The 71,517-nt window shown below is 27.1% G+C and overlaps 8 protein-coding genes across 17 annotated transcripts; 5 read left to right on the forward strand and 3 right to left on the reverse strand.

The window, feature by feature from the left end:
* Window positions 1-3,123: 3,123 nt before the first annotated feature.
* LOC111296146 (putative choline kinase 2) lies at window positions 3,124-9,544 on the reverse strand. 7 transcript variants are annotated; one of them, XR_016326095.1, is made up of 10 exons: window positions 9,392-9,544; window positions 8,309-8,740; window positions 7,709-7,830; window positions 7,393-7,588; window positions 6,019-6,136; window positions 5,881-5,928; window positions 5,314-5,414; window positions 4,271-4,398; window positions 3,531-3,565; window positions 3,124-3,446 (listed from the first exon to the last, which is right to left on the reverse strand). XR_016326095.1 is itself a non-coding variant. In XM_089741183.1 (9 exons), exons 1-8 carry the CDS (start codon window positions 9,458-9,460, stop codon window positions 4,287-4,289), a joined length of 1,185 nt encoding a protein of 394 aa, XP_089597309.1. In that variant the 5' UTR covers window positions 9,461-9,543; the 3' UTR covers window positions 3,233-3,446; window positions 4,271-4,286. The 7 variants fall into 7 exon arrangements, 2 of the variants coding, with proteins under 2 accessions (XP_089597309.1, XP_089597310.1); XR_002690934.2 differs by having other exon boundaries at window positions 3,124-3,435; window positions 4,271-4,385; window positions 9,392-9,543; XR_002690933.2 differs by having other exon boundaries at window positions 4,271-4,385; window positions 9,392-9,543.
* A 7,386-nt stretch (window positions 9,545-16,930) lies between these two features.
* Window positions 16,931-18,264, forward strand: LOC111296756 (strigolactones hydrolase CXE15-like). Its single transcript, XM_022891200.2, has one exon. It carries the CDS (start codon window positions 17,048-17,050, stop codon window positions 18,065-18,067), a length of 1,020 nt encoding a protein of 339 aa, XP_022746935.2. The 5' UTR covers window positions 16,931-17,047; the 3' UTR covers window positions 18,068-18,264.
* Window positions 18,265-22,148: 3,884 nt separating this feature from the next.
* On the forward strand, window positions 22,149-24,398 carry LOC111296407 (cysteine proteinase inhibitor 6-like). Its single transcript, XM_022890693.2, has 3 exons — window positions 22,149-22,650; window positions 23,343-23,488; window positions 24,030-24,398. The coding sequence occupies exons 1-3, from the start codon at window positions 22,206-22,208 to the stop codon at window positions 24,165-24,167; spliced, it is 729 nt and encodes a 242-aa protein (XP_022746428.2). The 5' UTR covers window positions 22,149-22,205; the 3' UTR covers window positions 24,168-24,398.
* Window positions 24,399-26,936: 2,538 nt separating this feature from the next.
* Window positions 26,937-28,604, forward strand: LOC111296707 (metacaspase-9-like). The gene is made up of 2 exons (XM_022891140.2): window positions 26,937-27,420; window positions 27,891-28,604. Exons 1-2 carry the CDS (start codon window positions 27,066-27,068, stop codon window positions 28,481-28,483), a joined length of 948 nt encoding a protein of 315 aa, XP_022746875.2. The 5' UTR covers window positions 26,937-27,065; the 3' UTR covers window positions 28,484-28,604.
* A 918-nt stretch (window positions 28,605-29,522) lies between these two features.
* Window positions 29,523-30,479, reverse strand: LOC111297755 (zinc finger protein 3-like). The gene has a single exon (XM_022892390.2). The coding sequence runs from the start codon at window positions 30,477-30,479 to the stop codon at window positions 29,658-29,660; it is 822 nt and encodes a 273-aa protein (XP_022748125.2). The 3' UTR covers window positions 29,523-29,657.
* A 3,686-nt stretch (window positions 30,480-34,165) lies between these two features.
* Window positions 34,166-39,604, forward strand: LOC111296179 (uncharacterized). 3 transcript variants are annotated; one of them, XM_089741185.1, is made up of 7 exons: window positions 34,166-34,440; window positions 34,937-35,077; window positions 36,325-36,397; window positions 36,486-36,579; window positions 38,005-38,130; window positions 38,225-38,282; window positions 38,682-39,604. In XM_089741185.1, exons 3-7 carry the CDS (start codon window positions 36,343-36,345, stop codon window positions 39,192-39,194), a joined length of 846 nt encoding a protein of 281 aa, XP_089597311.1. In that variant the 5' UTR covers window positions 34,166-34,440; window positions 34,937-35,077; window positions 36,325-36,342; the 3' UTR covers window positions 39,195-39,604. The 3 variants fall into 3 exon arrangements, with proteins under 3 accessions (XP_089597311.1, XP_022746040.2, XP_022746039.2); XM_022890305.2 differs by lacking the exon at window positions 34,937-35,077 and having other exon boundaries at window positions 36,283-36,397; XM_022890304.2 differs by lacking the exon at window positions 34,937-35,077.
* A 1,100-nt stretch (window positions 39,605-40,704) lies between these two features.
* On the reverse strand, window positions 40,705-42,081 carry LOC111297756 (putative polygalacturonase At2g43860). The gene is made up of 3 exons (XM_089741809.1): window positions 41,859-42,081; window positions 41,698-41,780; window positions 40,705-40,884 (listed from the first exon to the last, which is right to left on the reverse strand). The coding sequence occupies exons 1-3, from the start codon at window positions 42,079-42,081 to the stop codon at window positions 40,705-40,707; spliced, it is 486 nt and encodes a 161-aa protein (XP_089597935.1).
* A 3,987-nt stretch (window positions 42,082-46,068) lies between these two features.
* On the forward strand, window positions 46,069-51,114 carry LOC111296962 (uncharacterized). Of its 2 annotated transcripts, none has more exons than XM_022891467.2 (11): window positions 46,069-46,277; window positions 46,425-46,479; window positions 46,987-47,022; window positions 47,114-47,158; window positions 47,556-47,639; window positions 47,878-47,943; window positions 48,240-48,278; window positions 49,171-49,270; window positions 49,429-49,579; window positions 50,538-50,690; window positions 50,850-51,114. In XM_022891467.2, the coding sequence occupies exons 1-10, from the start codon at window positions 46,087-46,089 to the stop codon at window positions 50,575-50,577; spliced, it is 807 nt and encodes a 268-aa protein (XP_022747202.2). In that variant the 5' UTR covers window positions 46,069-46,086; the 3' UTR covers window positions 50,578-50,690; window positions 50,850-51,114. The 2 variants fall into 2 exon arrangements, with proteins under 2 accessions (XP_022747202.2, XP_089597312.1); XM_089741186.1 differs by having other exon boundaries at window positions 46,075-46,277; window positions 47,123-47,158; window positions 50,850-50,985.
* The last annotated feature ends 20,403 nt before the right edge of the window (window positions 51,115-71,517 follow it).

Raw genomic sequence — 71,517 nt, forward strand, 5'->3', positions numbered from 1 at the left:
TTATTTTATGGTTTTTTTAAATATTTGTTTACTAATATGAATTACATTTTAAAATAATTTTTAGGAAAAATTTTACTCTTAAAATAATCCCTTAATATTTTTTTTTTAACTTCACTATTGATATTTTTTTTTTAAATAGTTGGATTTTAATTTCTCTTTACTCAAAACAAAATAATTACCAAAAAAAAATCCAAATAAACCCTTCAAATTTACTAAAAAATAAAAACAAATCCATCTTTTATGACAATTAAGATTATAAACTTTTATTTTATTGTAATTAAAATTTTAACGATGTAAAATATTCAATCTCTTAATAAGATGATATAATTTATAAAAATATTTGCTTAAAATTATTTGAATAAGTTAAATGATAAATATATGAGAGAATACTATTTTAAAAATATTATAATATTTGGACTTTATTCATCTGTTTTCAAGGTTTAATTGGCATAATTATAATAAAATAAAAGTTCATAATTTTAATTTCATACAATAAAAAAATTATGAACTTATTTTTATTTTTGGATAAAATTTAAAGATTTATTTGAGTATTATTTAATAAAACAAACTCATTTATTACAACCACATTATAGCTTTGAGTCTAATAAAAACAAGCCGCTTAGTGTATCTTTTTATTTTACTTGTTTAGACTTTATTTGTTTCACTAAAAATAACTTTCAAAAATTTATTTTTACATTTTTAAGTATTTGTTTGATGAAATATTAGTTTGTTAACAGAAAATAACTTACCGATTAATAAAAAAAATGAAGCTATTTCTTTTAAAATTGTCTTATGATTTTGAAAAAGAAAGATATTTTTTGAAAAAAGTTTGTTTACGAAAAAAACTAATACTTTTTAGCATAATTTTATTTATAAATAATATTATATTAATAAATAATATATTAATAAATAATATTATATTAATAAAATCATATATTAATAAATAATTTAATATTAAACTATTATTAATTTAATTATTATATATTATAATAGTATGTTAATAAATAATATATATTAATATAATATATTAATAAATAATATTAATAAATAATATTATAAAATATTGATAAATAATATAAAAAATAATAAATAGTTTTATTTTAAGTATTTAATATATTAACATAATATTTCAATATTAAATATTATAATTAAAATATAATTAATTTTTAATATTAATAAATTTAATAATAAATAATTTTAATATATTTTAATATTGAATAATTTTTCATATTTTAATAGTTATATTAATATTAGTTAAAAAATAGATTTTTCAAAAAATAACTAAATAACAAAAAATATTTTTTATTAACTAATTCAAATAATAAAAAATCTCTTTTAATTCATAAAATATAAATATTTTTTAAAAATCATTTTTTTTAAAACGAACAAAACTTTACCAAAAACACTTTTTAATGCATTAGGCTTTTATTTTTATCAAAAATATTTTAAGAATAAAATTTTTAATGCATAAAAATGGGAGTACTCGAATTCTTAAAAGGATTTCGACAAATTTTGGACCAATCTCTTGTAATTTTTTTTTTGTCTTCATTGCTCCTGAATACTACAGTAGAATTGAAATTAAGTTGAGCATTAACTTTTTATCACGCAAACGAGGTTTTTGGATTTTACTTAATATATATTGATATTCTTTTGATAAATTTAAATAAATTTATTTACGTTCAACTTAATAAATTTATAAAAAAATTATTTTATTGTGATCGCTTAATGAATTTAAACTTAGACAATAATATTTCTGCATTGAATATGATATTATTCTTAATACATAAGACAACTTTAAATGGTTTTCTTAATTATAGGCAGAGAACTCTCCTGTTAAGTTGTCATTTTTTTTATTTTTATTTTTTCTTACTTTCTCTTTTTGCTTGCTTCTTGCTTTTTGCAAAGTAACATATTGTTAACTTTACAACTGTAGTATCATTTTTGTTGAACTTGATTCAGATAAGAGTTATTTGGTTTGTGAGAGTTGTTATTAATGTTGCATTTCCTTTTATAATTTAAAGCAATTTCAACAACTACTCGAGGGTTATTGGTAATTCTTTCTTTCCTAATGAAGTGGGTTATATTCATTAGTGCTAGTAAATGCACTCCTTTTTTTTTTTCACACCGAACTTTTTTTAAAAATAAAATTATTTAATATTTTTTATAAATTTTTAAAATTTTATAACATTAGAAAATAAAATTTCAAAAAATCATATAATTTTTCAAAAATAAATTTTCAAAAAGTCATAAATCTTTTTGGAAATAAATAAAATTTTTCAAAAATTTAATTTTTTGAAATTTTATTTTCAAAAAATTTTATAATTTTTCAAAAATTCATTTTCAAAAAATTTTGACTTTCTAGAAATTTATTTTCAAAAATTTGTGAAAAAAGAAAATATAATTAAAAATTTCACCTATAAAAATAAAAAAAATAAATTGTAAAAAAAAAAAAAAAGCTGAGATGCATTTAACAGCACTCTATACCCAATAAACCTTACCAATGATTCTCATGCATATACTAATTTTACCTTAACGAAATATGTTATATATGCCCAATAAACCATTCTAACGATTCCCGTGTGCACACTGATTTGACCGTCGAAATTATATACTAATTTGACGGCCAAAATATGTTTGAATCATAATTCTAACGCCTCTTGACATTTTTTACTCTTTGATATATCTAACACGCTCTCAAATTCAATTTCCAATAAGCTCGACTTATAACCAGACCAGGAATTACACCATGGCAGTGATTAATTTTAACTATAATTTAGTTGAGCAACTATCTGGTGAAAAAGCCTTTGGTTTTTAAAATTTTCTGTTAGCAACAGTCACATCTCCAACTTATGCAACTTATGATAGAAAAATTGATAATTTAATACATAATACAATGATATAATATGAAAATAATATAAATAAAAAATATAAAAATAACACAACTTAAAATTTTAAAAAAATCATAAATATATTTAATAAAATCAAAATTTTATATTTTATATTTTCGTATCAACACAAATTATGATACGTGAATTTTACATAAAATACGATATGAATACAATATTATACGACACAAATTGTCAGATATACATCATCTTGCGAGCACTTTGATAACTAAATGTATGATGCTATCATGTAGACAAAACTCAGATGGAAAACGGTGGATTCAAACCAATTTACAAGAAAAATCCGAAAAACCATAGTAACTAGAGTCAACTACTGCCTCCCCAACTAGATGAAGCATTATGATATAATCTCTCAGATGAATTATTACATATTGCTAAAAAAAATTATTGATTCAAGGTTTGTATTTTATTTGCTATCATTTCGTCCCTTTGCTGCAATTCACGTGATTAAAAATCATCTTTTTCGGCCTTCAGTATGCACAATCTGAATATTTGCTTGAACAGACCAATCCATGTCCTTAAGGTTTTTCTTTGTTTAACCTACAATAAACAATGTTCATGTTATTTCATGCCATATAACATAAGCAAAACTGCATCATCACATCTTAATCATGAGATGGTTACCTCGTAAAATTGCATAAATCACGAGGCCTACAAACCTGCAGTATGACATAAAAGGGAATTTAGCTATAAACGAAACATAATCAAGGAATGAGACATGATGCAGCATTTTCCTTCACTTTTAATGTTCATTTATTGCTCACATGTTAAAAGTTAATCCCACTTCACCAAGTATTGGCACAACTAAAATGCCGAGTTTCAAGATAAGATCCATGGGTACTACTACATGTCCGTTTCAAGGATTCTAGTAGGATCAAACAAATCTAATTCCTCTACCATCAATTATTTAGATGTCATCTACTGATTTACATCCGGATTCTCCTTAGAAATGTTTACACAAAAATAGTTAAGTTCACATAACAAAAAGTCCCTTCACCTTCATAATCCTTTAATGCTAGTCTCACCATTCAACCTTCAAGAAAGTCATCCCAGACAAGAAATACCATCAAAGATAAAGAATACAACAAAAAATAATATCATCTGCTTTTGTTTTTAATCAAATACATCATAAACAAATTGCTTGTCGCTACAAACAAGACAAAGATGGAAGATGGCATTATCATCAAATCATTTTTGGTGAATATCACCCAAAAATCCCAAAATAGAAAAACAGTACATATGAGCATTCATGAAAAGAATAATAAATATGTAATGCAGCTTATGAAATAAATCATGAATATCTCCCACAAATAGTTCGAATCTACACAGGGTACTAAAGGAAACGGATAGAGAACATTGCTCACATTAAAAAGTGGGGGCTCAAGAAGAGTCCAATAGCTCAGGCTTCCGCATCCAGTACTGCTGAAACCTCTGCCTGGCATAATCCTTGTAGTCAAAGTCAATTTCATTCACATGCTCCTGAGGAGGATAACTGTTAAATGATATAATATTATTCAAGTAATAAGCTCAAGAAAGAAAGAAATTACAAGCCAATGCCATTACATCAAGCAACATTCTCTTCTCTCGTTCAGAGTCAATCACAAGTTCAAGTATCTGTAGGTTTAGTCCCTCTTGGGTCAATAACTACATTTACCCAGCAAAATGGTGATTTCTTTTTTCTTCATGTGTATATATATATACATATATATATATATATATAGAGAGAGAGAGAGAGAGTGAGAGAGATTTAGGCAGGTAAAAGGTAGGATTAGCAGATTATTAAATTTCCAACTAGAAGGAAGATTTGACATTTAAACCTCTAATAACTTAAAATATAGCCTCTTTATGAAAGGTTCCGTGGGCTCAGCATAACCAAATACACAATAGGATAATTGCAAAGAGAGAAAGAGAACTGGGAGATGTAAGAACGGATACAAAGAGAAAAAAAAACTGTACTAGTGAAGAAATGAATAAACTTATAAAAGGTCAATTGTGTGATAATTTGTAATACCTCTATTCTAAATTTGATTGCCCTTTTCAAAAACAATAAAGGTTTTAATAAAATTATAATTAACAATTCACATTGTAAAGAATAATTAAAAATGTCTCATTCAACTAAAAAAAATTACCATGAATAACAAGGTGGATCTAAAGTTTTAAACCTTTCTGTCAATGTAATTAATGAATGTAAATGATTAGTTATAATTTTATTAAAACATTCATTATTTCATGTAAAGGACATTTAGCTAGAAAAAAAAAGTATAAACTAACATAACAACAATATAAATACTATCATTGTCAAAAGGGCCCACAACAAGGTCAAAATGGCTAGGCCATCTATCTCATCATTAAATGATTTTGAATGATAATGCTATGATGAACAAGCTAACATGAGGATGGAAATTACCGATATTATTCCCCACAAGCCCCAAGTGAGATGACTTGCTAGAGTATATTTCTCAACATCTTGAAGCAGCTGCTCCACTTCAGTGTCTTTAGGTTCCTTACCTGCAATGAAAGACAGACAAGATCATGGGATTCTCACAATAGAACAAATTCAGAGTTACATTGACAGATCAAGTTCAATTACATAGAAACAAATTAAATCAGGTTCTAAAACTGCCTTAACTTTTTAAAAAATGAATTAAGTTATTCCTTGAGCAAAGTATAGAAGAGGGAAAAAGACCTTCTACCACTTCACAGAAAATAAGCTAAATTGGTTGCAGATAGAACAATTATAGACAGTTAGACATAAATGCATCTAAGCTATTCATGCCTGCAGAAGACTAAAAATTGTAATTTTAAAATATGGAGTGCTATATGTCCTCCATGTAGAAGGGGTACAACTCTTCAGATTCTATTTGTGCATGTGTGTGTGTGTACATATGATATCTGAAAATGAGATATTCATAATAGCAGCCGCCATGTGACAAATGAAAAAAGTCACAATGTTTTACAAGCAATAAACAGTTACCTAAAGAGTCCAGGTATACACGCAGAAATCTTAACCGCTCTTCCAAACCTATGAAAGACACAGGCCAAGAAAATTCCTTATCATTCAGGGAATAAAAAGCAATTTTTTTTTACTGAAAAATGAGATCAAAAGGTTCACCTGGATATTTACTATAATCCATAATGTGGGGTGTTTCTGTATGATAGTCAGCAGCCATCTCACAAAAGTGGTTTGCAATATCATAGGCAACAGGATTGTAACTTGCATACTCGTAATCCTGTTAAAGCAGGCATCCAATCAACCTCCAAATAATTAAAATTAAATATTTGGTACACAGAAAACTGGTCTTGGAGCAATCAATCTCTTAATAAGCTTCAAATTTAAGATCACAAGAAATTTCTATTGTTCACTAATTACTTAGATATCTTTCTGCTTGATAAGTTACATGCAAGCACAACTGTCTGCATGCATAAATAAGGCCTTAGTCAACAACATTCATGATCAAGCTTGAGATGCTTAATCTAATTCATGATCATATATAAAGCAAATACAAATCCTAAAGTTCAATATAATTCATTTTTAAAAGGATACCATGAGATACATGAGTGCATTTCTTTTTTTAAATGTTCAATATTGAAGAAATTTAGGATCTTTAAAATAAAAGCGGGACAAACGACAGCCCACAGCCAGAATCAAGTAAAGAAATTTTGTTTCAATGTGACTTAGAGAACTCATTTATCACATTAAAATGCTCAGAACTTAGCAAACCAAGCATTTAAATCATATGATGCGTTCCTTAGATCAATACATGCATATAATGGTCAAACACAAATATTCTTCTGTGACAGATAATTCTTTGGGCTTCCCACAGGATTTAGGGGCAGCTCTTAATAGAAATACAGTTTAGGTAAGTCGTGATCCAGTTCCAAATCAATGAAAGGAAAAAGTCCCTCTGGTGCTATAGCGAGAAATCAATGAGAAATCCATGAGATCACAAGACATCCATCAATATCCTATAAGTCATTCAACCATGCAGAATCACAACTCTACTTGGATACCATGCAAACATCATCAAATGCCATCACATAAGAATAAAGATGCTTTGGACACATTCATACATGTAGAATGATATTGCTAATAAGATAATAAAAGGACGAAGATAAATGCAACAAATCTGCTCTATCTTAAGCCAACTTTCTCCAAAACAGGCAGGGACAGGGTTCAGGCATTAGGTATTCAGAAGAATATCAATAATGCAATCATATGAAAACTAATGATTTTATGACTACTAGCACCGCTGTTAGTCTTTGGTTTTGTTTGAATTTGAGCCCAAAATCCATCTTGGTCAAAGGTTTAACTGTTATCCTCCCATCGTAAAAGTACAACTAATAACCCGGCCTATTACTACACCTTGTCTAGACAAATCAAGAGCTATTAACACATAGTTCAACGAGAATCACAAAGAAGACTTTTGCTATTAAAATTACTGTAAGAAAACTATATATTAAGCAAGCCAGTTTGATAGAAACTCACAATAATCGTTATTGATTTAGTCTCTTCATCCATCATTATGTTACCATATTGTAAATCATTGTGGCAGAGACCTATGCGTTGATGGCCCCCCGAGAGTTTCTTTTCCAACATACAGATTTCCTCCTCAAAAGCTTCCAAGCAAAAGGCTTTAGCTTCTTCCAGAGGGCAAACTCCTTTGGCTGCATTAAGCCAATTTCTGAAACATTGAGAAGTACTTTATTTGACCACTGGTAGAAACTTTAAAACTAATGCAGTACCTGAGAGATACGAGCTCCATAATATTTAGCATAATTCACAGAGAAATAGTAAAATGTACCGCAATCTATCCCATAGCCAAACTTTCTTTGGACCGGGCATCTCAAGTTCATGGAACTCCCTCAATTTGGCTGCTATTAGAGCTGATATATCTGGATCACGCAAATCAGATGCTGATAGTGTCTGAAAGTCAATATGGAAGAAAGAGAATATCAGTACATTTGACATTTCTGTTGACTAATTGAGTAAACGACCCCTCCAGGACATCAAGAAGAGAGACTGTGAATCTTCTATTAATTACAATACTCATTGGGAAAATAAATGTGATTCTCATGGTAATAATAAATCTTGATGTTCTTAATAAACGTGAACAATATATGTCCTCAGTGGATATTGAAGACTAAAAGTTGTTCAAAAGATCATCTTATCTTAATCATAATAATGATAATAATGATATTTTGCAAGTCATTCTTATAATTGGTAGACAGGTAGTAAATCATTGTGTAAATCAAATATTTTAATAATCTTAAAATTAGTTAAAATAGCTGCTTGAAGAGCAAAACCTTTTATTTGTATAATCATTTTGAAACAGAATACATAATGCTTGTTCATGTCTAAAAATAAAGAAAATGAGAAAAAAGGAAAGGGGGTTTCAAAGTACCCGTGAATGGATGAACTCTTCAATTCGCCCATTTGGGAACCGTTCTAGCAAACAAGGTCCTTGCCCATGCATTGACATAAACTCAAATGTCCGGATCTCATCATCCCGGTCAAAGAACACCTCCACACCCTCACCATAAATCCTAACTAAAACCTTTCGTGACACATCATCTGTCCTGGTTGGCCATTTTATTTGGAAGACCTCATTGGTCATCGCACCTTTAAGAGGGATCACCTGCAAAGCTTTCAAGTCCACTATATCATCCCACTCAGATGCCAACAATTGTAAAGCATCCTTTACTTCCCGTGGCAACCTCCCCTCTTTATCGTCTACAACATTAGATGTAGCACCCATAACAACAGACCAAACTCCACAAAAATTATGCTCAAATTTATTGATAAAATAAAATTTCTCAACGAGGGAATGGCCGGCCTGGAGAGGAAAAACAATCAAACATTACAAATCAATACATACATAATTAAATATTCCAGTTATGATAATGCAAATCCTAGAACAAGGCTTCGATTGCAAGACTATAACCAGTTTGAAAGAGCTTTAAAAACAATACTATAGTAGCAGAGTCAACCAACAGAAGCTCAAACTTGACAATGACTACAAGGAATTGAAAGTTTCACCATTGATAAGAGAATGATCATAAGAAGAATAATATAAAATCAAACACAGATATCATTGACAATAATAGGCAAAAGAGATATGAAATTAAGCCAATTAGCCACACAAATAGCAAGTTTGAAGTGCAATTTAGATGCGAAAGAAATCAATAATTAAAAATTAAAATTTTTAATACGAAAATGCAATATTTTAATTTTTACATAAAATAATTACCTAAAAATTACAAAATTGATAGCCATGAAGCAATAGAGATATTTAAAGATAAAGGAAAAAAAATCAGATTGAATTAAAAAATTTATAAATTAATTAGATCTATAAATCTTGAAAAATAATCAAATAACTTTTTTTTCATAAATAAGAATTCAAAGGATTAATAAAATAAATAAATAAATTCAATCTAAAAATAATGAGAAAAGTAAAAATAAAAAAACACAGCGAATCGATGCTCACCTGAACAAAAAAGGATTCTTCCTTATGAAGGAAAGGAGGAGATTTTTCTCTACTGAGGAACCGAAACATAATATTTTTAAATATGTTTTAAAATTAAATTTAAATAAAAAATTTCATCAGTAAAATAATAATTTGGGGATATCGAATCCAGGTATAAAAATCCTTCTCGGTGCTCGACTCTTGGGCCTTGTGGGCTTATTGACTCACGGATAAGTCTGGAGTCTTACACCAAGATTGTTCTCGGCTAAAGCCGCTGACTGCTTAGGCCCAAAATGGCTCATGCTCCATTTGCTTGTCAGATTATTAACCCAAGTACCCAACCTTATCCATAATTTATTATCCATGACTTTTATTTTATGTTTAACATATATAAAAAAATAAATAAAATTATTATATTATAATTTGTATTAATACATAAAATATATAATACATTTTTTATTTTTAAATTTTTCCAGACACTTCTTATGTCCTATTTGTTTCCATGTATTGATAAATGGTTGCATATGAACGTCGCGTATTTTCTATATCAATTGAATCTTTAAATATATATATTTTTATCTATTTGAATTTATAAATATTTATTTTTATTTAATTAAATTTTTAATTACATGAAAATAGATGTTTGCAATTAACTAATATTCATCAAATCATAATTCAATTGATGGAAATAAAAAACAAAAAATTTTATTAATTATAATAAAATGATAGAAACTTGGATAATTATTAAATTTTGATTCGAAAATTTTTTATTTAGTAGCATTTTTTGAATAATAAATGGTTGGTATAAAAGGAATTCAAATATGATATTTTTGAAGAATGATAAATGCATTTTAAAATTGTTAGTTTTACAATGAGTGTTTGTTAGGTCTTGGTCTTGAAACCTTTAAATCAGTCTCATTATATTTGAATTTGTAAAAGGTTAAAAGGGTAAATTTGGAGTCTAAAATTTTGGATCGTATAACATTTTGATTTTTATATTTTTAAATATCATTTGTTGGTTCTTAAACTTTTAATATTGTAATAAAATAATCATTTTGTCATTAATACCATTAAATCTAACCTTAAATTTTATTTATTTTAAATTATAATATTGATAAAATATATTAACTTATACTATATTCAAATTAAAAAAAAGCTTATTATAATAGTAAATTTTTTAAATTTATTTATTTAAATAATAAAACTAGATAAAATATAAAAATATATTATATCTAAAAATTAAAAAAAAGGACAAAAACTTATTAAAAATAGAAACTTTTAAATTTTACTTATTTTTAAATATAAAATTTGATAAAATTTATTAAAAACCTATATATTTAAAAACGTAAAAAAAATTAAAAGGAAAATTTTGAAATTTGCTTATTTTAAATTTAAAACTAGATAAAATATACAACTATATTATATCTAAAAATTAAAAAGGAAAAAAAATTATCGATAACAGAAAATTTGAAAATTTATTTATTTAAAACTATAAAAATTGATAAAATATAGTTTTAAAAATAAATTCTATTTAGAAATTAAAAAACTTATTAAAAGAAATATTTGAAATTTATTTATTTCAAATTATAAAACTAGATAAAATTTAAAAATATATTATATCTAAAAATTAAAAAAAAAAAACTTCTTAAAGATAGAAAAATTCAAATTTTATTTATTTTAAACTATAAAATTTGATAAACTATTTTAAAACTATATTATATTTAAAAATTAATAATTTGAAAATTTTTAAATTTATTTATTTTCAATCATAAAACTAGATAAAATTTAAAAATATATTATATCTAAAAATTAAAAAATCTTCTTAAAATTTGAAAATTATAAAATTATTTATTTTAAATTAGAATTTTTGATAAAAATATATTAACACTATATCATATTTAAAAAATAAAAAACTACTCAAAAATAAACTTTTAAATTTTATTTATTTTAAATTATAATATATGATGATAAGTATTAAAGATATATATTATATTTGAAAAACAAAAATTTTTCTTAAAAATAGAAAATTTAAAAATTATTTGTTTAATTATAACATTTGTAAATATATTAAAAATATATATTATGTTTAAAAAATAAAAAAATATATTTTAAATCACATTTTGAAATTTATTTATTTTAAATTACAATATTTGATCAAATATATTAATTTTTTTTAAAAAGCATCCATTTTTTTTCTTCCTTCTTTCTATCTTTTTTTTTCCTTTCAATTGTCACATTAAACATTTAACGAATTAACAAATAAATTGAAAGAAAAATCATCAATTTATTATGATATTTGACAATTATTAGGGGCTAACAATTTAATTTCTAAAATTTAAAAATCAAAATGACATGCATCCCCAAATTTAAAAATCAGAGATACTATTTACTCAAAATTTAACATTGTGTTATAATTTTCACTAATTTATCTCTTCTAGAGTTTAGAATTTGCACAAACTTCTTTTGCACCCAAATCCCATTGCTAGCATCCGATTAATATGATAGAAAAATCTGTGTAATTTACGCCAAACAAAAATAATCCTATAGCATGGAAACGATTACAAAGTTTATGGTTGTTCTTTCCTAATTTTGAATATAAACTTTTATAAATTCACTTTTGTACCATGACGATAAAATTTTTAAATTCTCCAAATACTATCAAAAAATTTAGAAATATTCATTTATTAAGGCTTATTTCGGTAAAGAAAGGTGGTAAAGATGTTTTTCGCATTATGTTTAATTTTTTTAAGATTTAATCATAAAACGTAACTATAATATAATGAGAATTATTTTCACTAATGGCCAAAGATTTATTAAATTTGTAATATTCATTAAATTATTTCACTAATACATAATCAACTCTTTAATCATATAATTAATAAAATCTAAAATTCTTTCTTTGATGTACAAAATAATTTTTCTTTCCTACATTTCATTAAAAAAAAAAAAAAAAACCAAAAACATTCTGTATAACATTGTAACATGGAGTGCTAGATTCAAAACCTGAATTTAGGGAAAGAGAAAATTCAAATGGAAGGCTGACTTTTTTTTTTTTTTTTTACATAAGAGGCTAAAACATATAAAATAAAAAAATTCGTAGGTAAAAAAATTTGAACTTCAACTTTACCGAAAACCATCATTCAAAAAATATAAAAAATTATTTGAGTTATCTCCTAATTCTACGTAAGGGTGAGAAAAAAATTTTATAAATTCAAAAATTAATTTCAAAACTGTAATATTCAATTTAAATATTAAATATATATTAGATTTTAATCAAATTTTGAGTAAAATAAAAAATTAAATTAAATCAAAATACATATTTTTCTTAATTTATTTATATATTAAATTTTTATAAAATAAAAAAATAATTTATATCTAAATCTATATAAATATATTAAAATGTTATATTAAAATAATATATAAATATTTAAAAAATTAAAATAAAATCAAATTTAAATAAATTTTAAATTTTTATAATATTATATAATATTCAAAACAACTACGGTTAGCTACCCTAGTTCTATAGCCGATGACTTTGCCACCACCGTCTCGACACCTTTGATAAGGAGGGTCCCCAACTTTACAAAAACAAAATGTCAAGGCACTTTCTGAGTCTCTATCCTTGCCTTAAAGATTGTGGGAAGCAGCCAATAACTTTCCAAAACATGATTTACTCGTTGTCTTAGTTGTCTGCCATTTCCATTGGCGTTTTGCCCTCTTGTTCTTTGCATTATTCTGTCAGTTGAATTCCACAATATTTTGTCTTAATTCCAATGTGACATGGTATTACAAGCTATGGTATTTGTTTCATTTAGGTTAAATACTCATTTTAATTTAAAAAAAATAAAAGTTTTAGGTTATTTAATTAATTTAGGGTTCTTAGCATCCTAATTTTGATTAATTGAGAAATTTTAGAGCAGAAAAATGAAATTTACTGTGACCAAAGTTGTCAAATTTTCTTTATTTAGATAGATTAATTTTACTATTTTATAAGATAATATTTGACAAATTAAATATATATTTTTATAAATAATATCGACAGATGAAATAAATTATTAATTAGTACGTGACGGCCATAAATGTGTTGTACTCTAAGCACAAGTTTCTCATGTTAAATTCAAATATATCACTACAGCAAAATAAATTTTTAGTGACTTTTTTTTTTATAATTTTAATGACATTTATAAATGTCAGTAATTTTTAAAATGTCACTAAAGGTGCCGGATAAAATAATTGATGATTGTTGGGGGTTGAAATACTAAAATTAAATGAATGATTTTTTCCACTAAAATCACTAACGATCATGAATCTATAAAAAATGGATATATATAGTTAATTAATATCATGCGACTAATTGAAAATAAACCATTGTTTGTGCCAACTAGAACTCTTCTGTCTCCATCAACATCTAGCAATATTAATGATATGAACACAAATAATATTTTTCCTTATTATATGTTGAATTTGTTTGATTTGTTAATGGGTTTTTTTAGATAAATTATTTTATCTAGTGTTAATAGAGTTTTTAGATTTTATAAGCGATATTATTATGATAATACATACCTTTTAAAATATATTAAAAAAATTAAAAAAAAATAGACATGTATCAATTTTTGATCATTTCTGAAATTAAAAAATTCACTAATAATGTATTAAAATATTTATTTTTATAAATAAGGTTTTGGGTAGGTTTAAGAAAAAAATAAAAAAATCTATTTGAAACCGTAATATTTTATTGTTTCGATTTGATTAAGTACAAATATTATATATTTCTATTCAATTTGATTTTTAGACAAAAGGTGAAAAAATTATAAATTTTCAAATCGAATTATATATTTTTAAAGTTTTATAAAATAAAAATAAGTATTTTTATCTAAATTTATATAAATATATTAAAATAATAACCAAAATTTTAAAAAATTAATTTATAAAATCTGATGAACTAAACCAAAACCAATAGAATTTAATTTAAATTGAATAAATTTAAAAAAAGAAAAATTTGCATTTGAATCGATTTTTAAAAATTTATAATATTTGTACTAATCAAAATAATTAAATAGAAAACCAAATTAAACCATTATCATTTCTAATTTTGAGTACGTGATACATAATAATGTTCTTTTATCTCATAAATTTCATCATTCTTATCCTAAGAGTTGAACCTAAATCTTTCAAGTTGGGGTCTCATTTTTCTTCTAGTCAGTGAGGTGTTATTCCCTTTGAAGACACGAATTAGTTTCCACTTAATATAATGTTTATCATATATGTTGAAAATTATTTAATTAATGCTATTCAAATTTCTAAATAAACAAATAATTTCACGACAAATTAAAAAAAAAAAATGTGGTATGCGTTTTCTAAGTGTAAGCAGAATGTCGGTGGCATATATTTCATCGGCAATGTCCGCCGCCATTTGACGTAAGCAATAAAGAAGGGAAGGAAGGCCTTGACTTAACGACTCATGTTGGCTACGGCTCCATTCGGAAGGGCAATAAAATTGGTTTTAGTAAAATTAAAATAATAATAATTATTATTATAATTACGATAAAAATTTAATATAATTATAATTAAAAAATAAATTTTAATAAAAATTTTACACTAAATAAATTTTATTAAAATTAATATTTAAATTTAATTAATAATATAATGAGTTTAATCACATCACTTACGATGGAATTCAAATTAAGTTTAAGAAAATAAATTTTTAGCAATTACAGTTAGCCATTTAGAACCAAAATTTTCTTGAATTTCCAAATAACTTCATTGCATGTGCATGCTTATTTAGATTCGTAAATTTTAAATATAATAGCATAAAATCATAAAAATAATAAAAAATATGAAAATAATATAATTTAAAATTAAATAAAAACATATATGAATTTTAAAAAAATTTTAGTATACATTAGCATATTGATACAAATTGTATACTTTTTGTATTTATTCACCAACGAATCTTCCTCTAGCCCCCCCCCCCCCCAAATTTAATGACCTTGTATATATATATATATTTAATTGGCTCCGTCAAACTAAAGTTATGTAATTTTTTTTATTTTTATATGTAATTTTATAATTTAATTTTATAGATTGTAATAAGGGATTAAAATTATATTTTTATTTGTTTATTTATTATTCCTACCAATCATTACTTATAAATCCTTAAAATTAATAGATTTGTGCAAAGAATAAATTACAATCATGTAAATTAAAAAAAAAAAAAAAATCAACTGACCTTTGAGTTGCCTCAGCAACACTCAAAATCTTCAATCAATTATTAAACATTTTTTTTAACAAATTACAATTTCTCCTCTCCATATAATTCTCCACTTTAAATTTTACTGTAAATCTCTTTCTCTTGTTATCTTATAAATACTATAGGGCAATTTGTAAATTGTTAGAAAAATATCTTAACTTTTAATTTTAAAGATTCAATTTTATTCTTTTAAAGATACATATATTTTTTTTATTTTGAGGAAAAGTTTATTGTTTAACAATTGATTTATTTATATAAAAAAATCACTCATAATTTTAAATGAATTATGTATTTGAGTTTTTTTATACGTATGTTTATAAATTGATAAAATGTATAATATTTTTAAATTTTTTATTAGTATATGCTTATATATATTTGTATATATTAATAAATATAATATGATACATCTTATAAAAGATAAAAATAAGTATATAATATAAGTTGGTTCTTCACCTATTATTTTATGTATTTGACATGAATTAAACGTGATATAAATATAAGAATTATTATATTTAATTATTATATCAAAATATTAATTTATTTTTTATTTAAATTTTTTAATTTATTTAACTCTCATCGCCTAACAAGTTAATTTATGCTTGACTCTTGATGACTTGCTCTTTATTTCCAATATTTAATATTTTATTAAATTGGATAAGGAAAGTAATTCAATAATTCTTCTACTGTAGATATGATGGGATTGGTCGGTGTGATAATTGAGTAGTTGTTTCAAGAAATAGCAAGGAAATGAACAACAATATTATTTTATAATAAGTCCATCTCACTTTATAAAATTCTAAGGTAGAAAGTAGATTGGAAATCTCAATTCACTTTCCATCTAATTTTTCTAGTATTAAATATAAAAAATAAAAGGGATATGATCAAGCTTTCTAATTTCATTATTTTTTAAAAAAAGTTTAAGGGAAAGCTATCTAATTTCAAGATTATGACATATCATTAGTCTAAATAAAATTTTATATTAAATTTATAGATCACTTGTTAAAAAAATTGTTACTAACATATAATAAGAATCGAAGTTAGATTTTATAAATAAAATATTTAATCTTTATCAATTCAATTAAATCATAAGCTAATCTCACTATTTTTCTAATAAAAAGAAAAAAAGAAACTTTTTCATATGAATTTGGAAGATTAAGAGTTTGAAACACATGAATTCTCAGGCTAAAAGGATATTTATATTCCATTTCTTGAAGTTTGAAGCCAAAAAAAAGAATTAAATTAGATTTTTTTTATCTTTTAAAAAGCATATATATATATAAACACACGTATTGATTAAATAACCTGGCAATTTCCTCCTTCCACAACCCTTAATCTTCTATATAAAGGGCAGTCAGGTTCATCCTTTACTTATAGTTTTACACACCCATCCAAAACACAAGCAATTAAGCTGAGACCAAACCATAATTATGGACCAAGAGAAGAAGCTAGTCGATGAGGTGTCCGGTTGGCTAAGAGTCTATGACGATGGCTCAGTCGACCGAACCTGGACAGGTCCCCCTGAATTGAAATTCATGACAGAGTCTGTTCCACCCCATGACCAATTCATTGAAGGTGTAGCCACTGGTGATGTTGTTATTGATTCCAATTCGGGCCTCACGGTTCGAATCTATATGCCAGACCAAATTCCCGCAAACAAAACTAAGTTGCCAATCATACTTCATTTCCCCGGGGGAGGTTTTTGTATCTGCCAAGCTGATTGGTGCATGTACTATCACATGTACACCAGGGTGGCAAGGTCAGTTCCAGCCATTTGTGTCTCAGTTTTTCTCAGGCTTGCACCAGAAAACAGGCTTCCAGCAGCCTGTGATGATGGCTATGCTGCTCTCCTCTGGCTCAGGTCGTTAGCCAAAGGTGAGTCAAATGAGCCATGGCTCAATGATCATGCAGATTTCAACCGGGTTTTTCTTATTGGGGACAGCTCAGGAGGGAACATAGTGCATCAAGTGGCTGCACGTGGTGGGCACTTGGGTTTGAGCCCATTAAGGCTAGCAGGTGGGGTTCCAATCCACCCTGGTTTTGTTCGGAAGGAGCGGAGCCAGTCGGAGTTGGAGCAACCGGAATCACCTTTCTTAACCCTAGACATGTTGGACAAGTTTTTGGCCCTGGCACTGCCACTTGGGTCCACCAAGGACCATCCTATCACTTGCCCGATGGGGCCTGCGGCCCCGCCACTCAACGGCCTAGATCTGCCACCATTTTTATTGTGTGTAGCCGAGAAGGATATGATCAAGGACACAGAGATTGAATACTATGAAGCCATGAGAAAAGCTAACAAAGATGTGGAGATGTTGATCAGCCCTGGAATGGGTCATAGCTTCTACCTGAACAAGAATGCTGTGGGCATGGACCCAAACACTGCTGCCCAAATTGCTGTCCAAACTACTGCCCTTATTGATGGAATCAGAGAGTTCATCAATAAGCATTGAAAAATGTCTTCTTTGTTTTCTTTTTTTCTAAATTTACAGTTGTGCCACTATAATTATCTACCCTCACTATGGAATAAAACAAAATAAAAGAATTATGAGGGTAAATCAGTTAGTTTAATTATTTTTAAATAGTGATATTTAATATATTGGAGCTTAAATTTCAGCAATAATATTTTTTTATTATCAAATTATAATTTCTTTTAAGTGTACATTTTACTTTAAAATTTTTTATTTATAATTTTAAAATTATTTTATCATAATAAAAATTATGTAAAATTTATTAAATGTGAATTTTACTTAAAATTTTATTTAATTTTATATAATTTTAAATTATAATTAATTAATTATAACATAATAATTTTAAATGATATATTTCCCTTTTTAATTTTATTAACTTATAATTTTTTTATAAAAAAATCTCATTGATAACTTGTGGCTAATTTCATGCATGTTTTCATTCGTTTACTTGCATTCGGAAAGAAAATCATTTATCTTAAGTACTCCCAACATTAATGTTATGTTTGACCAAAAAAAAAAAAGACAGGAATAGTTGTTGATATTCTCAAGCTCAATCATGCCTTTCTTTATTTCCTGCCAAAAGTGAACTGTTCGAAATGACGATTCATCATCCAAACAGATGATGGTGGGTCTTGTGATCGTTCAGTTCCATTATTTCATGATAGCATATGTGCATTTATGATCATAAGATATATGCATAGAGTATTTGACTTAGTTTATTAGTATTTTATTTTTTATTTAAAAAGTTGAGTTTGATTTTTTTTATATTTAAATTATAAAAAATATGAGTTATACTAATAATAAATTCTGAAATTTTAATCAAATACTTACCACTAATTAAAAATATGTTAATCATTCAATAAGTATTTGATCAAATCTATGTAAGAGAATGCTTTCTGATTAGAAGGAAATATGAAAGAACAGACAGAATCAGAAAAAAAAAAACATTTTTAAGGTAAAACAAGTTTTTCTCATATAGTAGGAATCAAATAAAGAATGAAATTAAAAAGTTCGTATTTTCATATCTTCGCACCCAGCAAAGTTAAGTAATTTCTTATATAAAGAAGAAAGTTTTTTTTTTTTTTTTTGTAATTATGGTTGTTGGGATTAAACTATAATTATTGGACAAGTAATAAAAATAAAAATAACAATACTTAATGTTGACAAAAAAAAAAGCAATACTTATTACTTAATAAAAAAAAAGCTCGTAGCTAAGTAAAAACTTCATGAACTCAAACTACTTTAAAAGACATTTAATTCATGAAATCTTATATTTAAAAAAAAATGTAATTTTTGAGAAAATATAATATTCGAGTTTTTTTTATTTTTATTTTTAGGACATCTTATATTTAAATTCACTCATTTGATTAAGGTGAATTCATATATATTAATTATTGTATTATTATTATAATATCTTTGACATATATGATGGTAAATTTTTATTTTATTTTATTAATAATAAATACCAAAATGATAAATAATATATTTTATAATAAAAAAATAAATATTTTATTTAATTATTATTTTTATTTATAAAATATCGTCAATTGAAGCAGTTGATATTTTTTTTAGTAACAAAAATTGATATAAAAAATTATTAAAAAAAATTAATTAATGCATTTGTCACTTTTTTTATATCATGAAAAAAATTAAAAACGTTGTTTTAATTTATTTATAAAATAATTATTTAAGACATTTTTTACATAAAACATTTTAAATAATCATTTTATAAATATATAAAAGTCTTTTTTTATATTAGAAAAAAAATTTAAATGATCTTTTTTTATTTATAAAATGATTATTTAAGATATTTTTGTAAAAAAAAATCTTAAATAATATTTTATAAATAAATTAAAGGATTTTTAAAATTTTTTATAAAAAAATCATTTAAGACATTTAAAAAAAAACCTTAAATAATTATAATTTTTCTTACCTGCATTTTTTATTTATTTTTATCTAATCATAAGATGAAGCACTTCCTGCGAAATATCAAAAATAAAAAACTATTATAAATTTAAAATAGGGCAAGGAATAAGAAGTTTAAATGACATTAATTGCAAAGCTAAATTTATTTAAGGACCGTGGCCAAAAATCAAAACAAAAAACAGTTTGCATTACCCAACAAACATTCAATGTACGGCTTCGACTAAAAAGGCTTTATTAACCTTAAAGTAGGCCACCCACGTCAGCTAATTAAACTATCCCTCAATTGTGGCGTTTTTAAAACTCCAACGCATTAAATAATTTATTTTATCACTTTATTTAATGAAATAAATAAAAAATTATTTTAAATTATTAATTAAAACATTTCAACGAAGAAAACATGATATGTTTTAATTGAGATCAATGATTATTTAAGATTTTTTTTTATAATAAATATCTTAATTATAATATAAAAATAAATATTTTTATATATAAAAATTTATAATTGAGTTCGATCACTTATAGATATATTTTTTAAAATGATAATAATTATTATATTATTTTTTATTTAATTCAAATTTAAAAATAAAATTTTTTTTTTGAAATCTTAAAATATCGTAGAAAGGATTAGATTTTTTATTTCAAAATTTTAAGTACGGTTAAAAATTTGATATTTTTTTCATAATTAAATTATTTTGAATTAAATATAAAAATTAAATACTCATTACTAAAATTAAAAAAAAAAACTATGAATTTTTTTATCCAAATACTCCCAAATTATGCTTTGACTCTATCTTTTTCGTCCACACTTTTATCAACTCAGTAATCAATTTCTTATAATACAAAAAGAGTTTTAATTAAGATTGCTTTTTTTTTTTTTTTCTAAAAAAAAGGGATTTGTTTTCTCATTAAGAATAGCCGTTCTTTTTTGCAAAACTTGATATTTCATCTCTATCATACCGTGGCACTTGTGATACAAAATGCCAAAACTTGATATTCCATCCTATCACAGCATGGCACTTGTCACTCAAACTACTCAAACACTTTACACTGACAGAACCCTTCAACCTCAATTGCAGCCCATTGTCCACGTCCTCACTTTACAATATTTTGCTAAAAAAAAAAAAAATGTCATTCTTGTGAACTAGTAACCATCTGATTACCTACAATATTCTTCTAGAATTTGCTCTTCACTTCTTAATTTTTTTTTATAAGATACAAGATTAGGATGGAAGTATATTTAGGATGGTTTGTTTCAGGATAAATATATATTTTATTATTAATTTAATTTTATATTTATATATAAATGTATTATATTAATAAAATTATTATTTGATATTTTAATTTAAAAAATTAATATTTTAAATTTAATAAGAGTATTCATATAGCAATCTTTATGAGCTTATTTTTTCAAATTTTTATTTTTATTTTATTTTTTACTTTTTATATTTTTATATTTTGAATTTTTATATTTTATTACATATATTTTGTGAGAATAATATGTCAATTTAAGTATTTATGTGTCATTTTAATTTAATTTTTAATTTTTTAATTAGATAAATTTTATAAAAAATGATTAATAGAGATGATAAATTAAAAAAATTTTAACCCATAACAACATGTAAATATTTACTTAATATTATATAAAGATTCATCATTTATAAATATAATTCTACATAGTATTTCTGATGAATTTTAATTGTAAATTATGAATAATTTAATTGTAATTGAAGTTGTTTATGGGTAGGACTAGGCCTAATCAGTCTTCTAAAAACTCTGTCGAAAGCTTTATCCAATCCAGCTTATCAGGCTCGAAATTTTCAAAAAATATATTTTAAAATATTAAAAATTATAAAAATATAAATATTTTAATATTTTAAAGTACATTTTAAAACTAAAATTAGTTTTCATTAATAGTTTAATGTCTTGAATTGGATCGGACTCGAAAATTTCTATTCAAAATTTGCAAATTTTTTTGGGTTTTTTTGAAGGGTTGAGGGCCCTTGAAATTGCTTACATATTAAGCAAAACTATTTTATTTCAACTGACACGTGGCACTAATAGTCACGTGTCAAAGACTTAGGCTTCAATATTCTTCTCTCAGCTCAAGCATAAAGCCAGAAGGCCGAAGCTTTGATTCAAATCAATTTATAAGATTTCTCCAAATTTATCCAAAAAAATTTCTATGTAAACCCAAATGCAAAATCCCATTTTCCCACTCTCCTTTTTATTTTCTATAGCAATCCCAATTCTCTTTGTCCACAATTTCTCTGCTGAATCAACCCTTTGCTCTCAACCAATGGCCACCACCACCACCACTTTAGGAGGAGTCCACCCGTCTCAAGGATCCCAGAACAGCGCCGAGCTCGAAAACCTAGCTCGATTCGCCGTCGATGAGCACAACAAGAAAGAGAATGCGATGGTTGAGTTTGTGAGGGTGGTGAAGGCCACCGAGCAAGTGGTGGCTGGGACACTTCACCATTTGACGGTGGAAGCTATGGATGCCGGCAAAAAGAAGCTTTATGAAGCTAAAGTGTGGGTCAAGCCTTGGATGAACTTTAAGGAATTGCAGGAGTTTAAACATGCTGGTGATGCTGATGATTCCCCTTCTTGTACTGCTTCTGATCTTGGTGTCAAGAGAGGTGGTTCATAACTCAGCTTATCTTTTCTCTGTTTTTAATTGCTAATGATTATGATTTTTGTAGGAAATTTTTGGGTTTTCTTGAAATTAAAAATAAATGCTTTTTTTTTTTGGGAAATGTGTTTCTTTGAACCATTAAAAAGCTAATGTTGTAAATAAGAATATGCGTTGTTTTGTTTTTTATATGAATAATTATGTTTAAAAATGCTTTGCAATTTTTTATTGATACCCATTTTTATTTTTTGTTCAGATTGTTAGTCTATTAGATGCATTATTATTGTTACTGAACCACAACTTGCCTCATAGTAAAAAATTGTAGTTTTAATCGATAATTTATTCATTAATGAGGTAGTCTTTAGATATAAGATTTATATTTGATGTACTGTCGATGCAGTAAATCACATAATGAGGCCTCATGGAAAATTTAATTTTAGATATAGCCTTATTGTTTAGGAGAGAAATTTTAAGTTAATGTTGGTTTTAAGGCCTTTTGGGTTCAATTTGGTAGAAGAAATGGGGATATTACAGTTGCTTATGGTTATTGATTTGTGTTTCACCAAGCTACTTATAGCATGAACAATGTCCTCATGCCAAATGTTTTCGTAATGATCTTGCTATTTGTTGGAGATGAAGTGTCTTGTACGTTAGTTTCATCCGGAATTTTATTGACAATTTGTTTTAAATTATGATTAGATGTCCATGGCCCTGGATTGCAAGCTGTGCCAACACATGATCCTGTAGTTCAGGATGCTGCGAATCATGCTATAAAGATAATACAGCAGAGATCTAATTCCCTGGTGCCTTATGAACTTAAAGAAATAGTTCATGCCGAGGCTGAGGTAAGCAGTAAATAACTGCTTATGTTAAAAAGGTTTAATTGTTTTATCGTAAATGGAAGTGGGTACTTATGTGACTTAGTTATATTGAACTGCATCAAGTTTAATTCCGTGTCTTGAGTAACTTAATGGAACTAAGAGTGCTGGTTGCTCTATGCTTACTGCTTTTCTGAACATAATTTATCCCATATTTTTGTATGTTTATTAGTCGTATGTTTGTTGAGAATGTGCGTACAATGTTATGTAACCATCTTCATGTTTTTACTTTCTGCATGGCTTGTGAGTCTTAAGTTTGTCACTTCATTACCCATCTCCTCAACACTGGCTTCTGGTTTGTCACTTTTCTGTATGGTGATTTTGCTTTGAAAATTTTATTTGAATTTTATGGCGTTTAAGACTTCATTGGACTAGGAACTAGAATCATCCAATCAACTTGACATATGTTTGAAGAACAGTTTGAAACTCTATGCACCAAAGGTAGAATTAGTAAAAGCGAAAGTGACTGCAGTTTCATTTGAGTGCTAAAGGTTTGAATATACAACAGGTGGTCGAAGATTTCGCCAAACTTGACATGCTTCTCAAGGTCAAGAGGGGAGACAAGGAAGAGAAGTTCAAGGTCGAGGTGCACCATAAGAGCGAAGGGACTTACCATCTGAACCACATGGAGCCAGATCACTCTTGAAGCTAATGTGCCTGTATGCCGTGAGTGGTTGAATCTAATATTATCTTATATTATGGATATGGTTTGAACTTTGCAGCATGTGCTGATCTTACGAAAACCTATGAATATGGTTTGAACTTTGCATCATGTGCTGATCTTACGAAAACCTATCTTTATAAGAATGTTGCTGGAAAATCTATCTTTATCTTGTATACGCGTTAACCTGGTGAAGTGCAGTGGTTTTATTGTTGCTGTATGGCTTCACAAAAGCTTCTCTTTCAATTTAACGGTGCCATGCATTATGATCATTCATAGAGATGATAACTGTTTGGATGATATTCGGTTTGATTTTTTGGATAATATATAATATTATGAATTTTTAAAATTCGATCTAACTTTTCTTTGAAACCGATCTGATCTGAATTAAATTTTACTGATTTAATTCATTAGTTTTTGAAATTTAGTTTTTTTTTGTTTTTATATATTATTTTCATATGTTTAAGTATAAAATAATTATTTTATTTTATAAAAGGTTAAAATATATATAAAAATTAACAAAATTATATAATTAAGTGTGGTTTGACTTTTCTTTTTTTATTTGAAAGTTGATTTAAATTTAATTTATATATTTAATATTTGAATTTAATTTGAATGAGGAAAATCAATTTGAAACGAATTATTTCAAATTAGTTTGATTTCAATATTACTATTTTGAGTTAGCCATCTGAGCCACATGGAGCCAGATCACTCTTGAAGCTAATGTGGCTGTGTTTCGTGAGTGGTTGAATCTAATATTATCTTTTATTATGAATATGGTTTGAACCTTGCATCATGTGCTGATCTTACTCATGCTTTCTGGACAACTTATCTGGACAACTTATCTTTTATGATAAGAATGTCGCTGGAAAATCTATCTTTATCTTGTATACGTGTTAACCTGATGAAATGCAGTGGTTTTATTGTTGCATTATTGCTTCACAAAAGCTTCTCTTTCAATTTACAGTGCCATTGATTATGATCATTCATAGGGTATCAACGAACCTATCAATGGTTCGGAATTGAACTCGATTTAATTTTTCAGATAACACAAATAATATATAATATTATGAATTTGATTATCTCTTGAAATTAATTCGATTTGAATTGAATTTTATTAGTTTGATTTTTTTCATCGATTTTTAAATTCAATTTTGTTTATTTTTTATATATTATTTTTATGTAATTTTTATATATTTAAATAGATTTAAATATAAAATAATTATTTTTTTAAAAAAATTTAAAAATATATAAAAATTAAGAAAATATATAATTTGATTTTAATTGGTATTTTATTTTTTTAATTTAATTTTAATTTAATATTTAAATTTAGTTCAATCAATCTGAATATAAGTGAATTATGAATTAAATATTATAATTTTAAATTGATTTTTAATTTTTTTATTCAATTCTAATCGCTCATCAAACTTGAAAGGTTTTGAAAGCGCCCAAGTACATGCGGCCCATGTTGCAAATGAAGGTAGGTGCTAATGTAAAATCAAATATCAGCAGGGTTCAGAGGGTATCTTCTTTTAACACAAAGGAGAGTCAAAAAGCCGAATGGATATGTTATTTTTCTTTGATTTTCTTGAACGTTTTGTTTCTTGGGATCACTATTAAGTCCCCATTTTGTCTTTCTTTCTTTTTTCTTGCCACCAAGTTTTGATTTCTGGAATTTGTAAAGCTTTAAAAAATTAATAATAAGTTCGGACTTTACTTCTCCTAAAAAAATTGCTTGGTCTCAATATAATTTCATGATATGTGCAAGTTTAAGATGTGAAATTAAATTCAATGATTCATGTATTTATATTATATAAAATATTAAAATTTATATATACATATTATATTTTATACGAAAATTTTTAAGTTAATTTCAAAACAAAGAAAGAAAACACAAAATATAATATGAGTACAATTATTTTTAAAATTTTTTTTTATATGCAAAAGGCAGCTGAACCCTGGTGGGGGAATTATGAATCCAATGCTGATAGAACAAAGCAAGGGTCTTATAAAATTTGTGAAATTGTTCTCCCAACTTTTTCCAAAGGTCAAGTGAACGTAAAGAATTTGTTCAATCCTTTTGCAAATCAAATATAGAGTAGCAATTGGAATCTATCATTCAACCAAATATTTAGATATGAAATATGTCAATACTTTATAAAGACTAAATTTGATATGTTCAGATATGAAATATGTAAATTCTTTATAAAAATTAGACAGAAATAGATTTATTCATAGATACAGTTACTTGCTTAGACCATGAATTGGATTCTAAATATAAATTTTTGAGTTCAAACTCAGTTTAACTTGAATCATTTTTTAAGAAATAAAAAGTTTCTGTTATTTCAATTTAATTTTGAAAAAATATAAAATATTTATATAAAATAAAATTTTAAATATTTTTTAAATAATAATCGAGCTTATTCAAATCAAAAAGCCGAATTAAACTTTGACAAAGGATTTCAAATAGTAACCTAGACGGACCCATGAATAGATCTACATTGAAACAATATTGAAGCAATTGAAATACATATCATTGAGACAAATGCTTTAGTGTGTGTGTGTGTGCATATATATATACCTTGTGATACAAAATTGAATAAATATCAAATATTCAGTGCTTTTGTGTTTTGTGAGATTAAAACAGTCAGCAATTCGGAATACTCATTGAGCCAAATGTCTATATGTGGAACAAACTTATAGATTGAAGCGATCTTCCGACGCTTGAAAGGCATCTAGTAAGGCAGAAATGAAGGTTGCTTGAACTATTTTCCAAGTCAACTATGAAAATACACTTACTATAAATCCCAAGCTCAAGACACGAAAAATATTGAAGAATACTTCCTCAGAATATTGTTTATAGATCTTAAAATCCCAGCATCAATGGACAAAGGCAAGAAGAGATTGGCTGTTCTGGTCGGTTGCAACTATCCCAACACCCAATACGAGTTGCATGGATGCATAAATGATGTGGTAACCATGAGAGACGTGCTCCTGGAAAGATTTGGGTTTGATCCTAGCCATGTTCAGCTCCTGATCGATACACCAGGGTCCTCGGTTTTGCCTACTGGTGCGAACATTAAGGCTGCACTTGATAAGATGGTGAACCAGGCTGAAGCTGGGGATGTCCTGTTTTTCCATTATAGTGGACATGGGACAAGAATTCCTAGCTTGAAACCTGGCCATCCTCTCAGGCAGGATGAAGCAATCGTGCCTTGTGATTTCAATCTCATCACTGGTAATTAAGGCTTTTTTCCTCTGTTTTTGCCTGTTATATTAGACGAGGAATCCATTTATACGCATTATAACATTGATGTTATTAGAGGTGTAAACGAAGCCAAGAAATTTTATTATGTTCGAGATCAATTCATTTAAAACTAATATTAAAATATTATTTGTGATCTCTTGGTAAGTTTGATAAATGTATAGAAATTGAATTTGTTTACGATTAATTTATACTCTTAGATGTAAGTGAACTGAATATAAACAAATTTTATTATATTCGTTATCTGCTCGTTTAACTAACAAACGCTGAAATGTTATTCATGATTGTTTGTTAAACTTAATAAATGAATATAAATCAAACCTATTTTCGAATTATTCATAGAATGTTGTATTTGTTTACACCTTAGATGATACTTTATACCTCCTCAGTTGTCTATCTTCTTATTATTGTCACTAATGTAATTTGTAAACACCTTCGGACAGATGTGGACTACAGGCAATTGGTTAATCGATTGCCAAAAGGAGCAAGCTTGACAATTCTTTCAGATTCCTGCCATAGTGGTGGTCTAATTGACAAAGAGAAAGAACAAATTGGACCTTCTACTGTTAAGAACACAATAGTTTCCTACAGTGCCAAGAGCATCCCTTTGGAATCCATACTCGACCACCTAACATCACTAACAAGCATCAACACATCAGATATCGGAACTCATTTGTTAGAATCCTTTGGTGCTGATGCCAGTCTCAAGTTCCGAATACCCCAGCACGAATCGGATTTATTTGAACCATTGAAGGCGGATGAGGGGATTCTGTTGAGTGGATGCCAAGCAAATGAGACATCAGCTGACATGAACGCTGCTGAGATTGGAGGAAAGGCGTATGGGGCGTTTAGCAATGCAGTGCAGATGGTACTGAATCAGAACTCAGGTGAATTGAGCAACAGACAGGTCGTGATGATGGCTAGGAAGGTTTTAGAGGCTCAGGGATTTGAGCAGCACCCTTGCCTTTATTGCAGTGATGGGAATGCTGATGCTACGTTCTTGTGGCAGGCTAATGCTGAGGTTGAGTCCTATTGATATTGATATATTTGCTTTGTGATTCATTTTGTGCAATTTGCAAAAATAAATTATGTTATGTTACTCTCATGTGTGACAGATTCTCAATCAAATCCTTTATGAATTTGTAAAACTTAACTGGTTTTATTTTGGGTTAATATATAATTTAGTCTCTGAACTATATTATTTTTTACAATTTGGTACGTATAAAAGAATTCACAATTAATACTATATTCCAAGCTTGAACTTCAATGCATGGTGAGTTTTGGGCTTGGTTGCTTTCAAATTATGCAAGGTTGATTAAAACTCAATTATTATTTTTATTATTATATATGGCTAGACCTCTCAAAAAGTTATTCTATTTTCATTAAATTTACATTTTCGTTGTCACTCAATATTAAATTCAATCACTCGATTGTGATTGTAATTGAGATAAAATTCAAATTTACTATTTTAAATCATATGTTGGATCAAATTCACCATTCATTTTTTAATAGTTCAATTTTATAATTGTATATACTTTTGTTTTAATTTGATTCAAAAATAGTAAAAAGTTAATGATAAAAAAAATTATATGAAAAAATAACGAAATATTTTAACTTTTGGTCATTTTAATTCAAGCTAGAAAGTACAATGATAAAATTGCATTTGTTTGAAGGTAAGTGATAAATTTGATCTATCATCCTAATTAGTGAAATGGTAATTTTTTTTATACAGTTAGAGATATCTCAAGTTTTGTTTAGGCTTAATTCCTTCATTGAGTACACTCTCGACATTGACTGAATGCATCTAGGATTTTAACTTTCGATAATCTCCACAAATTTCAAATCTATATTTAGAAAAATTAACAAAGTTTATGGTAGATAATCATTGTTAATGATCGTCTTGGTGATCATAAAATAGATTATTTCCATTAATATCAGACTTAGTAAGGAAATATATCTAAATTTCCTTTTCTTTTCTTTTTCAAATTTCATATTTTCGTAGTACATTCATGCATTCGCAAGCGCACAAAGAGAGAAAGCAAAGAAATATTACTTTTAATTTCATTCATTTATTTATTTATGCAAATGTGTCTGCAGTTGAACAAGAAATTAAATAAACATGGAAGTTTAAACTCTAAAGTTTAAACACCTAACTACAACAAGCATGCAATCTTCACTAGAAACTAATTAAATCAAAATAGTAACAACAATTAAAGCTTAAGGGACAAATCAACTTCTGACACATCCTTGTGATCATCACTTCCTGGAGGATTGCTTGGTTGAAGATAATCACTAGCTACTGGCCTATTTACTGCAACATTCGGTTGAGAAATATCACCAGTTTCCACAATTCTTGAAGAGTTTGAAGGCCCTGGGATTCTAAATCCACCATTGTTCATGCTTAGATTTTGATTAGCACTTGGCAGATGAGGAGGGTTCATCATGACTTGCCTAGACCAACCATGACCAAGATGATATCTGCTGGACCATGTCCATGGATATGAAGGTTTATGGATCATGGATTCTAGTCTAACCCCAAGGGGTGATCTATTCAAAGATCCATAAAAAGGGTGTGAATAAATTCTTGGATAAGGGTAATTGGGAAAGTGTGGAGGGACAAAACCATTCACATCGATCTCTTTACGCCTTTTGGCTAATGCACGTTCTTGTTTGTGAGCATTTTGATGTCCCCCTAAGGCTTGAGAATTAGAAAATTCTCTCTTGCAAAAGTTGCATGAGAAAACCTTATTTGTATTAGATCGCCTTTCTTGTGAAGTCTCATTGACACCAGACTCATTTGTGTGAGACGAAGTAGGGTTCGTAGGGGTGAAAAGATTGAGTTCAATCTCTGATTCGCATAACGAACGCGAATCTTCATTCAAAGAAAGCTTCAAATCAAGCGAAACACCAATGCTTGATTCGGTTTCAGGTTCTTTGACAGCTTCATTAACCGTGTTGTGTGCAACTCCTTCTAAGGTAGCTGTTAGGCTAGAGGATTCAGAAGGGCATGGTTCTTCACCTATTCTAAGCATGGCCAAAATATTTTTGGTTTGGTGAAAAATTAAGAGAGATGCTTAGTTTTATAATCAAAGTTGAATTAAGGAAATATCCTTTCAATTATGGAAAGAAATCCCATCGTAAAATTGTTGCTTCTTGATATTTTGTGTCTTAGGAAATTCCTGCATCAAATTCATCTAGATGTATTTCAAATTAGTATGTGAAAACAATTGCTTACTTGATAGGTCAAACTTCTATAAAAGAGTCAATGATATTTGGCGAAAATTCATGCATCAACTTTTTAATAAATTAATGTTTACTCATTGCCATAAGAATAAATTTATTTGTTAAGGTAAAAATACTAATTATTCATCCATTCGATACTTCAAATTATTTTTAAGTTCATATAGATACATCGGATAATTCATGTATTTATATTATATAAAATACTAATAATTTATATATTTATATTATATTTTACACAAAAATTATGAATCACAATTTATGTTGACATTTTTCTTTTTTCTTTATCTTGTTAATTTTTTCCTTAATTTGTTTCAAAAAATCATGATTTTCTTTTGAAAAATATCATGAAAGTTATATATAGTTCTTGTTTAAATGGTAATTGAATTTAATTTTACCGTCGTTAAGAATGTTGGTGTCAAACTTTGAGGTAAGGTAAAAACCTTGAAATCACAAGAAAGGAAAGAAAATAGTTAAAGGCAAAAGTAGTAAGTGTTTGTTGTGCTTGTACTCCGACACTCAAGTCAAAGGTCGGTACAAAGGAGATAAAAAAAAGAGAAAGATAAGAATGTATAAAAAGAATGGGAATGGTATGGTACTTAGATATCTCTATTTATAATTGTAAGAAAAAGGGTCTGTGGGACAGAATAGTAACGTAACGGAGTTGATGTAATTAATATTATATATATTAGGTTGACTTAAAAATCTAAAATACTTCTAACTGTTTGCTAACAATCTTTAATGAAAGGAATGATCAATATGTCCTTTAGATCCAAAAATACCACTAACAAAGTATAAGAACAAAGTTGGTTAAGAATAAATTACAGTAAGATCAAGTTAAAAAATAAATTTTGAGTATGTAAATGAAATTTAAAAAAACTCGAATTAAGTTTTCAACTTCAAAATTTTGAATTGAGTCAAATTCAAGCCTGATACGTAATGTATTTGATTCAATTAGGTTTGATTTACTCCAACCCTTAAATTATGATAAGATATGTTACACGTATGAGATGAGATATTTTAAATTTAGAACTTTTAAAACTTAGCAAATATAATCTTGAGATTTATAAGTGAGATATTTATATATATGAGATGAGTTTTGGATTAAATATCTATGTAACTTTTTGGTGTATAATATGACACACAAACATTGTTTGACTTCAAAGAATCCCAAAATTAATCATGTTTAAATTTGAGTTGGAAGGAAATTTAAACACAGGATTTTTTCTCATGACAGTTCAACTTTGCTTAACATTAGGAATAATTAGGATAATATAATGACAAGAGTTAAGAGGGTTCTCATTTATTAACTAGCTATTTTCTCCATTTGTTTTGCCAAATTTTCTTGATTGGTACAATTCAATCATGTATATTTTTATTAAAAATTAAAAATTATTCACTAGAGCATGCAATTTAGGGTTTATTTAAACAAGCAATAATATCGATTTTGATAAAATTACAAATAATAATAAAAATGAGATTAATTACTGTAACAATAATATTAAAATTAATGGTAAAATATTTACTTGAATACAAAAATAGTGATAGGGATAAATTGAATTATAATAAGAATAGAAAATGACGATTAAGAGTTTTATTAGAATAATAATTGTATGCAATAATATTTTAAATGATTTAATGTTTATAAAATTAATAAATAATTATTAAAATATTTTTAAATAATAGTTTTGTTAATAAATTATTAAAATTAATAATAAAATTTATTTATTTATTAGTTTGTTGTATAATTTATTATATAAGAAAAAATAATAAAATAAAATAATAAAATAAAATAATTTGTTATATAATTAATAATAATAAAATTTATTTATAATTTATTATATAAGAAAAAAATAATATGAATTACAAAAAGAAAAAATGAAAGTTAAGTCATTAGAGAATTCTATTTACTCCCAATTTATTATTCTAGGCACCCCACTTCTAAATATATCATAAATTTATAAGCCAATTTCTTATTTATATTAAATACAACCCATCTTTCACTTTCTATTTTTTATTCCTACCTTTTCTCTCTTCTTCTCTCTTAAGGTTCTGAAATTAAATTTCTCGAAAATGAATATATGAGAAGTTTTGAGGTTTCTCAAAAATGTATATCCAATAAGCTTTAAGGATTTTCAGATATTCATTTTTGAAAAAAGTGAAAGCTTCTAAAAAAATTATTTTTGAAAAAATTCAAAACTTCTCATACATCCATTTTCAATAAGTTTTAGTCTTTTCGAAAATGAATATTTGAAAAGATTTGACTTTTCTAAAAAATTTATTTTTAAGAAGCTTGATTTCTCTAGAAATCTTAATCATGAGCTTATAACCCCATTTACTTGATCATGTGTGCGAATAGAACTGAAATCAATATTCTCAACATGTTTGGCATAAACTTATTCTTTCTCTTGATTATTTAAAAAATTAAGAATAGCATTTTTTGGTTTTCTAATTTTACATAGACAAAACGGTGTTTTTAATTTTTTGATTTCAAGATAAAAACACATTTATGCTAATGCATGTTTGAGAACTAACATGCATTTTCTACTTGCACATATGATCAAATAAGAATAGGCATATCGATAACTTATCTATGTGCATATATGCTAGTCCAAGCTAGAACACCCTATATAACGTTAACCTTAATAATGTTATCAACAGTTTGACAAATTCAACAGTAATAACCTCTAATCTTTCGGCCATCAATCCTTATTGTTGAATTTACCAGTCTATTGATGACATTGTTATTGTCACGTTTGATTTTTTTGTACGAGACACTGATAAATAGATTGATTTATTTTAGGATTAAATGTATTTATTTTATTTAAATTATTTATTTTAAGAAATATGGTTCTAGATAATCCATTTTTGAGATTGCATAATGATTCTCGAAAATGAATTTTTGAAAGTTATATTGTGTTATTAGAAAACTCATTTTTTAGAATCATATATTTTTATCGAAAATAAATTATAGAGAGTATAATATAACTCTTAAAAATTTATTTTTGAGATATATTTAAGTGATTTTGAGGTGTATAAATTATTGAAGATATTTTTATTATTTATTATAGGTTAAAAATTAGTATTTGTTAATAGAGTATTTTTGATAGAAAATTTTGGGGTGTACAAAGAGGGTTTTGTAGTGTATTTAGAACACTATTTTGACTGACATAAAAATTTTAAGGGTAAAAATGAAGAAAAAAAATACTGTGTAAATCAACCATAAAATGCCGTGGCCAGCCATGAAATCAAAGAACACAGCCCAATAAATTCATTACACGAGTAAACCAACGTAATCCTCTCCCTTGAATCTCCGATTAAAGAATCGACCCTCCAAACGTGGTCGTCTGACATTAGACTGTTCAAACCTTAAATTAACCAAGCTGTGAATTTATCAACTAATAACTACTTGACTTAAAAATTTTTTATCTTTATCGTTTTGGCCTTTTAATTTTTTTTAAAACTTGTACGGAGGGATATTCGGTTTTGAAACAAAGACTTTTCATTTTTGTTTGGTTTTTGTGAGCTAAAAGAAAAGGCACTGTTCGGATCTGAGTTGGGTTTTTTTTGTTAGATTTTATTTCATCTTTGAAATTATTATAACAACAATCATTTCCTTCTGAAGTAATCTTTAAAAAAAAAATCGATTGTCTTTTTTCGTTTAGCATTTTTATTTGTAATAATTAAATAATTTAATGATCCAAATCTGACAACCAAGCCATGAGGAAGAAGCTCGATACCCGTTTCCCAGCTGTAAGCTTTTTTTATTTTGTTTTTGCTTTTCATTGAATTTGTTTAATTTCTTTGTTTTATCCGACGTTAATTTGTTTTGGGTATGTGATTTTTGATTGATTCGACTGAAACTGAAATCTGGGTCTTTTTTAGTTTTTGATTTTGTGATTGTTTTGGTTGCTGCGATTTCGATTTATAGGATTTGTGTGATCTGGGTCATCATTAGTTTGCCATATATTAGTTCATGCTGTTTTCAATAATTAGGGTTTATAATTGTTTTAATTTTATGGAATTTTCATGGAGTATGTTATCGGATTTGTGTTTTTCATAGTCGTTTTAGGGAGGGTTCTTTTTTTTTTGGCTGTTTTATGGGAACCCCATGTAGTTTGTTTTGTGGTTTACTAATGTGTTTGGATGGTTCTTCAAAAATGATCCATCTTTACTAGCCATGGAGGTTATATTTTCCTAATATGATTTGACTCATGAATTATACTTTTTTACGCTTTGGTTGGTTCAGATAAATTGGGTGATTTGGCAGCAAATTCAGTTGATTGATATTATGGCCATTAGGTTAGGAACATTTGAGTTGGTCGTATTTTGTGTATGTAACTGGGATCAAAATTTCTTTCTTTAGCGTGAGGAATGAAAGAAACAGAGGGTAAGTTGATAATTTTCTGCTGCTTCTTTTGAGTTCTTTCATGCTAGTGTTGATCAGTGTTTTAATTTAGTTCTTGAGGTTGGTTTAAGGTACGTGAATGTGAAGAACACCATAAACTGTTGATGCTAATCTTTGTTTCTTTCCCTGGCTTTGGGATGCAAACTCTTTTAAATATGTGGCTATGTGTACTTCAATCGGTTTTGTTTCTTCTTCACATGACATAAGAAGGTTCCAAGTGATCTTTGTTTCTCTGCAAACTAAAAATGCTATCAACTGTCTTCGTATTTAATGCTGATTTTCTTTGGTTAGAATATTTTAGTTTCTTTAGAAAAGAAATTATTCTTTGAAGGGTGTCCAAAGTGGTTTACGTGGTTTCTGAGCATGTTTCAGTTTTGACTCACTTGTCTAAGCAGCCATGTTGAAATGTCAATTGTCGGTTATGATTTGTTTGTTCTCCCTTACCTCCTTTTCTTGGAAGCAGGAAAAGAGAGTTGTTTAAAAGAATTGCTGGCAAGTCTTACTTTGAAAATCTTTCAGAATTATTTTTTTCATCAAGCGCTATAGTAATCATCTCACATTGCCATATCATATGTTAAGTGATAGTTGGTAGGCCACAGAATATGTCTTACTTACTGAATTCTAGAACTTTAGTTTCATGTTGATCATCCTGTTCTAGTTTGGCGTTGACATCCTTAGAGTGCTTTTTCTACTTGTCACTTGATTGGTTTGAAGTTAGAACCTGCTAAAAGCAGTGAGCTTCTTGATAGTTTATTTGCATTATGTTGATGGTATTAAACCAGCAACTTACAAGTACCTGTGAGGTGAAGTTCTCAGTTAATGGAGAGACAAGGAAATTGATGTGTCAATGATCTTTTCTTCTTATCTAGATATTCTCTCTTCAGTGTTTAAGAAACCTTGTCTGGTTTTTTACTGATCTCAGATACATAGGGTCTGCTGTTTTATATTAGGGTATCCTGACATTAATAGATAATGTTGATTGCTTGTAATTAAAATATACAGTTTTATGGTTCCACACTGTACTATTAATATAAAAGAATGATTAAATGATCTGGTAAATAAAGGAGAATGTTTTTCTTATGTTTTATATATGCTGTAGGACAATGAGTCTCATTGTCATCCCTGTTTAGGAGCCATCTTCTTGGAATGATATTCCCTTATCTATGGTTTTCTTATTATTTTTACAGATGTGATTAGTGCTGAAACTTTCAAACATATTTGTTTCTCAGGCTCGCATTAAAAAGATTATGCAAGCCGATGAAGATGTTGGGAAGATTGCATTAGCAGTGCCTGTTTTAGTTTGTGAGTGGCTGTAACTTTCATGATTTACCTAAATAATTCCTCCATTCATGTATATTTCTTGCTCATGCTTCTTTTTATTACCTTGCAGCTAAAGCGTTGGAATTGTTTCTACAAGACCTTTGTGATCGTACATATGAGATTACCCTTCAAAGAGGAGCAAAGACGATGAATTCATTGCATTTGTAAGTGAAGAATTAACATTATTCTTTGTAGCATGCAGTTTCTGTTGCCTACTTGAGGATTTCACATTATTTCTGCATTTATATAAGTTTTCGCGCACAAATGCTCTTTGACCATTTTCTTTCACTTTTCTTGATTATCTGAATGTGCACTAGTTATATAGATAGCAACAATATAAATATGATTTCACATTAAATGCCTTGGATGCTTTTTGGAGTTTTACTTCAAAGTTTTTGACTATAGGCTTTTGCAAAAGTATTAGTAGTTTATTACTATACATTTATAACTTATTCTCACTTTCATTTCATTTCTCTTGCTTTAGTAAGAAGTTAAACTCTAATTGATTTGGTGTGGGAAAGAAAATAGGGAGAGAGAAAGAAAAGAAGGTGATAGGGAAAAAAAGAAAGTGAGACAAAGTGGGGAGAGAGAGAGAGGGAGATGACCGAGGACAGAAAATAGATTCAATACCACCAAAGACCCGAAGAATGTATTGAAGTAACAGATTTAAGTATTTACTTATAACCCATATTCTAGTTCTCTCGTAATCGCAACTTGCAGACATTATCCTAATCCTAAATTTAAATTGAACCCTTTGTCGGCCTGTAATTACTGCTTTGCTTTTTACTAACTTTGAGCTTCTTTTGTTTTTCTTTTTAATCTCAATTACAAGTTGTAAGAAGATTTTTGTAAAAGCTTCTTGTAATTATTTTAGTTTACAAGCAAATTACCACTTGGCAAGTACATTTGCTGAGGTGCTTTTTTTTTCCTTTACTGTTTTCTTTTTGTTGATATAGAAGTTGTTTAATCTTTTTTCCCTAAAAGATGCACTTTATCAATAAGAGAAGAAAATTACTGCAATATCATATCAAGAGTGAAGTAAATGAAGAAACACATGGAAAACCATGAACATCGACATCACTGCAAACTAATATAAAATAACATGATATGAGAGTATCAAGATTCCACTGTGATGAACCAACGTCCTTTCATGTTGTCATACAAGAGCTTTTTGGGGGTTTAGGGTTGAATGGAGGCATAGAAAGTTTCTTAAAATGTGTTCTTCTTTGATTTCAATAATAGAAACTACTGTACTAAAATTATCAAGAGATATTATCCTTTCTCACAATTTTGATTCCTAAAAGATTTTAATTTTATGTTGGACCTGGTCTGGATTTCATTCTCTTTGGATCACAAAATATTAGACACACATCTATTATGAAGATCATTGTAGATGATGATTGTGATCTGGGAGAAAAATAATCTTTTTTATCCTTTTCTATATCAAGCTACATTTTTCATTTCACAAGTCTTCTGATCACCATGGTATCATATGATGCTGCTTCATATCTTGCTCTTTGTTACCCCTAGAGTTATATATTTTCAATGTGTTGTGCATTGGTCTAACTAAGTGTCCAACTAAACTGCAGAAAGCATTGTGTACAGAGCTTTAATGTATTTGATTTTCTGAGGGACATTGTCAGCCGGGTTCCTGACTATGGTCATGGCCATTCTGATGCTGCTGCTGCTGATGACCGAACAGTTTCAAGGAGAAGGTTAGAGAAAGGCTGGCTTCCTTCTTGTTTCTCACATTTTAATTCGTAAAGGGATTTAGTTATTTGGTGACATGTTTCCATATCATTCTTCCAGGAAAGCTGCTGGAGATGAAGTCAACGACAGTGATGAAGAATCAAAGAGGAGCAGAATGGTAAGATGGCTTCCATTCAACATGTGTGTGTATAGAGATACACTCAATAAGAATATAGAACATAGGATGAGTTTGTGTGCAACTTTAAGAATGATGATGCTAAATGTTTTCTTCTCTGACAACAAGGTATCCAGTTATAAATTAATTGCTGAACTTCAGTGTATTATGTTAGATACTTCTGCATAAGAACTACTGGGTTTGTTCTCTGAAATGCATGTTATTTTAAATGTTTGTAATACTTTCAATGAGAGGCCTCTTACATGTATTATAAATTCAACTTAAATCGGTCCTTTGTGTAATATGTCACTCAAATGTCATTATCAGGAGCATGGTATTTATGTATATATGTAAATTTCATTACTTTCAATAAGTGACTTCCTTAACATGTATTCTATGCAGCATGATGTTGGTCATGCAGGCGCCAGTGGCAGAGGAAGAGGCCGGGGACGAGGTAGGGGACGTGGAAGAGGAGCTCGAAATGCTGAAAGAGATTCTCATCGCGAAATAGAATCAGAACCCTGCTCAACTCTTCAGCAAAGTAACAAAAGTCATTCAACCCCTGGAATGATGATAGATGATGGTTCTGAGTCGAAGGAACTGATGAAAGAGAACACAATTGGTGAAGATGCCAATCAAGCTGTTCGGAACTTTGATCTGAATTCTGAGGTAAATGAGAACGTGGATGCAAAGGCCTCAGCAGTTGTGGCAACTGCTGCTGCGTCAGCTGCTGCAACAGCAGCAGTGGCAGCAACTCAGCCTTCTTCAGCAGAGCCTACAACAGAGACTAAACATGAAGAATACCCAGGCTGGTCTCTTTCAGATATGGATAAGATGGCCATTGATCCTCTTCAACTTGCTCAGCTTGGCAGAAGGTTAGATGAGGATGAAGAAGATTATGATGAGGAAGGGTAAGTAGTTATGGAGCACGACTCCTAGAAAAAGGTAGCGGTTGAATATCAGATTAGCACCTGAATAGAAAGGCTGAGAAAAGGCGAAATAGTCAAAGATATAACCTCATTGGAGAATGGAAGTATATCCTATGTAGGTCTCAATGACTGAAATGTATTTCTCTTCTCTTTCTCCCTCTGTTTATCTCTGTCATTGTTCTCTTTCTGTTATACCATTTGCTAACCTAACTTTAAAATGGTGCTAGCTTCTTGCAACGACAAGACACTAGTCTCGGAACTTGCTCATTACTCAACAAGAAAATATGGCTCCTTAGTGTAACAGAATTGCCCTTAGAAAATCTGTGTTAACTATGATCTTTTGCTCGTTTTGTTTGGATTAGCTCATTAACATTAGTTCATGATTTTTAAGTGCAACATTCTTGTCTGTTTCTTTAATTGCTTTAACTTAATGTAGTCTGCTAGTTTCATCTGCTTTCTTTAGACAGTTCTCTGAACTTGAGCTGTCATTTGCACGTTACCAAGTTAAGCAAAGGGAAGATTAAGTTTGCCGCCGGCCAAATTCCAGAAAGGAACAATTCCTTCCTAGTGCCAGGTACTAAAACTGGTAAGTCTTTTGAAACTTGAGTTTGTGATAAAAGTATGGATGCATTTAGATTTGTCGATTTTTGATACTACTTGGTGACACGTTATGAAAAGAAAATATGAAATTGATATGATTTAAAATTTTAACACAAATCGTATATAAATTTGATAAAAATAAAAAATAATATATTTTATATTTGACATATCAATATGAACTATATCAGTAAGTTTTGTGATACAATCTTTTTAACTTGTGAGTTTGTGCTAAAAGCATGGGTGCATTCCAATCTTTATTTTCATGCATGTCAATTGCCACATCCATGCTTGAACATGATTCTTGCACTTGTGAGATCAGGTTTGATGGCAGCACTATATAATATAAAATGTTTACATATTATACGAAAGGGGTAATGCTACGAATGATTTTTAAATTATAATAAAATATTTAATATAATATTTAAATTTTAAAAAATTTTAATTTGGTATTTGAATTAAAAATTTGTTAATTAATTGTTTTTCATTTTTAACGTGGTTAGTATCAAATGATGATATGTGATAGATAAATAATATCGTATTTGTTAATAGATTCATATTTTACGAATCACATTAAAAATTTTTAAAATTTAATTATCAAATCAAATATTTTATTATGATTTAAGAGTTATTCATAACATAATTTTTATATAAAATATTTAAATTTATATTTTTTTTTAAAAAAATGAACTCTTAATTTTAGTGATTAGGATTCAAATCTGATAATATCAATTAAAAAAAAAAAATTCTACATGTTGGATTAAGAGGGAAGATTGCATTATATAATTTTTTTACAAAGAAAGTCGCATTTTCTGAATTAAAAAAATTGCAGACGTCCAAAGATGTGTCACGAACGCATTCCTTAATTTAGGATTTTATAAATCAATCAATAAATATGATCAGAATATCTGAAACAATATATAATTTACGTCCAACAATGGCCGCGTAATTTGCCACTTACTCTTCGGGACAACTTCAGACGCTTTGCCAACAGCAATTCTACAAGACGATTGAGCAGCTTTGTTCAAGATGTGAAATTCGCATTTTCCAATCTCATTCCCTTGCATTGATTCTTGGCACTGCAATCAAAATTTATAGCTACCGTTGATGATGATGTTCCTCGAACACTTTTATATGCAATATCTTTAATTTTTATTCTTGATACCTACAATCTTTAGAAAAAAAAAATAAAAAATGTTTTCATATACAATGGTCAAATTATTTTAATCTAAAAATTTGGAATTAATGTTCAAAAATTGAAACAAGTAATGAGATTTTTTTGTGTAGAACAAGCAAAGAGAATTTTGTAGATTTATTAATTTTAAACGTAATACAATATAAAGAAATATAAAATTAACATGGATTGGACAAAAAATCAATTAATATGTTTTATGTTCGATGTATCAATACGAATTATAATATAATAATTTTTATATTTTATTTATATTAAAAATAAAATAAAAGGATAGGAAAACAAGAATTCACATACCTAAATTTTTCAAAAGCTGCTTTAGACCACTCTCAATGTTAAACAACTAAAAAAATATGGTTTCAGTTTAAAAATCTGGTTTGTAAATCAAAACAAAAGTCTTATCCTTTTGTAGTGAAAAAGTGTTTTTGAAATAGAAAATCGTTATATTATCCCTATATTTTTAATATTTATTTTTAAACATTTTAATTACTTAATTTTTTTATAATAATACAAATACTTAAAATTTTTAAATTATTTTTTATCATAATTTTTAAACACAATTTTCTCAATTCAATTTTTTTTTCCAATTGTAATAATAACGCTAAAATACCCTTTAATTCATCAAATTTAAATCATGACTATCTCAAATATAAAAAAATATGTATTAAAAAAATGATTGAAATCGTGGCTCCGGAAGGACAGTTGGTGCACCACAAGTGATAGAAACGTGGCTGACGCCTTCAAAGCTAAGCCAATTGCCAGATTTGCCTAGTACTCGATAATCTGCAGGAGCCACCATGATGCCATCAATTTTTATAGTAATTTAAGGGCTTTTGCATTGGCCTTTAAAAGCTATAGAACCAAGCAAATACCGCCCTTTTGATACATTTATGAGGGTTGAGTCAGCTGAGCCACAGGCTGCATTCCATGCCATGAGGAAGGCCTTGGTGGAGTCTGTTCGACCATTCGGTTTAGCCCCAAAGTTCTGCACATTATAGTTTCTTGTTGCTGATGTTGAATTTATGCCTAACACGACAAAGAGAACCAGAATAATTCCCTGAAGAGGACTGGAAAGCTTCAACATTTTCAATATTTTTGTGCTCTAGAGAAAATTTGAGACAATGATGTACTTAAAAGGAGAAAATTTAGGCAGTGAAAATGTAATTTTTTATGAATTTGTTAGGTTCGATGTAAATAAATCTGATTGAACTGGCTTAAAGGGAAGATGTATTGAGTAAAGCTCGATTCAAAAAATTGACTTAATGAAGTTGACACTGAAGCAATGGTGTTAATGAGCTGATTGATGAATGAGAAGTTTCAGAGAGATTGGATATTTATAAATGCAGATTTTGAGGAAGAACAGGAAAGTGCTTCAGATACAGATTTCAGGTTCTTACTTATCCAATCCAACTGTGGAATTGAATTGAATACAAATTAAACAAAATAATTTTTGTAGAAATTAAGGGATTTCTCACAGCTGTCTTTTAGGTATATCTTATGCTTTGCATGCGTGGCGAGAAGAATTATGCATATAAAGAGGCCCTAAAACTATTGTGAATAGTCTAATGAGATTAAAAGGCAGGCCGGTAACTAACTTCACGTTGAATTAATCAATGCAAAGTGTGTGTTAATTTGGATCAATATGCATGCTAGCTTTGTACTCTAAAATTCTTTATTATCAGCAGCTTAGAATTTTGCCTTCATTCTTATGGTTTTAATTGTTTTCGACGGAAAGACTCAAATTTCGTAACTAATTTGTTTAATATTGGTTTGATATTACTAGATGGATAAAAAAATTTACAGAAAAAAAATTTTTAAATAAAAGAAAATTTTGATAGATAAGTTTGTATACTTATAAATAGGTAAAATTTTTATAGGATTAGATATAAAAAAAATGTAAAAGAATTACGGTTTTATGATATAGATACCTCATAAGATTACTGAAAATTTACTTCTAATAAGTATGAATATTTAAATGAAAGAGTCTATGTATATATGATGCATGAATGCACATGGGTATATATTTGTTTAAGTTGAGAATATTTTATAAAACTAGAAAAAAAAGAGAACATCTATAGATATTAATTGTGAGTAAAATTGATTTATTTTGATGTAATTCTCTACAACTAGTAAATTTTTTTTATCTATGGACTTAGGTCGATTAAGCTGAATCATATTAAATTATTATCTTTTGTATAATTGATTGATTGTTTGATTTTGTTTCTGCTAGTGTGAATGTTCAATTGATTTTAAGCTTTTTGCCTAACAATTTTTACTTCTCACCATTTTTTTTATCATATTTTCTCTTTCAATGTAAAAGAGTTACGGTTTTATGGTATAAACATATCATAAGATTACAAAAAATTTACGTCTTATGAGTATATATATTTAAATGAGAGAGTCTACATATATATGGTGCAAGAATACACATATGTATATATTTATTTAAGTTGAGAATATTTCATAAGACTAGAGAAAAATGAGAAAATCTATGGATATTAATTATGAGTAAGATTGATTTATTTTGATGTAATTTTTTACAACTAATAGATTTTTTTTTATCAATAGACGTAAGTCGATTAAGCTGAATTATGTTAAATTATTATTTTTCATATGATTGATTGATCATTTAATTTTGCTTTTGCTAGTGTGAATGGTCAATTGATTTAAAGCTTTTTGCCTAACAATTTTTACTTCTTACTATTTTTTATCACATTTTCTCTTCTAATGTTTTCCCCCCTTATGTCAATTAAAGTATGTTGAGATTTTTAAAATTTTCAAGATTTGATAATTTAAATTATGATACGATGATATAACATAAAAAAAATAAAAGTAGTGTGGGTTAAAATTTTAATAAAAATTATATATAAATTGAGTTAAAACATAAAAAAATGCATTATATATATTTTTTATATTGATATGAATTTTAGCATGTATTAATAATATTTTTTACAATAAAATACATGAATTATCAATATTTTATGTAATATAAATACATGAATTGTCAATTTTTGTTCAAAGTCAATAGTTTGTATAATCGTAATTCAAAAAACAAGTAGAATTAATTACTTTTTATGATAATCTAATCACTTTCTTCTTTGAAAATATTGGTTGAAAGCAAAATTAAGTTAATAAACCTACTTCAACCTTCCCATCTCGGCGGCTTGCCCTGAGATTTTAGAATACAAGCAAAAGTTTGCTTGTCTAATCCATTTTATTGATTGATATCTTATACTTATAATAATCATATTTATTTCAATCAAATTGGATATATAATAGTTTGAATTTATATTAGGTTTTTTTTTCCCTAAAATCTAAAGTCTAGGTTCAACCATAAAATTTTTCGGATAAATGTTAATTTTTTTAAAATATTTTAAAACTTTATAAATAACATTATGAATTATACAAATATTTTATGTAATTATTTTGATTAAAAAATTATGATATAAAAATTAAAAATATTCATTATCAGTTAAAAAATTTAAAAAGAAAATTGAGCTTAGAAAGACGTTGTTTACTTTTAGCTTGTATTTTTATTTTTATTTTTAACGTTTTTGAAGAAAAATAATTTTTAGTGAAAATGAATGTTTTTTTTTTAACTTTAAAAAAAAAAATGTTAATAGTGTGTCTGTGATTCTGCAAACAGTGACTAAATACTTTTAAAAATAAAACTTGATGATTCATGTATTTGTGTCGTGTAAAATATTAAAATTTATATATTTATATCATATTTTATATAAAAATTATATATTATAATTCATGTGGATATGAAAATATAAAATATATTTTTTTAATTTTGTTAAACTTAAAAATAATTATTGTTAAAATTTTAAGTTACGTTATTTTTGTGTCATATATTCATATCGTATTTGTATTGTGTTATTGTATCATATTTTAAATTATTAAATTTACGCTTAAATTAGTAATAATTTAAATTAAAAAAAATATAAATATAAATATAAAATGATAATAAAAATAGACAAATTTAAACTCAAAATATCCAAATCTAAAACAATTTAAACTCGAAAAAATCTAAACTTAATGAACATACCCAGGCTTGCTCGTTTGCACATCTACACGTATCAATAGAGATACTCGATTCAAGTGCTAAAATTAGCTCATATTATCCAGCTTGGTCTTTACAGTTAACAAAGGCAAGGTTGTCTCAAGTAACAAAGAAAACGTGCCTCTTTCTTTTCTTTTTGAGATTTTATTTACATCATCATTTTTTATTTTTATATTTTAAAATTATTTTTAAGTAAAATTATTTAATTATTTTTTCCTTTTCTCTTAATACCTCATTCATTTTTAAGTTTTAGGATTTACAAATTCAAAAAGAATTTTAAAATTTTTTTTGAATTTATATATTGAAAATTTTTTTAAAAGTTTTTAGATTTGTATATTTGAAAATTTAAAAATTTTTGTAAGATATATTTTTTTTCAAATGATATTTTTTCTGAAATCTAAATGTAACATTTAAAAAAAAATTTCATATGCATTTTTAGTAAGTTAACTTACCGAAAATACATATACGAAAGCTTTAAAAAATAATTTTGAAAAACTGAAACATATATTACTTTATTAAAAAAACCCCACTAACCAATATATGAAATAATTTTACAGGACATGTTAGTTTAAAAGAGTCAACACCGAATAGTGACGGCAGCAGATTGGGTCGGGACGGATTTTTACTCGTCTCGAATTCAATTTAATTTTAGATATATAATATTCGAACTCGTATTCAATTCGACATTATATAAAATTAAATTCGATTTGATTCGATCCGAAATTAATAAAATATTATTTTAAATATAAATATAAAATTAAATATATATAAAAATATATAAATTTAAATATAAAATTAAAAAATAAATTTTTTTATATATATCAGGTCGAGTTTGCCTAAAATCCGATACCGACTCGAACTCGAAAATTTTTTTACCGATCCGATATCCGATTTTTTTTAAAAAAAAAAACCGACCCTAAAAAATCGGGTCGAGTCGAAACCCGACGGGTTCGGGTGTTTTTGCCTTCTCTAGCCCCGAACCCAAACCGAGGTAACTCTGTTCTGCATCTATCTCAAGTGGATATGGTTTTCGCATGCACTTTGCCCTGTGTTTCTGGAATTCAACCTCAATGGCCATTTTCTTGGAGTGGTAGTAGTTCTCCATTGCCTTCTCCTCGTTTCAAGCCATGTTCCTCTTCCTCTGCCTCTTCTCACAACCATACTTTTTCTCTCATTCAAGACTCTGCTGTCATTGCCTGCCTTCGTGCCAACAGGCAACTACTACTCACTCTTTTACTTTTTCTCTTGGGCAAGTCGGTAACTAGATATTGCTTTTATTTTCATATTTGGGATTATGGGTTTCTTTATTTTCTTTGGGTTCTGTGACTGAGAGCTCGCTTTTACCATTTTTATATATATAGTGCTGAGCAGGCGATGGAAGCTGCTCGTGCTGCTGTAAATGGTGGCATTGCAGTTGTAAGTCTTTGAATTTTTAACAATAATCTCCTTCAATTTACCTGCAATCACACTGTATTTATTGTTCCTTTTCTTTTCAGTCTGTGAGCAGTTTTCTTCTATATTTTGTTAAAGATATTATTTTAGTTTACATCCATGTACACCTGGAAATTTGTGTCTGTGTATGTGTTTGTGTCGCGTCAAACAAGTGTAAAACACGAAAATTTTTGTTAAAATTTTAAATCGTATCATTTTTTTTTTCTATCAGTTTTCAATGTCGTGTTTAAAATTGTCAAATCTATATTCTTGATTGTATATTTCTTTCTGTTTACATTTTGTATTAGAAAAAGTCTTGTTTATCCCAAAATTTCTAACTATAAAATCACGATGTTGGTCTTGTGCATTGAAGTGGTTACTGCATATATGTTGCCTAGAATGAAGTTTCCCTATAGCACTTGTCTTGAAATTGAATCTAGTTATGGCTTTACTATCAATGGACTTCTAAAAGTTTCTTCTCCTGATTTACAGCTGGAGATTGTGAGGTCTACTCCGGGTGTGTTTGAGGTTGTTCAAAGATCCAATCTTTCTTATTTTTCTGCCCAAAATTTCCTTTTTGGATTGAGAATTTATAGCCTTGTTTCTCTTTTCTGCTCAGGTCTTGCAGACTCTGGTTAAGGAGTATCCTACCAAGGCCTTTGGTGTAATGATCTCACTAGTTACTCTTAGATTCATGCACCTTTTTTTCAGTGTTGGAAACATAGAATGTTGCATATTAGTTATGAAAACTCATGTTAGATCTATCTGTTGACTGTTAGTGTATCTGTAAAGCAGAAACTTATATGAATATGTACCCTTGAGTACCAAATGTGATTGAGAAAGTATAGCCTTTCTGAGAGGTTCATCGGCACAAAGCTACTGGTTGTTGCCTTTTCAGTGCTATTCAATACATTGATTAGTAATACAGGCAGAAAGCTATGTAGTTCCTAAATCTGGTGTAGCTACTTAAGGGCAAACCTATTCCTAAGATAGTTTAGAAGACATGCTATTGTCAATCTAGAGAAATTTTCCAGAACTAATTTTAAATCACTTGAAAGCAGGTTGGGACTGTTTTAAATGCTGAGGATGCCAAAACTGCTATAAATGCCGGAGCCAAGTTTCTTATGAGTCCTGCTATGGTGAAGGTATATGCTGACAATTCTGAGATTGTATCTCTATTTCTGTCCATCTTCTAATATTGCAGATATTGATTCGTAAATCCTTTTCTGTCTTTTCTTTCATTTTTTCTCCTTTTTCTTGAATACTTCTTCGCCATTTGTTGCGTTGCTTGCATTTTGAAGCTTGGCCTAACTATACATAAAAATTACATGTTTCAAACACTCCGATTTTTTTAATGTGCTAAACCTTCTTACACATTATCAGGACATTATAGTTGATGTTCAAGATGCTGATATTTTATACATACCTGGAGTAATGACGCCAACAGAAGTAAGAAAACTCTTTTTGCTTCACTTTTTTAGGCTTACAGTTTTGGTGAAACTCTTTTTTCACCTAAAATTCCTTTATTTCGTTTTCTAACATCCTTTTTCAGATTTAAGCATTTATGTGACACATGTAAGCACGAATTCACACACAGACACACACACACACAAATATGCATGTGTAACTCATGTAAATGATAAGCAGAAATCAAAACATCCCCCGTGTAGTAAGAAGCCTAGATCTGGCATAAGTACGTATGTATTTATTGGGGGCACTAAATGTGTTGAACTGTTATTTTTCAGATATTCTCTGCGTATAATGCTGGTGCCAAGATTGTCAAGGTAAGTCGTCTAGTTGATTTATGCTAACATTTAGTCATGTGGAAATTGATTGAAGGACTTGTTGGCATCCAATGCAAGGTATTTGTAACTTGAACACATGCATGGGCGGCCACACCATGATAATACTGGTTCATTCTTAATGTGGCTTGATATGTACCATTGCTTCTATTTGCTGTTATACTCCTATCACGTGATGCTAAAATTCAATTATTTAAAGGAAAATTCAATTGAAATGAACTGTCAACAGGGGTCAAAATCTGATTCATACAAACACTCCTTATGTTATTTGAGAATTTATTTGGAACTTTAGATATTTATGATCATAGTTTCAAGCTTCTGAAAAGCTGATAATTTCAGTACATCAAAGGAAAAAAATGGTGAAAAGATTAATAGATTGAGCCACTGATGACTCTTTTTGTTCATAACCATAATACAGACATAACCATAATATCTGTTTTGCCAAAAGTTGCTGTCCTCTGATTGTTGAGCCTTTATGTGATATTTGTAGGTTCAGTGGTAAATACAGACATACACACACACATACACACATCCATACACACACACACACACACATATATATATATATATACATATACATACATACATATATATATACACACACACACATACATACATACATACATATATATATATATATATATATAGATACACACATACATGTATGCATATATTCTCATTGCTCATGTGAAAGATTACCTATATACAGCATAGTGCACATCTTCAATATTGAATTGAATTGTTCTCAGTTTATGTTTCCTCTAACATTACTAAAGGATTCTATGAGTTTAGGATATGTATTGTGGATTCAGAAAAAAAGGTCACAGACCTAAACATGCCTTGTGACGTTTTCTGCCTTTATATGGTTAAACAGGTTTATCCTGTTTCCGCATTAGGTGGTGTGCAATACATATCAGCAATTATGAAGCCTTTCTCTCACATCCCAATGGTTGCTTCCCAAGGCATAACAATAGGTCAGGATTTTTGGCAAGCATGTTATGCGAGAGTAATTTCAAGCATCTTCCCATTTTCAAATATACTCTTGACGTACCTGAAGCATGGCATTGTGGATGAAATTTTTTTATAGCTTTTTCTCTAGCATCTGAATAACATTTTTTTAAACTTTATACAGATTCAGTAGGGGATTATATTGGTCAGGGAGCAATATCAGTTGTTTTATCGGATGCTATATTTGATAAAGAGGCAATGAGCCAAAATAACTTCGATGTCATACATCAACTCGCCAAATCCGCTGCTTTTCAGGGCAAAAATGCTGGACAAAGGTGAGCTTTTTATGTCATCTGTTCAGTATTAGTTTTGCTGCGTCAATGTTGCTTTTGCATTTAACCGTTAACAAGAACTTTCTCAGAAGGCAGTTTGAAAATTTGCACAAATAAAACGATATAGATTTATTTGAGGGTCAGCAATGCTGGCTGCTGAAATGAGCAGTTGTTTGGCTTGAGCTAAAACTAACAAGTTAGTGGTGGCGAAATCATATGTTGGAACTGTCTTTGATATAATTTCGTTTTGCTCATTGTGTGAAAAACTGTCAAAATACTAGCTGACATCTTCATCCATAACATGTGAAACTGCTTTGTGTGCTGTTGATGTTCGTGAATCAAGTATGTCTGCATGTATGGTTATTTCTAGTTATTTACATATTTCTCTACTCTAAAGCTTCAGATACCAACTTTTCTACTTCCAGTTATGTTGTTTTCGAAATTACAAAACTATATGCTAGCAAATCTCTCCTACCCCATCATTTTTCCACTTCAGTTATCTTAAAACAAGCAACTTTATAGTTAAAATGCAACTTTATCGATATCTTACGGACTGATTCAGATCAGATGCTCTGCTTAAAGCATGATGTTTTTAAAAATTCAGGATTATACCATCCAGTGTGATTTTCTTTTTCCTTGAGATTACATTGATATATTTTGACATTTGTATAAAATATAATTTTAGATTCAAGATTACATCGAGTCTATATATAGGCCACAGTGATACAACTGCCTTTATAATCATTTTCAGAAATGATATTTTTTCGCTTTCCATTTATGTTCTGGTGAAGACATCAGTAGAGATGACATATTGCTATTCCAAACTACATTGACAGCTTTTATGGAAAGATACAGAAAAATATATTGAAGATTGTGTTCCTTCATGAAACAGCCATTATCCTCAACAATTTCTATTGCTGCATTTGTTTTATTGTGCTTGACTCATCTGGACTTCATGCAGGAAGAAAAGGTGCAGGCTAAATTATTTACTTCACTCATAAGTTACGATTTTCATCGATATCATGCATACAAGATTGCTGCACCAGCACCATCAACTATATAACTTTGACTTGTTCAAGCAAGGAATAGCTTCAGATACTGACCAAAAAAACAGGTAAAACAAAGTCATCCTTTCAGGTTGATGATTTATAGCTGATGAGCTGTGTGCTTTCTGTCTGCAACCATCCCTTTCCTAGGCAGAATCATTCAGTGGTTTTTTTTGCATCATCATAATCCCAAACTCACCATTTCTTTCCAATTGGTTTCTTCTCAGAACCTGGGTTGAATACTTCATGATATGCAAGTCCTGTAACCTGCATGGCCGTGAACTCGCTTCGAGTAATCGAAGCTCGAAAGCAAGCCAAAACCTAGGCTGTGGAGGAAGCAAAATGTGATGATGCATGGGGTACCTGTCACCTCTTTCACCATTAGGTACAGTTGGCTGAGTGTAACATCCTAAATTGACGACTTGTTCAATCAACTTAATCGTCTTGAAAAGCAGAAAATTGGGTCTGCATTGACAGTGTTTTTCCAGGCTAGTTTCCTCTTGCTCTTCTATAATTTCTTTCTAAGAGGGAGGGGGAAATTGTTGGGATTTGCCTTGAATCTCAGAATCCCACATCGAAAGTTAAGTGAGTTTGAGTTTGTCTTGTATCCTACATCGGGAGTTTAGTAAAGGTATAAAGGGTTTCACCTCTATAAATAAGATGTTTTGGTTTTAGTTTAGTAATCCCAGAGAGTTAGACACCAAGAGAATAGCTAAGTGAGTAGGCTCTTAAAGGGAGTAATTGGGTTTGGGGTTAAGTTTTGAGTAAGGAGTTTTAGGAGACTTTTCTCATTCTAAAAGTCTCACAATTGTAAAGATTTATTTGATAGTGGATTAGATTTGGAGTAGGCCATTTTGAGTTGGGCTGAACCAAATATATTTGTGTTTTCTTATTCTTGATTTGAGCTTGTTATTTTGTGTGTGGTTGCTGCGCGTGGGTGTTGTTTTTTCCCAACAAGTGGTATCAGAGCGAGGTTCGAGGTTCGTGGGTCCAAGAGATCGTGAAGCAGTGTTTGAAGATGTCTGAAGAAAGTATGTCTGGTATGTCTATGCCTAAGTTTGAGATTCCGTTATAGTATGTCTGGTATGTCTATGCCTAAGTTTGAGATTCCGTTATTTGATGGAAAGAGTAATTTTATGTTATGGCAAAGTACGATTCAAGATCTGTTAGTACAATAAGGGTTGGATCAAGCATTAAAGAATAGTAAGCCTGAGGGAATGTCTGATGCTAATTGGAATAAGATTCAGAAGAAGGCTGTTAGTACTATTAGAATGGCAAAGTACGATTCAAGATCTGTTAGTACAATAAGGGTTGGATCAAGCATTAAAGAATAGTAAGCCTGAGGGAATGTCTGATGCTAATTGGAATAAGATTCAGAAGAAGGCTGTTTGGCGTTAGCTCTAGAGGTAAAATACAATGTGTTGACTGAGAGTACTCCGAAGAGTTTGTGGGATAAGCTTGAAGGTATTTATGCTTCGAAGTCGTTGACTAATAGATTATGTTTGAAGATGGATCTGTATTCTCTGAAGATGGAAGAAGGTATGAGTCTTCATAATCAGATGAAGAGAAGGCTTTAATTTTGCTATCATCTTTGCCCAAGTCTTATAGGCCTTTAGTTCAGACCGTGTTGGTAGGCAAGTTTACTTTGAAGTTGGATGATGTTACTGCCCTGTTGCGTGAGAATGAAAGGTTTATGGGAGCTTAGAACTCATCACCTGTGGGGAGTACACTAGCTGTAGAGGGTTTTGATCGAGGGAAGACTCAAAAGAGGATTAATGGATCGAGATGGAGAACCAAGTCAAGAGACAGAGATTACAGTGATGTAGAATGTTATTATTGTGGTAAGAAGGGACATATCCAAGTGCGCTGCAGGAAGCTGAGAAGGGATACGGCTGCTTTCAAAAGGGCGAATGATGAGAAGAAATTAGATGAAGAAAAGAGTGATACTGCTGCTGTCATGTCTGATGATGGTGATGTTGTTTTGACAACTTGTGTGGATGAGACCCAGACTTTAAAAAGTGATAAAGGTTGAGTTTTAGATTCAGCTGCTACAGTTCATGTTTGCAATGATAGGAGCTGCTTTGTGGAGTTGAATGAAAATGAAAAGTATGGGGATATTGTGATTGCTAACAAAGAAAAGGTACAGATTCAAGGCATTGGGAGTGTTCGCCTTAGATCTCACAATGGTGTTATTAGGACACTTCGTCATGTAAGGTATGTACCAAATTGTCACTACAATTTGATTGCTTTAGGTGAGTTAGTTTCTCGGGGGTACATATTTTATGGTAGTAATGATTGGTTGAAAGTGTATAAGAATGGTAGTGTGATTCTACAAGGGAATAGGGTCAATCACTTGTACATGTTTGATGGAGGCTCAGTTGCTGAGATGCCTGTGATGAAAGAAAAGAAGAAAGGTAAGCGTGTCAGCTTTGCAGATACTGTTGAAGTGTTTGGAGATTCAAGTCAAGGGAGGATTTGTTGGGATTTGCCTTGAATCTCAGAATCCCACATCGAAAGTTAAGTGAGTTTGAGTTTGTTTTGTATCTTACATCGGGAGTTTAGTAAAGGTATAAAGGGTTTCACCCCTATAAATAAAATGTTTTGGTTTTAGTTTAGTAATCCCAAAGAGTTAGACACCAAGAGAATAGCTAAGTGAGTAGGCTATTAAATGGTGTAATTGGGTTTGGGGTTAAGTTTTGAGTAAGGAGTTTTAGGAGACTTTTCTTATTCTAAAAGTCTCACAATTGTAAAGATTTATTTGATAGTGGATTAGATTTGGAGTAGGCCATTTTGAGTTGGGCTGAACCAAATATATTTGTGTTTTCTTATTCTTGATTTGAGCTTGCTATTTTGTGTGTGGTTGCTGCGCGTGGGTGTTGTTTTTTCCCAGGAACAATGTGCTATTTGAATTAATAAATTAAAGGTTAATGTCATGAATGATTTTGAGCTATAATGAAATACTCAATGTGGTATTTGAACTTTAAAAATATTTAGTATTATATTTGAATTATGAATCTATTAATTAATATATTATTCATCTTAACATCATTAGTTTCAAATAATGACATGATGACAAATCACCTTTTAAATACCATATTAGTTAATAAAATCAAAATTTATGTATCACATTAAAAATTTTTAAAATTCAAATAATACATTTAACTTTAATTTAAGAGTTATTCATAACATTATCTCGTAAACTAAAAATCTTTACTAAAACTCAAGCCTTTTAGACATACGAAGTAGCAAATGCACTGCCAATACTTTTATTCTATTCCTCACAAGAGTGGAGCATTAGCAATAAAAAAAGATGGCAGATTTGGCAACATTAATCATTCGACCCGAGGACAAGTCATATCGTTGCAAAAGATCTGTCACTGCATTACTATCATCCTCATTATCTCTTACGAACAAAATGCTATCATTCGAGAAGATCAAGTACCGAACTCTCGAGCCCAAAGAACAGTCTCAACTCCATGGTTAGCCGCAGCTACCTCTGCTTGCTTCAAGAAAGCAGAAAAACATTCCACACAAAGCAAGAACAAGTTAGGTGACAAGGTATCTCCTTGTCTCACCCTTGTAGATGGAATAAAATTTCCCCGTGAAGTTGTGGACAATAGGACTAAATGAACAGAACATCGACAAACTGATTACGAATATGCTTGATTTATTTTCGTTTATTAAATTTAATAAATTATACAAATAATATTTTAATATTCATTAATTAAATGAACAGATTAAGAATATAATAAAATCTGTTCATGTTTGGTTCATTTACATCTTATGACATAATCAAATAAACCGTTCAACTAACAATTTGTTAATAAGTTTGATTTATATTTGTGCAAACAATTAAAAATAATATTTTAAGATTTGTTAATTAAACGAACATGTTATAAAATATAATAAAATTTATTCATGTTCGATAATATCATAATAAAAAAATAGTTATAACACATGTCATTATCAAAAGGTTCAATGTATGAAAAAAAAACCATTATTCTCAACATTCTTTCCAAATAGAACCATTTTACCTTGTCATAAAGCTTACACATATATAACATTACCTTGAATAATTATTTAGAGTAAAAGTTTGGTGTTTGAAGCCTTGGAAACTCACTCATCATCTGATTACAGCTATGTTAGAATTTGAAATTACAACAAATACCATTTCCACCAGTCCCACCCTTCTCCCAATTTCTTCATGTACACTCCTTCCCTGCCCAAAAGTATAAATAATTGGCTTCGTGGCACCCCCAGTGGGTAAAGTTGGGGGCCATCGTCCACATATTTTTATGGCTGAGATTTCCTAATAAAATATGGTCAACAGTGGTCCCAAATACAGGCTATGTGCAAGGTAGAAATGAGACCCGTCCTAGGATAATTTTCCTAGTAAACTTTTTTAAGTATGGTAGAAGTTTATATTAAGACTTTGGTCAATATTAAGCCTTTGAGATAAGTCATTTCTATAGTGATAACAGTTCGGTTTGATTCAATTTCAAATTGATTATTTTGATTAATGTTTAGTATTATAAATTTTTAAAAATTAATTTTAAATGATTTTTTTTAAAATCGATCCCACTTGAATCAATTTTATCAATTCAATTTGGTTCATTATATTTTAAAAATTAAAATTTTTTTATATTATTTTAATATATTTAAATAAATTTAAATATAAAATAATTATTTATATTTTATAAAATTTTTTGGATACATAAGATGGGCATGGTACATGAGAGAAAAAGAAGTCTTGAAATCAAGATCTTTATATCATCTTAAGAGCTCTTTAGTCACTAAATAAAAAAGTTAGAAGACTATTTTATAAAAATTTAAACATATATAAAATATATAATTTACTTCGGTTCAAAGAGTTTTAGTTTTTCACTTGATAATTTAAAATTTGATATGAATCTAAAAAAATATTTACTATCCAAACTTAAATAAAAATTGAATAAAAAAAATCAATTTAAATCGAATCAAATACTAAAATTTTAAATAGATATTTGATAGCCTCCATAATGGTCCACTTCACATATGATAAAATAAGTATGGAGAATTATTCAGAAATTCTCTGCTTGGATTACTTCTCATCTGCAATTTCCACCAAAAATTTTCCAACTTTAAATTACTGAAAAACTAGAACCAGCCACAAGTCTAATTAAGATATTTATAAAAGGTTCAATTTGGTGCCCACAAACCAATTAGACAATTAATACTTGAAAATAAAGTCTTGGTGAAGATTTAAATGTAATATAATTATTGGGACAAATCATTTCATTATTCCTCAACTATGCTCCTCTTCTCACGTGTTAGAAGATTTTAAACTGTCTTTGGATAGAGAGGAATGGAGGGAAATGAAAGGGAAGGGAAAGGGAGTGATATTCTCCCTCTAGGGTGAGTAACATTTTAATTTAATAGAAAAAAAAAAGAGATTAAGAATGAAAACATATCATTTATAATTATTATATTGTAATTAATTAATTATAATTTAAAATTATGTAAAATTTATCAAAATTTTATATGGAACTCATATTTATAAGTGATGGACATCTACATATTTTTTTAATGTGATTGAATGATTGTAATATTATTATAAAAAGAATGGTAGGTGAAATGCATTGGTCAAAGACACATGTATCTTTTTCCTCTAAAAACTCCTCAAATTAAGAAATTATTGCATAATTTTTTTTTATTGTCTCAGTTGTAGATCAATCAATCATGTCCAAACAAATCTTTAAAATTTATCATATATTATATATATATGCACGCATAAATAGTTTTGATTCATAATTTTCATAAATACAACATTATTATTATAAACAAGAAAAATTTTAATAATGTATTAACTCCTTATTGGTTTAGCTTAATCTATATAAAAAATAATTTTTTATTTTCTTTTCACTCATTAAACAAACAATATTCATATTATTGTAGTTGAACAATTCTTGGTCACCCTTCATTAAAGACTAAACGTTCCAAGTCACCTTTTTAATTATTTTTCATAGATCATGCATGAATAGTATATTAAAACAAGAATACATTATTTCAATTTGAACTAATAAATTTGATTTAGTGATTCACACTTCTCATCTACAAAATCAATAAGTTGAAAATTTTTAAATAATTTCATTGACTTAAAGAATATAAAACCATTGAAATGTGAGAAGACATGATGAAGAGTTTCCAATATATAAATTTAGTATGCGATTACAATTGATAATATAAAGTATGAACATTAAAAAGTCTTGGTCGCCTGATTTGTAGATACATTTGCTTTTAACTGATTTTGAACCAAATTAAAATATAAATAATAAATTTGATCTATCAGTATAAATTTGATCTATTAATAGTAAAAAAATTTATTAAAAATGTCATTTGTAAAAAAAAAAAATTCAATATATTAATTTAGTACGCGATTAATTCCTTCAAGACGCTTGATAATATGAAGTATGAATAAATCTGGGTCGTCTGTGAACACCTTTGCTTTTGATTGATTTTGAACCAAATTAAAAATATTAATAGTAAATTTAATCTATTAATAGTAAAAAGATTTATTAAAAATGTCGTTTGTAAAATCGTTTTCAATATATATATTTAATATGCGATTAATCCCTTCAAACCACTTGATAATATGAAATATAAACATCAAAATGTCTTGATCGTCTGATTTGTGTACACTTATGCTTTAGATTGATTTTGAACTAAATTAAAAAATATACTGGTAAAATTGCACATATTAAAGTATTTCAAACAATTTAAATAGAATGATAAATTTGAATCTTATCCCATGTATTGCCACGGACACCTTTTAAGACCAAAAGGTCTTGGCCTTCATGTTTACCAAGAACATTGTAACAATGTAAGAGTTTCCTCATAGTTCCAGATAATTTTTAACATGATAGATTATTTCAAATTCTAAAAATGACCCTCAAAATATAGAAATTTCCACTATCTGATTATATTTTGGGTTAATAAATCTAAATAAGTAAAATATTCAATATAGTACTTGAACTGTAAAAGTTTTTAATTTAGTATCAAATCTATGAATCTGTTAATTAATATATTTTAGGATTGTTTGTCTATCATGTATATCATTTGAAGCTAACAACATTAAGAGTGAGTGTTATATTAATTAATAAATTCATAATTCAAATACTATATTAAATATTTTTAAAGTTAAAGTACTATATTAAATATTTTAATATAATTTAAAAGTTATTTATGATATCAACTCTTATATTTTATAATCAAATCATCACTAATAGAACCCGTGCGATGAAACTTTTTTAATAAGAAACTCCTTTTTGGAAAAATAAGCCTTTATAGTTTAATTAAATTGGTATTAATAATTTAAATTCAAGAAAAACATAGATATAAAGATTTAGTTGACTTAAACAAAATGGATAGAAAGTAAAAATGGGTAATTTACGTACATAATTAATTTCATTAAGCATAAAAGATGAATCAAAATTTAACTTAGTTCATATTACTACTCTTAAGATATGGTATCCAATAAGTTTGACGTCCAAATTTTAACACATGCAACCCTTTCTTTTATCTTCAAACTGTGATATTTTTTGTAAAAAAAAAAAAAGCACAAGATATATAACTTTACATACATACTATATAAAATTTGTTTCCAATATTTATATATAATTTGAAAGTCATCCATCTTATTCTTCATAAAAAAAAAAAACAAAAATAAAGCCACCTACCGAGTAAAATTATGTACATAAAAAATGCAATTAACCAATGTATTTCCTTTGTATCCCTTTGCAAGACTATGATTAGCCTATAAATATAAATACATGCTTCCTCTTAGCTCTCCCATCAACCACTACAAGAAAATGACGTATTAGCGACAGTTTTGTAATGGCCTTTCACTTATAAACGCCGTTAGTTTCCGCATTTTTATAAAACTTAAGGCGTTTATTATCAAAACGCTACTAAATATTCAAATAGCGGCGTCGTTACTTATAAACCCCACTCAAGAGTTAATATCAGCGATGTTTCTCGACTAAAACGTCTTGAATAATCTTACCTAAAAAATTTTAGTGAATACTAAATGTGTGTTACAACGCCTTCAATAATCACCTCATAAAAAATTATATAAGATTGTTGAAGGCTTTTTTTACAAGAAACACCTTTAATAATTAGATCAAAAAATTCCACAGGCTTATTAAAGTCATTTTTATTCAAAAACACCTTCAATAAATATCATATCAAAATGTTGGGACTATATGGATGTTAACCATAAGATTGTAGATTCGATCCCTCCCTTTAGCATTTTTTTGGGTTTTTGCCTAGATTATTTGTAATTGATTATTCTAGGCATTTTCTTGGCAAAAATGCCTTCACCAATTGCTTTAAAAAATTTTGTAGAGAATACTGAAGGCGTTTTTGGTCGAACTCGTCTTTTATAATCCAATCAATAAATTTTTGTTGTGATTATTAGAGGCAGTTTTTATCAAAAACACCATCAATAATCCATAGACAAAAGTTGAAATGGATGCTTGAAGGTGTGTTTCGCTCAAAACGTCTTTAATATTTCAGACGATAAATTTTAATGGTCGAATTATTGAAGGCGGTTATACCAAAAAATACCTTCAATAACATTTTGTTAGGGACTATTCAAGGTGTTACCCATAGGAAAATACCCTTCATAATTCATTCGATTAATTTTTAGTTGGTATTATTGAAGGCGTTATTTAAAACGCCTTTAATAATTCATACAAAAAAATTAAGACGGATTATTGAATGCATTTTTTTACCTAAAAAACCTTTAATATTCCATACAATAAATTTTTGAAAGGATTATTGAAGGTAATTTTGGTAAAAAAATCCCTTCAAAATTTCTATTAGGGATGATTGAAGGCATTTTCTTGCTAACAATGCCTTCACTAATCCCATAAAAAAAAAAATATTTGATATTGTATATGTGAAGTCAGTTGTAGGTTTATGCTAAAAAAATGTTTGTTATCAGTTGTATATTTATGCCCAGAAAATATTTGGTTTATATATCTAATACTAAGAATTACATTTTGAAATTTACATAATGAGCATTGTTGTATTTCAATAAATTGATCACATATCTGAAATTAAAATTGATAATATTGCCATACTAATATACTTTTTTGAAATAATCGTACTCAATAATTTATTAAGTAAAAATAGAGTATTCATATTAAGTATAACAATAATATTAAACCAATACCCTAATGTACAAACTTAAAATTTCCATTCAACATGGCATGTTAAAAATATTATAACAATTTGTTCCTTATATATTTACATTCAACCAATAATGTCAACCTGAAAGTTTATCAACATTGATAAATGATAATACATAATCACACCATTCTTTATGGACTTCATCTAGTTCCTCTTTCGTGAAGCTTTCTTTACTCTCTCACTAAAAAAAATCAGAAGTAAATATTAAGAAATGAAAACATAATGTACCTTTTTTTTTTTTTGAAGATATAATGAGTTTATGAAATTTATACTAATATTAAATGGTGTGATCATAAAATCATGTAACATTATCTCTCGCATAAAACGAAAGACATAATATTCATATTTAATATTACCGGATCGACGAGGTACTTGAAAATTAAATTGAGTTGGTTTAGAAAATATTTATATACACAAACTAGCATAAAAGATTATATTTCATATTTACCGGTAATGACACATAGTTTGATTTCTTTATCTTCTTATTGAATGTAGATATTACCTTAAATTAAAAAAAAAATTACTTAATACATAAATAAAATTACTCATGAAGAAACAAAATATATATAATATAATAACGTGTAATAACTCTTTATAAAAGTTTGAATATCAGGATTAGACATCACCGTTGGATTAATCAATAATATTGATTAACGACATTAATCTAGAATATGAACGTTTTAAAGAATAAAACTTTAGATACTAATTTAACCAAAATAATTATTTTGATATCAAATTAATAAAAAAATATATAATTCAACTAAAAACCATTTTTATATTTGACATTGTAAATAATTGTCTCAAATGGGTAAAATTGTGGCAAAATTGTGAGGCCATTGGCCACATATTTTGTGTCTGGGATTTCCTAATAAAATTATGCCAACAGGGGTCCCAAATCCAGCTGTATGCAAGGTACAGATGAGACCTATCCTTGGATAATTTTCCTAGTAAACTAAGAATATATATTAAGACTGGTCAATATTAAGCCTTTGAGACAAGTAATTTCTATAGGCTTCGAATAGATAACATTCGATTTAGTTTTGATTTGATTTGATTATTTTAATTAATATATAATATTATAAATTTAAAAAAATTAATTTTAATTAAAAATTTTAAATCGATTTAATTTAAATTAAATTATATTAATTTGATTCAATTTATTATATTTTAAAAATTAAAAATTTTAATCTTTATATTATTTTAGTATAATTTTTAATATATTTAAATAAATATAGATATAAAATAATTATTTGTATTTTATAAATTTTTTGACATATAAAATGGGTATAGTCTATGAGAAAAAAGCAAGAAATTTTAATTCAAAATCAAAACTTTTATATCGTTTTAAGAGTTTTTTAACCACTAAATCAAAGAGCTAAGAATTATTTTATAAAAATTTAAACATATATAAAATATATAATTTGTTTTAATTTAAATATTTTTAATTTTTTACTTAATTTAAAATTCGATATGAATCTAATAAAAATATTAACTATCTAAACTTAAACTAATTGAAAAAATTGATTCAAGTCAAATCAAGTATTAAAATTTGAAATTGATATTTGTTTTTTTTTTCTCACCCATAGCCTCCACAGTGGTCCACTTCACATATGATGAAATAAGTATGGAGAATTATTCAGAAATTCTCTGCTTGGATTACTTCTCATCTTGCAATTTCCACCCAAAATTTTCCAATTTTAAATTACTGAGAAACAAGAACCAGCCACAAGTCTAATTAAGATATTTGTAAAAGGTTCAATTGATGTCCACAAAACAATTGGACAATTAATACTTGAAAATAAAGTCTTGGTCAATATTCAAATGTAATATAATTAGTGGGACAAATCATTTCATTATTCCTCAACTATGCTCCTCTACTCACGTGGTAAAAGGTTTTAGACTGTGTTTGGATACAGAGGAATGGAGGGAAATGAAAGGGAAGGTAGAGGGAGTGATATTCTCCCCTTGTATGAATAATATTTTAATTTAATGAAAAAAAATTTAGAACGAGAGTATGCTGTTTGTAATTATTATATTATAATGAATTAATTATAATTTAAAATTATATGAAGTTCATCAAAATTGTATATAAACTCATATTTATAAGTGATAGATTTTTATATAATTTTTTAATGTGATTGAACAATTGTAATATTATTGTAAAAAAATTGTAGGTGAAATGCATCCAATCAGGGACACATGTATCTTTTTTCCTCTAAAAACTCTTCAAATCAAGAAATTATTGTATAAATTTTTTTTTATCATTTCAGTTGTAGATCCAATCAATCATAATCAAACATGTCTTTAAAATTTATCATATATATATATATATACATATATATGTACACATAAATAGTTTTGATTCATAATTTTCATAAATACAACATTATTATTAAAACAAGAATATATTATTTCAATTTGAGCTAATAAATTTGATTTAATGATTCACACTTCTCATCTACAATATCAATAAGTTAAAATTTTCGAATAATTTCATTGACTTAGGATATATAAAAGCAATCAAAATCTTTAAGGAGACATAGTGAGGAGTTTCAATATATAAATTTAGTACATGGTTAACCCCTTCAACATTTGGTAATATGAAGTATGAACACCAAAAAGTCTTGGTCGTCTGATTTGTGGATACGTTTGCTTTTGACTGATTTTGAACCAAATCAAAATATAAATAGTAAATTTGATCTCTCAGTATAAGTTTGATCTATTAATTGTAAAATATATATATATATTAAAAATGTCATTTGTAAAAAAAAAACTTAATATATTAATTTAGTATGCCATTAACAACTTCAAAACGCTAGGTAATATGAAATATGAACACCAAAAAATCTTGATCGTCTAATTTACGTACACTTTTGATTTTGATTGATTTTGAACCAAATTAAAAATATTAATAGTAAATTTGATCTATCGATTTAAATTTGATCTGTTAATAGTAAAAAATTTATTAAAAATGTCGTTTATAAAAATATTTCCAATATATAAATTTAATATGTGGTTAACCCCCTCAAACCACTTGATAATGTGAAGTAGGAACAACAAAAAGTCCTAGTCATCTTATTTATGGACACTTATGCTTTTTACTGATTTTGAACTAAATTGAAAATATAATGATAAAATTACACATTAAAATATTAGTATTAAATTTGATCAGTTAATATAAAAAGAATGATAAATTTGAACCTTGTCTCGTATATTAAAGAGACATTATGGGGGAATCCAATGCTACATATGGACGCGGCTAACCCCTTCATAACGCTTGATAGTTTGAACAGCAAAAGGTCTTGGTCTTCTGCAAGGGGCGGTGGATGAGAAGATCAAAAGGTCTAGGTCTTCTGCAAGGGACGGTGGATGAGAAGACCAAAAGGTCTTGGCCTTCATCTTTACCGAGAACATTATAACAACGTAGGAGTTTCCTCGTAGTTTCGGATAATTTTAAACATGATAGATTGCTTCAAATTCTAGAAATGGCCCTCAAACTATGGAAATCTCCGCTATCTGATTATATTTTGGGTTAATACATCTAAATTAATAAAATATTTAATATAATACTTAAACTTTAAAAGTTTTTAATTTAACATCAGATATATGAATCTGTTAATTAATATGATACTTTAAGATTATTTATCTCTCATGTGTATCATTTGAATCTAGTAACATTAAAAGTGTGTATCATATTAATTAACAAATTTATATTTTAAGTACTGTATTAAATATTTTTAAAATTGAAGTATTATATTAAATATTTTAATATAATTTAAAAGTCATTTATGATGTCAACTCTTATATTTTATAGTCAAGTCATCACTTTTATAACCCGTGTCATGAAACTTTTTTGGTAGGAAACTCCCTTTTGGAAAAAGAATTCTTTATAGTTTAATTAAATTGGTATTAATGAATTAAATTCAAGAAAGACATAGATATAAAGACTTGGTTGACTTAAACAAAATGAATAGGAAGGAAAAAAATGGATACTTTATGTACATAATTAATTTGATTAAGCATAGTGAGACTAAATTAGAAAAAAGTCCCTTTCTTTTCATTAAAATTTTTTTTTTCCTTTTCATTCTTTTCTCTAATTTAAACAAAGCATAAAAGATGAATATATAATTTAACTCAGTTGATTCATGTAGTTACTCTTTAAATATGACATTCAATAGGTCTGAAGTTCAAATTTTAATACATACAACCCTTTCTTTTATCTTCAAACTGTAATATTCTTTGTAAAAAAGAAAACAAAGCACAAGATATATAATTTTACATACATGCTATATAAAATTTGTTTCCAATATTCATCTACAATTTGAAAGTCAACCATTTTATTCTTCATTAAGAAAAAAAAAAATAGAACCTCCTACCAAGTAAAACTATGCACATAAAAAATGCAATTAACGAGTGTATTTCCTTTGTCACCTTTGGAAAGACTATGATTAGCCTATAAATACATGCTTCCTCTTGGCTTTCCCATCAACCCTCCTTGAAATAGAAATATGAGGTGCTTGCCAATGGTCTATGTTTCATTTTTTTTTCCAATTTGTTTCCTCAACCTAGCCCTATACTACACATTAAGGATCAATCCAATATGTCAACTAAGTTTTGTTGGTTTTCAATTCTCTTATGCACCTTGTTGGTTATGAGTCTAGTTTCTCTCTTCGTCACTGCTTGGTCAGTTTTTCAATTTTGTGACACCATGCAATATGTCTTCGACTGATCAACGCAAGCAAACGGAGGGAGAGACAGACTCATAATCAAAGAGTTTGCATTAGCTATGCTCAATCTCAAGTGTTTGGAATATTTTCGATGAAGTCATATTTTTGGGTTCAATGGTAAGTGTGTGTGTGTGCGTCTCTCTCTCTCTCTCTCTCTCTCTCTATATATATATATATATATATATATATTCTCTTACTTGGACGATAACGGATTTGAAACTTTTTTTTAAACATTATGTTTGGTAAGAGGGAGGAAAAAGGAAAGAAAAGGTGCGGAAGAAAAAATTACTTTCTTTTCATCATTTCCTTCATTTGGAAGAAAAAAAAAATTAAGGGAAAGAAAAGAAAAAGAGTAAATCTGCAAATTTTCATTTCTTTCAAATTCAATCCTTGCAAATATGGGAGAAAATACTCATTTAATTTAGTTAAAAATTTTATTTACAAATTTACCTAAATCTTTTTTTTTTCCTTCTATTTTCCATCTTTCATACAAAAAAAAAAAAAAAAACACTTATGTTCTTCTCCTTTCTTTTTTCTTTTCTCATCTTTTTTCCTTCCTTTCATTTTCCTTCCTATTTATAAAAAATAATGTAAATGAAAAGAATACAGGATAATTAAATACTAAATTTACTATTACACTATGACCAAACATTTCAATTTTGAGTTTTTTTTTTTTTTTGCATGAAGAAAGTCAAGGCCAAAAAAAAATTATGAAAAAATAGTTTACAAATATTAAAGATCGAACGCTCTCTATAGATTTTACCTTTTAAGAAAAGTAAGTAAACCATGTATTTTAACTGCACTAAATTTTATTTGCCTGAATTCTAGTTTATAAATACAAAGTAGCTGTGGTGGGGTTTATAAAATGACACAACCCTCTTTATTTATAGTTCAAACCTAATGAATTCCTTTTTCTTTTAATTAATTAATTAAATTTTTTTTGTAATTGATAGCATTTGAATCCTTTCCTTTCTATAGTTTCATTAAGATAAAATAATTATCTTATATAATGAATCAATTTTCTTTTGCATCTCTGATTAATAAAAAAAAAATATTCGTCTTCTGTTTTGAGGACATTAAGAATTCAAGTCTTTTGTCTCAATCGAACTGAATTGCTACGTACCATTACTTCTATTTGCTGTTGTACTCCTATCACGTGATGCTAGAATTCAATTATTTAAAGGAAAAATTCAATTAAAATGAGATGTCGACAGAGGTCGAAATTTGACTCATACAAACGCTCCTTATTTTATTTGGGAATTTATTTGGAACCTTACATATTTATGATCATATTTTCATGCTTCTGAATAGCTGACCATTCCAATACATCAAAGGAAAAACTGGTGAAAAGATTAAACTATCAAAATTAAATAATTTAAAAATCATACGCTCATAATATAAAATTATGTTATATTATTTATAAAATTAACTTTATTCAGAATAAAATATTATTAATAAATTTTATTATCTGATATTTAATATTTATTTTCAATATGTCATTCATTAATTATTAATTTATTATTAGAGATTCATATATATATATTTCATATACAATCATATTCATTCCTATTAATTTTTAATTTTTTAATTTTAATTAGATGGTTTGATATGTTATAATTTGTTAGAGAATGAATCGGGATATATAATTAAAATTAAGATCCAACATTGATCTACCAATGGACCTCATCATTGTTGGTGATTTTGGCTTCTTTGATTTTGATCAATTGATTAGGAAAATAATTGAATCAATCACTATTTAAGCTCCATTATTTTTGTAGAAAATGACTTCTAAAAAATGATTTTTAAAAAATATTTATATTTTCTGAATTAAAAGAGATTTTTTGTTGTTTGAATTAGTTAATGAAAAATATTTTTCGTTATTTGATTGTTTTCTAAAAAATCTGTTTTTTCTTCAAATAATATTAATATAACTATTTAAATATTAAAAATTATTCATTATTAAAATTTATTGAAATTATTTATTATTAATATTATTAATATTAAAAAATAATTATATTTTAATAATAATATTTAATATTAAAATAAAACTATTTATTATTCTTTATATTATTTATTAATGTATTATAATATTATTTATTAATAATATTTATTAATATATTACATTAATAGTATAGTATTTATTAATATATTATTATAATATTTATTAATTAAATTAATAATATTTATTATTATATATTTATTAATATAATATTATCTATTATATTATAATATTATTTCTTAATATTATTTATTAATAGATTATATTAATAGTATATTATTTCTTAATATATTAAAATATTATTTATTTATATAATATGATTTATTTGTTTATATAATATTATTTATTAATATTAATATATTTGTATAATATTTATAATAATATATATTAATATATTATATTAAAAGTATATTATTTATAATATTGTATAATATAATATTATTTATTTATTAATATAATATTATTTATAAGTAAAATAATGCACAAAAGTATTAATAAATTGTTCTACTTATAGATAGTTTTTCTCAACAAAATATCTTCCTCTTTTTAAACCTTTAAGATAATTTTTTAAAAAATAGTCTTATTTTTTATTGATTAATAAATTATTTTTTATTTACCAATCAATTTTTTGTCAAACATAAAAATATAGAAATAATTTTTTAAAAATAATTTTTCTTGAAATAAACAACCTTAATATCCTACTATTTTGACTACTATGATGATGATTGCTTGGTACGTTAAAATCAAATTGATTTATTAAATTTGGTTTAAGAAATGTACTTTTTACTTTTTAAAGTTGAGATATAAAATATAAACAATAATTAGGGAATGAATTATGGTCTCAATTATATACATGGAGGAATCACCAACAATGCAACTGTTTCCCAATTTACATACAGTTAGCTGAGCTTAACATCCTAAATTGAGTTGTTGTTCAAACAACTTAATCGTCATGGAAAGCAGAAAATTGAGTCTGCATTGCCGGTGTTTTCTCGGGCTAGTTTCCACTTGCTCTTATGTAAACATTTAATTTTATCTAAATCAATTTAAATTTATTTAATTTTTATATTTGATTCAAATAATTTAATTTAAATTAATTTAAGTGTTATAATTGAAACTCATTTGAACTTATTTTCAATTAATTACTTTTGAATAATTTTTTATCAGATAAAAATCAAATCCAATTTTACTCGGCTTAGGGCCCAATTTAGTATGAATCAATATAGAATTTAACTCTTTGGATTTAAAACGTCCAAAAACCAATTTAAAGCCCAAGATAGAATTCTAAAAAATCTCAAAAAAAGTTAAAAAATTCTTTAAATATTCAAAAAAATAAAAAAAAATGATTAAAAATTTTAAAAAATTCTATAGTTTTTAAGAATTTTAAAACATTTTACAATTTTCTAAAAAAATTTAAAATTTTCAAAAAAAATCAAAACAATTCAAAAATTGTACAATTTTCAAAAAAAAATTCTAAAAAATTTTTAAAAAATTATTAAAAAATTTAAAATTCAAAAAAATTCTCAATAAATACTAATTATTTTAAAATGATAAAAAATTTTCACAAAATTTTTAAAAATTTATAACAATTCTAAAAAACTCTAAATTTTTTTAAAAAAATCTAAAAGTTTTGAAAACTTTTAAAATCTATAAAAAATTAAAATATATGAAATATATTTTTAAAAATGATAAAAAAATGCGATAATTTTAAAAATTCAAAAAATTCTATGAAATTTAATAAAAAAAATCCAAAAAATTCATAAAAATGAAAATTTTTAACAAAAAAATAAATTTTCTTAAAGTTTAAAAAATCACAAAAACCTAAAACACGAAAAATTAAAAAAATCTAATTTTTTTGTGAAATAGTAAAAATTTTAAAAAATTTAAATGATTAAAAAAATGAAACATTCTAAAAAAATTTTAAATTCTGAAAAATAAAAGAATTAAAATTTTAAAATTTTAATAAAAATCCAAAAATTTTCAAAATTTTTTTTAAAATTAAAAAAATTTATAAAAATTAAAATTACAAGATTCAAAAAGATGAAAAATTTTCAGATTTTTTTTAAAAATTTGTTTACAATTTTTTAAAAATTTTCAGAAATTTTTATAATTTTTTAATTTAAAATTTTTTTCAATTTATTAAATTTTTTATAGAAATTTTGGAAGATTTTTAAAACTGTTTAGAATTTTTAAACAAAATTTTAGAGCCTTTTTGAATTTTTAAAAATTTATTTTTGTTTTTTGAACTTTCAAAAATTTTAAAAAATTTTATATACTTTTAATAATTACATGACATTAATGATATGATACTGATTAAATTTTTTTTAACACGAATCAATATTTTATTAGATGTTAATATCACATCAATAATATTAACTAACTACATTAATATAAAATACTAATATAATAAAAAATGAAAGTTCAAATATTAAATTAACAAAAATAATTATTTATATACCAAATTATCAAAAAATATATAAGTTAACTAGAAACCATTTTAATATTTAACCCTGCAAATAATTGTGGGGCCATTGGCCACATATTTTGTGTCTGGGATTTCCTAATAAAATATGGCCAAGAGGGGTCCCAAATCCAGCTGTATGCAAGGTAGATATGAGATCCATCCTAGGATAATTTTCCTAGTCAACTTCTTTAAGTATGGCAGAAGTATACATTAAGACTGGTCCATACGAAGCCTTTGAGACAAGTCATTTCTCTAGGCTTCGACGAGATAACATTATGTTTGGTTTTGATTTGTTTTGATTATCTTGATTAATGTATAATATTATAAATTTTTAAAATTAATTTGGGTTGATTTTTTAAGATTGATTTGATTTAAATTAAATTTTATTGATTTACTTTGATTTATTACATTTTAAAAATTAAAAAATATTAATTTTTATATTATTTTAATATAATTTTAATATAATTTTAATATAATTTCTCACCCATAATCATCACAGTGGTCCACTTCACATGTGATAAAACAAGTGCGGAGAATTATTCAAAAATTCTCTGACTTGGATCTCTTCTACTAAATTATTGAGAAACAAGGACCAGCCACAAGTCTAATTGAGATATTTGTAAAAGGTTCAATTGATGTCCACAAAACAATTAGACAATTAATACTTGAAAATAAAGTCTTGGTCAATATTCAAATGTAATATAATTATCGGACAAGTCATTTCATTATTCCTCAACTATGCTCCTCTTCTCACGTGGTAGAAGATTTTAGACGGTGTTTGGATAGAGAGCAATGGAGGGAAATGAAAGGGAAGTGAGAGAGAGTGATATTGTCCCCTTGTTTGAATAATATTTTAATTTAATGAAAAGAAGGTTAAGAATGAGAGCATATCATTTGTAATTATTATATTATAATTAATTAATTATAATTTAAAATTATATAAATTTTATAAAAATTTTATATAAAATTCATATTTATAAGTGATAGATCTTTATATAAATTTTTAATATAATTGAATAATTATAATATTATTGTTAAAAAAAACTGTAGGTGAAATGCATCCAATCGAGGACACATGTACCTTTTTCCCTCTAAAAACTCTTCAAATCAAGAAATTATTGTATAAATTTTTTTCTATCATTTCAGTTATAGATCCAATCAATCATAATCAAATACATCCTTAAAATTTATCATATATATATGCACACATAAATGGCTTTGATTCATAATTTTCATAAATACAACATTAGCTTTATTAGTATTATAAACATGAAAACTTTTAATAATGTGTTAACTCCTTATTGGTTTAGCTTATAGTTGATGCAGTAGGAAAGCTAGTCTATATAAAATAATTTTTTATTTTCTTTTCACTCATTAAACAAACAAGAATCTTGTTATTGTAGTTGAACAATTCTTGGTCAGCCTTCATTAGAGATTACACATTGAAAGTCACCTATTTAATTATTTTTCAGAGCCCATGCATGGATAGTATATTAAAACAAGAATATATTATTGCAGTTTGAACTAATAAATTTGATATAATGATTCACACTTCTCATCTACAACATCAATAAGTTAAAAAAATTTTAATAATTTCTTTGACTTAGGAAATATAAAACCATCGAAATGTTTAAGGAGACATAACGAGGACTTTCAATATATAAATTTAGTATGCAGTTAACCTCTTCAAGACATTTGGTAATATGAAGTATGAACACCAAAAAAGTCTTGGTCATTTGATTTGTGGATGCATTTGCTTTTAATTGATTTTGAACCAAATCAAAATATGAATAGTAAATTTGATCTATTAAATGTAACAAAAAAATTGAAAATGTCATTTATAAAAAAATTTCTAATATATTAATTCAGAACCCATTAACCCCTTCAAAACGCTTGGTAATTTGAAGTATGAACACCAAAAAATCTTGACTGTCTGATTTGTGGACACTTTTATTTGACTGATTTTGATCCAAGTAAAAAATATTAATGGTAAATTTGATCTATCATTCTAAATTTGATCTATTAGAAGTAAAAAATTTATTAAAAGTGTCGTTTGTGAAAACATTTCTAATATATAAATTTAATATGCAGTTAACTTCCTCGAACCGCTTGACAATATAAAGTATGAACACCAAAAAATTTTAATCGTCTGATTTGTGGACATTTTTGCTTTTGATTGATTTTGAACTAAATTAAAAATATAAAGATAAAATTACACATATTAAAATATTAATACTAAATTTGATCAATCAAAATAAATAGAATGATAAATTTGAATCTTATTTATCTTGGACACCTCAAATTTTGATGAATACATATTGATCATGCAAAAATCCCCCAAACCTTCCCTTTTTGTTTTAAAAATTCCTTCCAATTGAAAGAATTTGGAGGGCAATAGTTTCTTATTAAAAATTCCTTCTAATTACTTTCCTCTTTTTTTTTTTTTTGAAATTTTAACTCAAAAAACATATAAT

The sequence above is a fragment of the Durio zibethinus genome, chromosome 12 (assembly GCF_047325235.1).
Source record: "Durio zibethinus cultivar Kanyao isolate XHJ-2024 chromosome 12, ASM4732523v1, whole genome shotgun sequence".
NCBI lineage: Eukaryota > Viridiplantae > Streptophyta > Magnoliopsida > Malvales > Malvaceae > Durio > Durio zibethinus.

What these genes read in the sequence shown, in the direction of transcription:
- LOC111296146 (XM_089741183.1), bottom strand. Translation starts at nt 9,460, where the DNA reads ATGTTTCGGTTCCTCAGTAGAGAAAAATCTCCTCCTTTCCTTCATAAG. An exon ending in GGATTATAGTAAATATCCAG is followed by an intron (nt 5,929 to 6,018) that starts GTGAACCTTTTG and finishes TGTCTTTCATAG; the next exon opens with GTTTGGAAGAGCGGTTAAGA. An exon ending in TGTATACCTGGACTCTTTAG is followed by an intron (nt 5,415 to 5,880) that starts GTAACTGTTTAT and finishes CTTTCATTGCAG; the next exon opens with GTAAGGAACCTAAAGACACT.
- LOC111296756 (XM_022891200.2), top strand. Translation starts at nt 17,048, where the DNA reads ATGGACCAAGAGAAGAAGCTAGTCGATGAGGTGTCCGGTTGGCTAAGA.
- LOC111296407 (XM_022890693.2), top strand. Translation starts at nt 22,206, where the DNA reads ATGCAAAATCCCATTTTCCCACTCTCCTTTTTATTTTCTATAGCAATC. An exon ending in TGATCTTGGTGTCAAGAGAG is followed by an intron (nt 22,651 to 23,342) that starts GTGGTTCATAAC and finishes AATTATGATTAG; the next exon opens with ATGTCCATGGCCCTGGATTG. An exon ending in TAGTTCATGCCGAGGCTGAG is followed by an intron (nt 23,489 to 24,029) that starts GTAAGCAGTAAA and finishes AATATACAACAG; the next exon opens with GTGGTCGAAGATTTCGCCAA.
- LOC111296707 (XM_022891140.2), top strand. Translation starts at nt 27,066, where the DNA reads ATGGACAAAGGCAAGAAGAGATTGGCTGTTCTGGTCGGTTGCAACTAT. An exon ending in TGATTTCAATCTCATCACTG is followed by an intron (nt 27,421 to 27,890) that starts GTAATTAAGGCT and finishes ACCTTCGGACAG; the next exon opens with ATGTGGACTACAGGCAATTG.
- LOC111297755 (XM_022892390.2), bottom strand. Translation starts at nt 30,479, where the DNA reads ATGCTTAGAATAGGTGAAGAACCATGCCCTTCTGAATCCTCTAGCCTA.
- LOC111296179 (XM_022890304.2), top strand. Translation starts at nt 34,408, where the DNA reads ATGAGGAAGAAGCTCGATACCCGTTTCCCAGCT. An exon ending in ACGATGAATTCATTGCATTT is followed by an intron (nt 36,580 to 38,004) that starts GTAAGTGAAGAA and finishes ACTAAACTGCAG; the next exon opens with AAAGCATTGTGTACAGAGCT. An exon ending in CGAACAGTTTCAAGGAGAAG is followed by an intron (nt 38,131 to 38,224) that starts GTTAGAGAAAGG and finishes TCATTCTTCCAG; the next exon opens with GAAAGCTGCTGGAGATGAAG.
- LOC111297756 (XM_089741809.1), bottom strand. Translation starts at nt 42,081, where the DNA reads ATGTTGAAGCTTTCCAGTCCTCTTCAGGGAATTATTCTGGTTCTCTTT. An exon ending in AAAAGGGCGGTATTTGCTTG is followed by an intron (nt 41,781 to 41,858) that starts GTTCTATAGCTT and finishes TGGCTCCTGCAG; the next exon opens with ATTATCGAGTACTAGGCAAA. An exon ending in TCACTTGTGGTGCACCAACT is followed by an intron (nt 40,885 to 41,697) that starts GTCCTTCCGGAG and finishes TTTTGATTGCAG; the next exon opens with TGCCAAGAATCAATGCAAGG.
- LOC111296962 (XM_022891467.2), top strand. Translation starts at nt 46,087, where the DNA reads ATGGTTTTCGCATGCACTTTGCCCTGTGTTTCTGGAATTCAACCTCAA. An exon ending in TAAATGGTGGCATTGCAGTT is followed by an intron (nt 46,480 to 46,986) that starts GTAAGTCTTTGA and finishes CCTGATTTACAG; the next exon opens with CTGGAGATTGTGAGGTCTAC. An exon ending in GAGTAATGACGCCAACAGAA is followed by an intron (nt 47,944 to 48,239) that starts GTAAGAAAACTC and finishes GTTATTTTTCAG; the next exon opens with ATATTCTCTGCGTATAATGC.